The 72,089-nt window shown below is 39.4% G+C and overlaps 3 protein-coding genes across 4 annotated transcripts in view; all 3 read right to left on the bottom strand.

Annotated features, from left to right (window-relative positions):
- LOC114419296 (transcription factor bHLH121-like) overlaps window positions 1-1,127 on the bottom strand; it is a 3,784-nt gene extending 2,657 nt beyond the window's left edge. The window contains exons 1-2 of one of the 2 annotated variants that reach the window (XM_028384945.1): window positions 879-1,127; window positions 527-660 (exon numbers count right to left, since the gene is read on the bottom strand). In XM_028384945.1, the coding sequence (XP_028240746.1) occupies window positions 527-660; window positions 879-991 (247 nt within the window). In that variant the 5' untranslated portion in view covers window positions 992-1,127. The remainder of the gene's footprint in view (window positions 1-526; window positions 661-878) is intronic. The other variant, XM_028384944.1, reaches the window with a different exon arrangement.
- Window positions 1,128-29,276: 28,149 nt separating this feature from the next.
- Window positions 29,277-48,394, bottom strand: LOC114420585. Its single transcript, XM_028386443.1, has 4 exons — window positions 48,347-48,394; window positions 39,675-40,265; window positions 33,409-34,074; window positions 29,277-32,669 (listed from the first exon to the last, which is right to left on the bottom strand). Exons 1-4 carry the CDS (start codon window positions 48,392-48,394, stop codon window positions 29,277-29,279), a joined length of 4,698 nt encoding a protein of 1,565 aa, XP_028242244.1.
- Window positions 48,395-51,597: 3,203 nt separating this feature from the next.
- LOC114419295 (probable RNA-dependent RNA polymerase 1) lies at window positions 51,598-59,357 on the bottom strand. Its single transcript, XM_028384943.1, has 6 exons — window positions 59,251-59,357; window positions 59,051-59,133; window positions 56,916-57,450; window positions 54,289-56,159; window positions 53,636-53,786; window positions 51,598-52,525 (listed from the first exon to the last, which is right to left on the bottom strand). Exons 3-6 carry the CDS (start codon window positions 57,426-57,428, stop codon window positions 51,653-51,655), a joined length of 3,408 nt encoding a protein of 1,135 aa, XP_028240744.1. The 5' UTR covers window positions 57,429-57,450; window positions 59,051-59,133; window positions 59,251-59,357; the 3' UTR covers window positions 51,598-51,652.
- Between the last annotated feature and the right edge of the window lie 12,732 nt (window positions 59,358-72,089).

Raw genomic sequence — 72,089 nt, 5'->3', positions numbered from 1 at the left:
GGACATTGCATTGCCATAAAGAAAGAAAATCAGTTCTACACCTACATGATAATTTTCATATTTTAAGGGTCAAAAACCTGCAAAATAGCCTATTAAAAGAGTTTATGGTTTAATTTTTATATACAATTCAATATAAAAAAAATTCAGTCAGTCAATTAGAAATCTCTACGAGTATGACTTATAAATAGTTTAGTATTATATAAATCAACAATCTTATCATAGACAATAAATAATAAATGATCGAATGAAAGTGTAAAAAATATTTACATTGTTAAATCCAAAGATATATATATATATATATATATATATATATATATATATATATATATATATATATATATATATATATATATATATATAGGTAATTTACTAAATTATACGCTTATTCCTAAAATTGGCCTTCGAGAAGTCAACACTTGTAGGACAAGAATAAAAATTCTAAAAAAAAATTGGTAAATTAAGTTTGATATATTTATAGAGACGAAAAGGAAAGTGACAGGTAGTTGTGTGGATGGAGGCAACGAACCTAACGCGTTTCCCAACTCTTGGAAGTGTTCGTTGAGTCGATCCCTTCTGAGCTTCTCGCGGTCTGCCTTTAGAACCTTTCGTGCCGCACTTGGATCCTCGTTTTCCCCTTCACCCTTCTCTTTCTCTCTCTCCCTACACACAATTAGTTATTTAGTTAGTTAGTAACCGTTGTTTCGCATCTGTAACGGAAGTTGTGGATCAACTGACGTGAGATTGTTTCAACATCTCGGGTTTGAGTCAGCTGCGTTAAATAAGAGTTTCGGCGTCTATAATGGTCTTATCCAACTCGAATAAGATTGTCTCTAGGTTGAACCTAAAAGAAAAATAATGAATTACAGTAACATACAAACCTCACAGCAGCTTGAGAGTTGCGGAAGCGGTTAGAGGTGAGAGTGACGTGTTGGGGTGCTGCATCTGAAGCGGGTTTCGAATTGGACGAGTCTCGTAGCTTTCGCTGATCCATTTTTCGAGTTTAGAGATATTGCTGCTGGCTGCCACGGCCACAATCTGAATCTAATCCAAATCCAAAGACTCGTTTTGGGAGAGAGAAAGAGAGAGGGATGAAGCGTGTGCCTTCCACGAGCCAGCGCGGAACCCCATATATATCCATTTTCATGATGTTTTATTTTTAATCATTTCGTTTTCGGGACACTTGGTCCTGGATTAGCACGCTGCGATTCGGTGGCTCACACGTGTGAGCAGTCACACTAACATTTGACATTTAAACGCACATTTTTATGCATGCCTGTTTATCAAGGGTTTAATGACTATATAATATTAGTGTAAAAAAGTGATGTTAATTGGTGTTTTTGGCATATTCGATATTGGATAATGGTTAATGAATTAAAAAATATTTTTTTATTGAGATGTGTAAAATTATGTTGGTTATAATTTTTTATGCTATTCTAATTTTTATAATAAATATTTTTAAATTTTTTTTTAACTAATGTCTTGAAAACACTGATGATAAGATCCTAAAAAAATTATTTTATTAATTAATAAAAAATACAATTATTATCAAATAGTTGACAATATAATAAATAGAAGTCAATTTATCTTAATTGGTTAGGTTGAACAATATGAGTGATTATAAATCTCCTAGTACATATATTTGGTTTTTACAAATAAGCATAATAATAATATGATTAAAAAAAATAGGAAAATATACTTTACTCGATATTTAGACATCAAATAGTTGATGTATAATTATTTATATGCGATCTTAAGTTACTAAAGAAAATATTTGATTTGGGAGTGAATCTTACCAAAAATGTAAACAAACTAAAAAAAAACTAAATTTGAAAGAAAGCAATAAAATTGACCAAGATAACTGAAAAATAACTATAAAATAATTGCATTGATTTGTTTTTTTGGTTGAAGATCCTTACAAACGTTTCTGTAATAACTCTTTATACTATAAATCTAAACTAACTTAATCTAAATCGTGTTTATCCATGTTTGTACACGACTCCTTCGTGTTTTGGCTAAGCAACAACACAACTATATCCCATGTTCATAATTGATTTCATCTAGAATCCCATGATTTTAGCCACGATTCATACTCTAATGCACCCATCTTCTGAGCTTCCTCTAAAATTTAAAAAATTGGTCAAATTGTTTTCTAAAACGATCATATCTTATCATTTATCTAAATTTAACAAACAACCCCCTTTCGACTAAGTTTCCATCTCGATTCATTTGGCTAACTAAAAATATTTTGACTTGTAACAAATGCCCCCCTATACCTTGACGTTGATTGGTCAAATCAAGATTTAAGATATATTTGTTTAATCTTTTCCTATTCTTTTAATCTTTGCAACTGACATTGCATTGATTATCTTTAACCATTACGTCTGCGTAATTCTTATCACTTTAAATAGTCTCTTTTTACTATTGTTGAACCATTTGATTTACCCTAATCCTTGCTTTCTTCTTTCATCTTTGGTAATCTTTCCTTTGATTTCACAATGTCTACCACCAACAATTCTCAATCGAGACCCAACAAATATGGTGATGGCTCTAATGATGAGTCATCGTCCTCCTCTTCCAGCTTCTCGAACAATCAAGATGATCAAGAACATCCCGTAGCTCTTGGTGGTTTCATTAATTTTCTCAAAGCCCACACAGGACATTTCTACCTTCCTCCTTATGCTGATGATGTAATAAATGTCGTCACTTTTCTTGAGCATTACCTTCACCATGATAGCTATTTGATTCCCATTACTTCTTGGTTTCAAATAAGTTACATCCCTTCCAATTTGGGCACTTGGCCTAGGGGTTCTAACCCTTATTACAGGTGGCTCAAAAGAATAAATATTGCAAAAGAGGCCAACTGGAAATGATGGAGTGTCTTTGACACCATCAATCTGACCCATCTTGGTGTTGAGCCAAATTATCCTTTAATCTTTAGCTTCTTGAGCTTTTAGTCCATTGCTATGAACACTTTTGTGTTCCCTTTCGGCTTCATGATAATCACACTGCTAGATGTAGCTACCATCTTGGGTCTCCCTATTGTTAGTGATGAGATTCCTTCCCTGTTTGACCAAAACTTTGAAGACCTAAGGTGTTCTTTCAATCGATCCACCAACGGCTAGCCCCATTTCATCACAACTCGTCATGTCAAGGACCCCACTCTAGGAAATTCTCTTCAGATCAAGTTCACCACTTCGGGTTTGGCTCACTTCTTCATAGAGGCCATTTTTGGCATACTAGATTATGTGGGTGCTTTATGGAATCTCCCAACTGTTGACCATGTCTTTCTTGACTGGCTGAAGATGGATCCTCTTGGCAATTTGGAGGCTAAAGTAGTACAATTGGCAAATTGGGGTAGCATCCTGTCGGCTAGGGATTTGTTATGTCTACATCCAAGTATAATAGTATTTATGTTGACCATTACAACCCATAGTTCGTGGCTCGTTAATTTGGCCTTACTTTGTATCTCTCTATGGCCTTTTTTACCATGAATTCACCTATTTCTTGCCATTCATTGTTTGCTAAAGAGGTAAGGAACATCACCAACTTGACTCACTGGATGCTTATCCTTTTTAGGTTCCATTTGTTCTTGGCCAATCCCAAGAAAACCACTAGCTTCCTTAATTGGTGCCTGTTGTAAAAGATGCCCTATTTTCAAAGGTCTTCCTTTTTACCTTTCACAAGCAAATGACTATGTTAAACTAGATCCTATTGCTTAAACTCCAAGCCAACCTAGCCTTCTTCTCATCCGGCTTATGTTTCGACTAAGAAGAAAAAGAGCTCATTGGCTAGAATCACCATTAATCCTTCACCTAATTCGCAAATAGGTATTGCTTTGTATTCATCTTTTGATTTCTCCTTTCCTATTTATTCGACTAACATTTTTATTTATAGTTGTCGCAACCTACCCATCGACGGGAGGGCGATGCGAGGCTCACGGGTGCGTCTTCCAAGGAAGGAAAATACGCGGAGTCGCCACCAACGTTTATTTGAGAAAAACGTTAGAAAAACCAAAAGTGGGTCTACGAACTTTATGTATGAAAGGTTTGGGAGTTGTTTTTATGCATGGGGAAGGTATTAACACCCCACACGTTCGTCACAAGGGACGACAGTCTCTAATCGAGTGTGCAAATCATGACTTCAAAGTTATGTATTTCCCTTTTTATGCTTTTTTTATGTATTTTCTTGCCTTTTTATGTTTTTTACTTTTTTGTGGTCGACAAGGGTATTTCCCTCGCTCCTACGTATTCCTCAATTGCGATGAAGAAATCATACCTACGTAGTTCTTTAGGAACTGAACGTTGGTTAAGTTGTTTTATCTTTTGTGAAAGATTGATTTTAGTTGCGAAAAAAAGTCGTTTAAGGCGTTGGACCTTTAAACGATCTTTTGATTTTTGAAAAGAGAGAATCGTTAAGGCGCCGGACCCTTTTGAACAATCTCTTGATTTTTGAATGGAATGGAGAATCGTTAAGGCGTTGGACCTTGAACGGTTTGAAATGACCTTTTTGTGGGCAAAAGTTTGATTTGTGAGTTGATTTTATCCATAGTTTCACTTGGTTATTTCTCAACTCATTTAAAGAGAACTTCCAAAGTAAATGTCTGGTTGAACCTTTCCTTTTTGGTGATTAACCGAGGTTACAACATGAACGATCGGTTGATTTTTATTTTAAAGGCGATTAAACGAGATTATAACATAAATGATTGGTTAAAATTCATTTAAACATTAATTAAGTGAGGTTACGGCTTAAACGATCGATCAAAACTCGTTTAAAATGAAGAAAAAGAATACCAAAAGTAGACGAGATGAAGATGAAAACATACAAAGCAAGAATGGACCCCTAAGGGTGCATAGAATGAATTCAAAGCTTCGAAATCGAAAACTAACTGGTTGAAGATCGACGAACGACGAAGAAAGAACGAAGAACAATAAAGAACGTTCACGAAATTGATCACGGAAATGTCACGGAAGCGTCTCAGCTTGGATTTTCTTCTTCTTTGTCCTTCTTTTCACTAATTTTAAGTGAAATATGCTTGCCCAGGGTGTTGAACCTTTCCCTTCAGCCTCCCATGCCCTTTTATAGCCAAAATAGGGGAGGAGTTTGCTGCCCAGCTCGCCCAGGCGAGCTATTACTTCCTCCAGAAGGTTCCTGATGGGCCCAGGGTTGCATAACACCCCCTAAATTGATCAGTTCACCTTCCATTTTGAGTTTTTTTGCTTATTTCTTTCCGAAACGTTGCGAAACTTTACGGATTACGCAACGATGAGTGTTAAGCATCTTAATTTGGCCAGCAAAAGTTTGAATGTTGATAAACAATTCTCCCTGGACAAAATTAGGGTATGACAGTTGCCCCTTTTTACTTATCTTTTATTGGAGATAAAAGAGAAGTAAAGATAAGACACTAATTTCGTTCGATTTGAATTTCCACCCGATCGATCCTTAGCCCAATTAGCGAAACCTGCCAAAAGAAAGAGAGTGAAAGACATTAGGTGCGTCAACAAAAGCCTCGGTGTCTTGAAAATGATAAAAAATGGATAACCGTGACGGTCTCCGCATGTTATCGAACTCGCTTGTCTCGAGATAGTAGGGGAGACTTCAGTAGCTTTGGTCGATAGACATCAATCTCTCGACAAGGGAAGCAAACAACTATGTTTGTCTATGCATGCCATCGGACTTTATAGTCTCCGGATAGCAAAGGGAGCTGCAACAATCTCCACAAGCAATTAGAAATGGATGACCATCATCGTCCCCGCATACCATCGGACTTGCTTGTCTCTGAATGATAAGGGGACTTTGATAGTCTTGGAGCAACGAAAGCGAGTGACCATCATGGTCTTCGCATGCCATCAGACTCGATTGTCTCTGGATATCAAAAATGGAGACTAAAGTAGTCTCGGCCGATAGACATTGAGTCTTCGACGAAAAGGGGCAGATGACCACGTTGGTCTTTGCGTGTCAACGAGCTCACTTGCCTTTGGTTGACGAAGGGGAGACTAAAGTAGTCTCGATTGATAGACGTTGAGTCTTTGACTAAGGTACAAATGACTATAATGGTCTCTGTGTGTCAACGGACTCGCTTGTCTCTGGTTGACGAAAATGAGAGACTAAAGTAGTCTTGGTCGATAGAAGTTGAGTCTTCGACAAAGGTGCAGATGACTATAATGGTCTCTGCGTGTCAACGAGCCCGCTTGCCTCTAGTTGATGAAGGGGGAGACTTTAGTAGTCTCGATCGATAGACATTGGGTCTTCGACGAAAGAGAGCAGACGACTTTACTTGGTCTCTGCATGTCAACGGGCTCGCTTGCCTCTAGTTGACGAAAGGGGAGACTTTAGTAGTCTCGGTCGCTAGATACTGAGTCTTCGACAAAGGGTGTAGACGACCATATGGGTCTCTGCGTGTCAATGGGCTCGCTTGCCTCTGGATGACGAAAAGGGGAGACTAAAGTAGTCTCAGTCGATAGACATTGAGTCTTCGACAAAGGTGCGGATGACTATAATGGTCTCTGTGTGCCATCGGACTTAATTGTCTTTGGATAGCAGAAAGGGTGCGGATGACCATGATTTGTCTCTGCGTGCCATCGGACTTGATTGTCTTTGGATGGAAAAAAAGGTGCGGATGACCATGATTTGTCTTCGCGTGCCATTGGACTTGATTGTCTCTAGATGACGAAAAGGGTGCAGATAACCATGTTTTGTCTCCGCGTGCCATCGGACTTGATTGTTTCTAGATGACGAAAAGGAGAGGCTAAAGTAGTCTTGGTCGATAGACATTGAGTCTTCGACAAAGGGTGCAGACGACCAGGTTGGTCGCTGCGTGTCATCGGACTTGATTGTCTCTGGATGATGAAAAGGAGAGAGTAAAGTAGTCTCGATCGATAGATGTCGCATCTTCGACAAAGGGTGCAGACGACCATGTTGGTTGCTGCGTGTAATCGGACTTGATTGTCTCTGGATGATGAATAGGAAGGACTAAAGTAGAGTCGGTCGATAGGCGTCGCGTCTTCGACAAAGGGTACAGAAAACCATGTTGGTCACTGCATGTCATCGGACTTGATTGTCTTTGGATGACGAAAAGGAGTGACTAAAGTAGTCTCAATGTTCTTTCACTAAAATGCGAATATGCTTTAGCAAAGAAACAAACCTTCAGCTGATCAAAGAAACATACATTTTTAAAGAAAAACAATGCGTCTGTTGGGGAAGGAAAGCATGCTGATAAAATTTTCTCATAACCACAAATGAGATTTAGGATATTAGCATTTCATTTCTAAATGATCATTTAGAAGAAACACTGGGTCCAACTGAAAATAGAGGAAAACCACTCAAAGTGTATAAATCTCACACAGGAAAGTGTTTTATCCTAATTCCGAACCATAGATATGTCATGACTTGACATTGAAATCATTTCCTATCGAATCAAAGATAACATGCGTAATCATGGATCAATAGGACATTTAGGAAGCTGGATTTTGGCTGGAAATTTGGCTTTAGGAGTTTCGGCCTTTTCCTTTCCCTTTTTTTTGTTTTGTGCGGCGTGAAAGAGATGCGGGCACAAAGATTTGGTTGATAACCAAGAAGGGGAGCTTCATGTGTTTCAATTCATGCTTTCTTTTCTTTTGCTTCTTTTTTTTGGCTTGTGACAATTTCGTACGTCATTCAGACATTGTCTGGTCCAACGACCTTTCTGTATATTTTTCTTTTGCTTTCTTCCGATCTTTGATCGGGAATTTTCTCTTTTTCTTTTTCTTTTGCTTTCCTCTAATCTTTGATCATGGATTTTCTCTTTTTCTTTTCCTTTTTAGGCACATTCATAACTTAACAGTAAATGAAGCTTTTTCTTCCTCTCGTTTTTCTTGAGATCCTCCTGCTCTTCTTTTTTCGAGGATAAGGGTAAAAATTCCTACCTTGGGTTGAGGCTTAGGGCTGAAGGATTGAGGTTTTGGCCCAAAGAGGCTTTACAGAAGGCAAGACATGATGTATGTGAGGGTACTTGCTTTGGTCAACGGTTCAGGGATAAAAGGGAATGCCCCACATTATTTCCATGACACGCATATAACAACGATGATTTAGAAACTTATGCAAAATTGATCATGCATGCACCCATGTGGACACTTAAGCTTCAAGTTTGTGGTCATGTAACACTAAGGCTTAGGATTCATTTTTCCTATTTAAAATCAATCCAGTGTTTTCAAAAGATGCTCTTTTATCAATTTATGCATGTAACGACCCGCCTCGTCGCTACGATATCACACTTTAATAACTAGAAAATTAAATTATTTTTCTTTCTTTTATGAAAACTCCATTATTTTGCTTATGAAAATCATAGTAAATTTGAATTTCACACACACACACACACACACACACACACACACACACACACACACACACACACACACACACACACACCAATGTTTAACCGAATACATGAATATTAATATAATAGTTTAGTACACATCATACACATAATGATGATTAAATCAATTCGTAGATATAATTAAATTTGTGATTTACATCCTTAATCCAATAAAAGAAATCATGAACCACTATGGAGGAGTTGATTAACAAAACACAACTCTCTCCCCAAAATAATCCCAACATCATCACGTCGGCTTGGTGGCTCCTCAACAGAATCTCATCACAGGTATCAACCACATGATACAAAATTGCAAGGGTGAGTTCATTATAAAAAGAGCCAATGTTAAACCCAAATAATCACAATTAGCAAGAAAACATAAGCAAACATCATGAGCTTACACAACATTCATTATTCAACACCCACATTCAACAATTATTCATCATCCAACCATGGATCCAATCAAGACTGCTCAGAATGATGCATGCACCTGACCTCAACTCTCATATGCAATGCAGTACGCACTGTATCCAATAACAAGGAAATAGCCCTAAGCGTTTCTACACGACACCTCACTTAGGAAACCATGCAGTATTTGTCGAGGCCACCCAGTCATGCACTGTAACTCCCCCCCCCCCTAGGTGATCAACCTAGGGCCACAAGGAAATCCCTACCAGGTGACACACCCCCTAGTACAAAGTACATACTGCCACAGTTTATATTATTTCCCATGTCATATGAGGTATGAAACATGGGCACCATCAAGTACAATGACCATGGATGAATTAAAGCTCCTAAGTATCCCCTCATAAATGCTTAGATTCTTTAACCACTTTAGTTTCCCACACAAGGGACGTCCGACAAGGTCAATGCACCCCCCCATGAACATACACTACATACGACGTATGGAAGTGGCCAAAAGCAAGTGCCAAAGACCATGGACCAATTAAAGCGCCTAAGCATCCCCTTAGAAATGCTTAGATTCTTTAACCACGCTAGTCCCCCACGAATGGGCCATCCGACAAGGTCAGTGCACTCCGCCCCCCAAGAACATACACTACATGCACTTGTAAATGCATTTCCAACATAATCAAGATTCCATTTCAATGACATCACCAATAACCACAACAACCTCATTCCATATTGACATAACCATCAATAATGACATCAATTCATGTTGACATGATCACCATTAACAACGTCATCTCAAATCAATATCATCCTAAATATCAACATCACAACATATCAATTAAAGTCACCAATAGCAACATCAACAATAAGTCACATTCCGCATATAAATATATTTTTCATGCATGAGGTTCACACTCCCCAGGTCTTCAAACAACACAAGTTTAATAAACAATAATGTTATTCAAACAACACATAGTTTTCTTGAAAGAAAATCAGCATGCAACAAGGACAGGCAGATATTCTCATAGCTAGGTTCCCTGACCCTAACTATGGTGTCAAAAACGATAAATTTTATAATAACTCCCCTCACCTATCGCGAGCTCTCCGTTAGTTCCTCTTTGCATTACTTAGAGGTCTCTCTCTCGTTCACGCTTGTCGGTCCAATGCAAGTCTCTATTACGCCAAAATGAAAGGAATTTAGTATGGATTTCAAAAACAAGGTCAAAGGTAACATTCGGGGTCAAATACCCGTGTCAAAACATAAAGGGCTGAGGGGTGTTTCGGATTCTACAAATGGAAACATCATTTTGAAATTTCGATCACGCCAATGTGACCGGGGTTCAGTGAATGCCGCAAAAACAACCTCAAGGTTATAAAAAGATAACTTTTACAATGTCTCATTCTCTAGGGTTTTTCAAAGGAAGTGTAAAAACACCCTATTACAGTACCCAACACATAAGAGACACTAAGAGGAACTCAAACTAGCTAGGAGAAGGCTTAGAAGTCAAGATTACCTCAGAGAAACTTTGAAATGAAGGATTGAGGGATTTTCTCCATCGAATCTTCGAGGAGGATTCTGAGGATTCCGCTCATATTAAAGTGTTCCTCTTGGTGTGGGGGTCCAACGGCAAGCAACAGTGGCTTACGGCGGCCACCAGTGGTCTTGGGTGGTGAAAAATGAGGTTTTAGGGTTTGGGAGACATTTTTGGGAGAAGAAGAGAGTGAAAATCATGTTTTTCACGCTGGGGACGTATTTATAACCAGCAATTTTTGCTTAGCAGGCCTGTCGCGCTAAGCCCAAGTCCACTTCTTGCACTTAGCGCAAGAATTTAGGCTTAGTGCAGCCCCCTCTGCACTAGGGTTTGCTTAGCGCACCTTTAGGCCACTCAGCGCAATTCCCCTCGATTGGAATTGGGCTTAGTGCAGCTTTGGGCCGCTCAGCGCAATTCCCCTCGGTTGGAATTGCGCTCAGCGCGCCATTCTCGCTTAGTGGGAGACCAAAAGTTATTGTTTTCAAAATCCCAGCGGTCAGACTGTAGAAAAATATCTTAGAGAGATCCAGACAAAATGTGAAGATGATCCAACGGCTAACAAATTTGGTATCGCGATTTCACTGAACTAGGTTTTGTTAAAATCTAAAATCTCATAATTTCAACTTTGCTCAACAAAACTTCACATAACTCAACATCCACATCAAGAAATTCACGCATGACTAATTCAAGTCATATTTCAAATCATTCAAGTCAAACATATATTCAAATAACAAGCAAAACACAATCTAACATCGATTTATAATTAATAACATTTCAGGGTGTTACAATGCACACATCCGAGCCCATTTAGGCATTCGGGAAAAATCACGGCATTCACCCTTCAGGTGTACACACAACCTTTTTTCCAAAAACCTTTTGTGTTATGATCGGTGGGACCTTTTTTTTTTAAAAAAACTAGCAGACACTTCTTTCCAAAAGCATCTTGGCTTTTTAGTCAAAATTTAACTATTTTTTTCTTTTTGTTTTTTTTTTAAGAATCCTTTGCAAAATTTGACTACCTTCCTGGTCTGCGCTTGTTTATTTTAGTTCCTAGGATTATGAGGAAACTAGGCGTATTCAACTATGACTTAAGAAACATAGGTGAATAACTAACAAGTAGAAATTTAAAAAGTACTAGGCTGCCTCCTAGTAGCGCTTCTTTAACATCTTGAGTCGCACGTAGGACGACGACCTGTCAATCATGGGCCAAGTACCTGCTCGTACCTGCCCCTAAGTCTCCAAATACAGGAAAATAGTACGGCATAGTAAAATGTGACTACGCTACCACTTACCTTTGCTCACCTTTGGCTTTGGACTTGGTGTGGTATCGACCAACTCTTCTCCTGTCCTCCGACTAATAGGACAACAACGATGCACATGCATGCTTATGATTAGGCAGTTCAAGGGTAATAATTCAAACAAATATTTATTATGTTCAAAATTACTTAAACACTCGCGACACCCCTATAGATCGAGCGGTTTGAAGGATGGCAATGGATTGTCACACTTTGGTATATGACCAAGTGAAAATTTCTTGATTTAAGGTCATAGAGTGATGCTAGGGGTCTGTTGACCCCACTGAAACTTGATGGCAAGGGTTGATCTTGATAGAATTTACATAACAAAGCTACCCTTGGATTCAAAAGAAATCTCAGAGTTTGCATGAGAGTCTAACATCAGATGTTTGGGCATCTTCCACGAGCTCTTAGCCAAATGAGTTTTCTTCTCAAATGTGCAAGTGCGAACCTCAGGGGTTTCTCTTTATATTTTTAACAATAACAAGCATGTGCGGGTTTCATTCTAGAATCCTGACTTAAAAGCAAATTAGTCATTCCTTGATCCACGTGGGCTTTATTGGGCTTGCAATGTGGTCAGGGGTAAGAGGGCTATGAAAGAAAGGATTAGACAGGCTCAAAGAGTGTTTGGGGGTAATATTGAGTAAGAACCTCAAGAGCGTCTTGCTCGTACCTTTTGTTCATTTCCACTTTGAGTTGGGCTTTACTCCTTTTGTCTTGTACATTAATCTTTTATTGCACTTTTGTGCCTTTCTTTTGGATATCTTTTGTCTCTCTTTTTTCACTCGTCTTTGGCGGAATCTTTCTTTCATTGTTGCCCAACTTCATGCATGTGTAGTTTGCATTGCTCTTCCTGTTGGTTTAGCGGTGGTTCCCACTCAGGGCTTCTATTTTGTTTTTGCTATTTTTCTTTGTTGTTGTTTTTAGAAAACAATATGCTTTGGCTCGAAGGGGGTAACAAAGGATAGACTAGTGTTTGGGATATTGAAACATGGCCATTTGTCATTTCAAAGCTTGACTAGATCCTATTTGTAGTTTGGATTTTGGGACAAAACCTTAATAACACGCCTCCGATTGTTATTTATTAATTTTTTCTTCTTTTTTTATTTCAAACTTTACTCGTCGTTTTACGGCATCCCGACCAAACGTGCAGAACAAGTAACTTTTGATCGAAAAGACTTGGAAGTCAAAACTCAGGAGCCCAAGTCACTTGAGCAAACAAATGAATGGCTTACACTCACATTCCAGCAGAAGTCAAATAAGCAAAGATGTAATTGTGAGAGGATGAGAGACAAGGATGTCAAATTTATCCATATTATTAGCATTGCAACTGTTGTTTACAATAATGGCATAAACTTGAAAATCCTAATGAGTCATTAGAGACATCTAACAACAACCTTCAAATTGCCCTATGTATGGTGTCGCCTGCCAATGTCAGAATTCACAAGTGATTCTCCTCAAATTTCAGCCAACCCGCATCAATTAGACCTTGCACCTTATGTTTCAGGGTCCTACAATGCTCAATGGAATGCCCTGGGCCTCCTCCATGATAAGCACATGTTGTGTTCGAGTTGTATCCTCGAAAATATGGAGGTTGAGGAACCTTGGTTGGGGTTATGGCTACCATTGAATTATCGAGTAGATATGGGAGCAAGTTAGCATAGGTCACTGGAATTGGGGTGAATTCTACAAGCTTTTTTGCTGCAAAATTCCTTCCTTGGTTGGTGTTTTGGTTTGTGCTAAAGGTGGTGTTTGGAATTGGTTGTGCGGAAGGCAGGCTTTGTGGCTGATTTATTGATGGCCTTTGTGGACGATTGGGTGGTGGGTAACGAGGAGAGCTGATATCGGGTGAGTAATGACATTGTTAAGCAGGTGGGAAATTTGGCCATGTAGGAATGGCAGCCAGAACATGGGTTCCTTCCTCCTTCTCATTCTCTCCATTTGCCCCAGGCTTTTTACTTGTCAAAGTGAGACAATCAAATTTGCCTCTTCTCAAACCCACTTTGACCGTTTCGCCGACGAACACTAAATCGGCAAAGCTTGAAGGCATGTAATCCACCATCTTCTCATATGAGGACACCGATAACGTGTCTACTATCATCGTTATCAACTTCCTCTCCATTATTGGGGGCACTACTTGAGCTGCCATATCCTTCCACCTTTGGACGTACCCTTTGAAAGATTCGTGCCCCCTTTTGCACAAGTTCTATAGCTGCGTCCTATCCAGAGTCATATCAGAATTGTACTGATACTGCCTAATGAAGGTAACCATTAGGTCTTTCCAAGAATGGACTCGGGAAGGTTCCAGATTAGTGTACCAGGTGACAACTACCCCAGTAAGACTTTCCTGAAAGAAATGCATCAACAAATTTTCATCTTTTGTGTATGCCCTCATTTTCCTGCAATACACCTTCAGGTGGTTCTTGGGGCAAGTAGTCCCCTTGTACTTATTGAAGTTAGACACTAAGCACAATTCCTCTATGTCAGCAAAAGCATAACTTCCACCCCCTTCAACGGCTCCAAGCCTTTCCTCTATATGATCCAACTTTCCCTTCTCCGCCATAGCAAGAGGGATTCTTCCTGCTGCAAAATGCAAGGGTTGTGGTTGTGGGAGAAACTGAGGGCCCTCCAAAGTGTTTGGCAGGGGCACACCACCGACTGCTTTCCCTTTAGTGGCATATCCGAGGCGAGGCTCAAAGTCGGTTAGATTGTGGTGGGGTATTTCATGTGTCTCCCCATGGGTTGAGAGACATATGCATGATCAGCTTGGGGTTGTTGGCTCTCAATGGGTATGGGTGCAGAGTTGTCGACATCCTCATTGGGAGTGTGTGCAACATTGGGCGGTGTATGGTTGGGAGCCAAGCCATATGGTGGGAAGGAATGCTTGTTTTGAACTTGCAAAAAATGGGGGCTGCCTGTACTTCCCAATTCTTTGCCTCTCTGCCCTACCATATCCGAGATGACATGATTTATTTGGTTGAGGCCAGATGTGGGAGTCAGGTCCACCTCAGCAACAGCACTGGTAGCGGCAACTGCAGTTGCATTGACCTCCATTATCTTCTTCATGCTCATCATGGCCTCCATCATTGTGGCCATTTGCTCCTTCATGGCTTCTAAGTCAGCCTTTATCCTCTCTTGCACCTCGTCTGTTTCACCCATTACTCTAGCTCTAGCACGCATTCGGTAAGGGTGTCGTAGAGCTTTTTCTTTCCTTTTGATAACAATGATTACAATTCGGTTTCAAGGAAAGAAATGCAATGAGCAATGCAACCAATGAAAAACATGAATGTACGTGAATGATGCATTGCAGATTTCACATAGGGTTGAATCAAATTTAGATTTAAAACAACATGGTTCATGGCATTTTGTGAAAGTCAAATTGGAAATAATGCACGAACGTTAACAGTCCTCAATTGGCATAATTATGTGTTGGCAGTAGACAAAGAAACAACGTAACTCAATTCATCTTTTGCCCCAATTTTTGCAAGCCGGTTACTTCCATACTTGACTTTGCCTTGATGAACCTTTTCTTAAAACATGTGTTTGGTTCAACCCCACACCACAATCCAAGGAATGGAAATTTTGATCGGTAATACTTCGACAACATTTCATAGAGATGAATGTCTCGGGCATACTTATGCTATGTATGGCAAAATGTAATTATGAGATGGAGATGCCCGGAGAGCCATCATTTTCCTAGTTAACCATGCATTAGGTACCATATTCACATGATTTTGAATCAACATCCCTTTTTTAGAGAAATGGGTGTATAATCCCAACATGGTTGGTTTGTAGCCATCATCATGGAACCCAACACATGTAACCATGAGTGTGGTGTGACTTTCTTTTTGCTCTCCCCCCCCCCCCCTTTTCGCAGAGGAAAATGCAAGGGTCATGCATGAGTGAACATGACGTGCAAATAATGAAAATAGATTGTATGCAATTTTCAGAATAAAAGAGCATGCTAAATGCAGATGTGTGGTAATGCAGTGATTTATGCAAATGCAATGCCCAAATATGATGAACGAAAAATGCGGGAATGATATGTCCATTACAATGCCATGAAGAGATGCATGATGCAATCAAGAAATATACCAGAGTAAGTTTTCTATGTGCCCCCTAATTTGAGGAACCTAATGGAAATGATCCAAAGGTCCACTTCTAGTGATAATTCCAGAGGGTGGTTTTAAGTAACTTTACTGGCTTCTAGAGGTATCATCCTCTTAAGTAATACATTGTGGCAATAGGGACTATCAGTGACAATGCATCACTAAAAGAGGAAAAATCTAGATGAGGCTTCACTGTCATCAAGCGAATCAGAGATTTAGCATGACCATAGATTGACCTCCACTTCTTATAGCTCACATAGATCCGGGTGTAGAGCCTAATATCTCAATGTGTGTGCAAGGTGTAGGTGCCATGTGTGTGTAGAAAAAATACTTCTAACTATGAATGTAATCAATAGACAAACACACACCAAACACAACAACATAGCAAAGGTTATGTACAAACATGGACATAACAGATAAAAGAGGAAATGGAACACAAATAAAGGAGAAGTCATGATAACAACATTGCATATTGACTGGACGACCTAACTCTCTAACTGTCACCAGTGGAGTCTCCAACTGTCGCAACCTACCCTTCGGCGAGAGGGCGACGTGACGCTCACAGGTGCGTTTTCCAAGGAAGGAAAATGCATGGAGTCGCCACCAACGTTTATTTGAGGAAAACATTAGAAAAACCAAAAGTGGGTCTACAAACTTTAAGTATGAAAGGTTAGGGAGTTGTTTTTACGCACGGGGAAGGTATTAGCACCCCATGTATCCGTCACAAGGGACGGCAGCCTCTAATCGAGTGTGCAAATCATGACTTCAAAATTATGTATTTCCTTTTTTATGCATTTTTTATGTATTTTCTTGCCTTTTATGTTTTTTACTTTTTTGTGGTCGACAAGGGTGTTTCCCTCGCTCCTGCGTATTCCTCAATTGCGATGAAGAAATCAGACCTATATAGTTCTTTAGGAACTGGACGTTGGTTAAGTTGTTTTATCTTTTTTGAAAGATTGATTTTAGTTGCGAAAAAAAAGTCATTTAAGGAGTTGGACCTTTAAATGATCTTTTGATTTTAGAAAAGATAGAATCGTTAAGGCGCCGGACCCTTTTGAACAATCTCTTGATTTTTGAATGGAATGGAGAATCGTTAAGGCGTTGGACCTTGAACGGTTTGAAATGACCTTTTTGCGGGCAAAAGTTTGATTTGTGAGTTGATTTTAGCCATAGTTTCACTTGGTTATTTCTCAACTCATTTAAAGAGAACTTCCAAAGTAAATGTCTGGTTGAAACTTGCCTTTTTGGTGATTAACTGAGGTTACAGCATGAATGATCGGTTGATTTTTATTTTAAAGGCGATTAAACGAGATTACAACACAAACGATCGGTTAAAATTCATTTAAACATTAATTAAGTGAGGTTACGACTTAAACGATCGGTCGAAACTCATTTAAAACAAAGAAAAAGAATATCGAAAGGAGACGAGATGAAGATGAAAACATACAAAGCAAGAATGGACCCCTAAGGGTGCATAGAATGAATTCAAAGCTTCGAAATCGAAAACTAACCGGTTGAAGATCGACGAACAATGAAGAACGATGAAGAATGTTCACGGAATTGATCACGGAAACATCACGGAAGCGTTACAGAAGTGTCTCGACTTGGATTTTCTTCTTCTTTCTCCTTCTTTTCACTAATTTTAAGTGAAATATGCTTGCTTAGGGTGTTGAACCCTTCCCTTCAGCCTCCCATGCCCTTCTATAGCCAAAATAGGGGAGAAGGTTGCCGCCCAGCTCGCCCAGGCTAGCTGTTGCTTCCTCCAGAAGGTTCCTGATGGGCCTAGATGGGCCCAGGGTTGAATAACACCCCCTAAATTGATCAGTTCACCCCCCATTTTGAGTTTTTTTTTCTTATTTCTTTTCAAAACGTCACGAAACTTTATGTGTTGCGTGGCAATGAGTGTTAAGCATCTTAATTTGGCCAGCAAAAGTACGCATGCTGACAAACAATTGTCCCCGGACGAAATTAGGGTATGACAATAGCCAAACATTGAATTGAGACGATTGATTTGGAAAATTTAGAAGATGACACTTCTCCAGAGCCAACTCCTCTAACTTTCAAGAGAACTACCAGATCTGCTGTTGCTAAAAAGTCCTCTGTACCTGATCCTCCTTCAACTTAGGTATCAATATCTACTTCTTTTATCATATTGTCCTACTTCTTTATCACCAATCTTTATTTCTAATTCATAATTCTTTGCAGAAATTGACTGTTGCTCCTAGTCAGACCCATAAAAGATTAAAGGTTGGATCCATTTCTACACCCATTCATGTAAGTCTTTTAGTTGTCATAACACTTTTCATTTTGTTTTACTATGGCCTCCATTGACCTACTTTTGCTTTTAATTTCAGAAATAAACTCCATTGGAAGAACCTTCCAACGTGCCTTTTGTGCCAATAGTTTCTCTAGGTCAATCGTCAACTTTACACACCTCATCTTGTTGAATATCACTGAGGAAGATTTATCTGAATACTTCCAGTCCCTTGCTTCCTCTGCCCCAGTGGTATCAGATGGATATCTTATTGATGACCATTTTTCTCATGTGGAACAATTCATGTCAGTAGATGTTCCTTTCTATTTGGCTATGTTGAAGTCGATTCGGCTATCCTTTGCCAAGTTGGCCAAAGCACCCACAATATCTAATGCTACTCGCCAACTCCTCAACCATATTAGGATGACCATTGCTGACTTGATCTTCAATCATAATATGCATCAACGTCGTTACCATTTTGTTGTAGCTAATTTAGAACAACTAAGGCAATTGCAAACTCAAAAGTCTACTTATACTGCCAACTTTCAAGCTACCAGAGCAGAGCGACAAGCTGACTTGGTCAAATAAGAGTGTCTCAACAAGAGGATTTTCGATTTGACAACTGAGCTTAGCGGATCAAGAAAGAACTAGCCAAATTAAATCCCAAGATCACTCTCCTTAATGTCAAACTTAAGGGTAATTCAGACCTGCACATTCAATTGTATGCCTTGGAAAATTCCCTTGACCCTAACATCACTCATTTACTACATCAACATGAAGGACTAGAGAAAGATATGAGCGCAGGTTAAATAGGAATTGTCGAAAATAGAAATATTTGGGATGCCTTGGGGCAAAAATTTGACCAAGCTGAATAGGCCTTGTTTGCACCACCTTCAATTCCTTCCACTTCTGCTGCTCCATCTGCTACCATACCTTCAGTTGGAATTATGGATCATATTGTAAAGATTGTTGCTGAAGTGTCTAATGCTGATGCTACTACTATTGCTTAGATCACCTCTGTTGTTGCCTAAAGAATTGATGTTGGGCCTACTGACCAAATTGAAGGGGATGGAAGCAATGTCAACACTTCTTCCGTGAAGCCAGATGATATGGTAATTGATTCAGCTGCCAACCCTTAATCGCCTTTTTGGACTTATGCATTTTTGTTTTTTTTTAATAAGTCTACTTTTGGATTAGCTTAGTTATCAGCTTGTGGTTACTATTGACAATTTTTTTTTACCTATCCCCTTGCCAAATGGAAGGATGAAATCATTTTAAGTATTTAACATATATACTTCTTTCAGTAATAGTATTTGCACCCGCATATTAATGCTATGTATTATGCTTGATTATTAGAATATTCAGGATCAATTGGCCTAGAGTATCTCCCTTCCTATTGGGCTAATAATGATGGTTACTTTGATTCCTACACCTTGTAACTGTAAGCCATCAAATCTCAAAATCCAAGGTTAAAGGCTAACATAATTGTTGGCCAATTCAACTACATCAGCTATTGGGATGCGTGGATTTTGGGTGATAAAATCGGCTAACACTTGCCCTTTCATAGCCCATAATGGTACATATGTCAAAGCATAAACATTTAACTTTATTGCCCATTTCATCAAATGTCCTCGCAGAATTAGCTGATTTAACAAATTTTTAACAATATCAAATTTGCACAAAACTAACATTTCATTTGGCAATATATAATATTCTAGTTTTGTACAAACATAAAATAGTGATAAACACAATTTTTTCCACAGGAGTGTATTTACATTCAACATTGTTTAATAATCGACTAAGATAATGAATTACTCTTTCGGTTCCATCTTCTACATCTACTGCTAAAAGGCATTCAATAAACTCATCTACAACCAATATGGATAACTTCAAAGACTTCCTGTCGCAACCTACCCTTCGGCGGGAGGGCGACGCGTGGCTCGCGGGATGCGTGTTCCGCGAAAGGAATACGCGCGGAGTCGCCACCAACGTTTATTTGAGGAAAACGTCGGAAAAACCGGAAAAGACGTGATCTACAAACTTTTTAGTGAAAGGTTCGGGAGTTGTATTTACGCGCGGGGAAGGTATTAGCACCCCACACGCCCGTCCCAAGGGACAGCAGCCTTTAATCGAATGTGCAAACATGACTTTGATTTTTATGTTCCCTTTTATGTTCTTATATCCTTTACACCCTTTTTATATTTTTTTCTTTTTTGTGGTCGACAAGGGTGTTTCCCTTTGCTCCTACGTATTCCTCAATTGGGATGAGAAAATCAGACCTACGTAGTTCTTTCTTATCAAGTGATTCTTTTTTTACTTTAAGAGGTGATCATTTTAAGGCGTTGGACCTTAAAAATGATCCATTTTACTTAGTGAGAAAATGAAATGACAAACTTCAAAAGCCTATTTTTATGGACGAGCTTGACTAGGCGAATTGATTTTAGCCTTTAGTTTCACTTTAGTTATTAATCAATTCGATTAAGAATGAGAAATCCCAAAGAGAAAACGTCCGATTGATTTTCCGCTTTATTTTACTAAAAGATGTCTTTTTGATTATTATATTATTTTTTACCTCTTTTTGATTTCCAACGTGGTTACGGCACAACCAAACGGTCGGAATTTATTTTAACCGAAGTTAATGGATAATACAATTCAAACGTTCGGTGGAAATTTATTTTATTTTTAAGTTAAGCGAGAAATGACTTAAGTAAAATGGCTTAAGCACGTCAACAGGGGGTATAAAAAGTAAACAAAGCGAGAATAAAAATGCACGAAACACAATGTGGACCACTACGGGCACATAGAATGAATCGAAAAGCTTGGTTCGAGGTACTTACCCGTTGAAGATCGAAGAACGATGAAGAACGAATGAAGAACGTCGAAGAACGGTTGAAACCTTTGCGAGATTCCTCACGGAAAACGTTACGGAAACGTTTCGGAAGCGCCTCGGCTTAGATTTTCTTCACGGAAAGAATTTTTCCAAGCAAATTCGAAAGAGAGAGAAGTGCCAAAGGGGCTGAACCCCTTCCTTCTTGCCTTCCTCCCCTATTTATAGCAAAATAGGGGAGGAGGTTGCCGCCCAGCTCGCCCAGGCGAGCTCAGCTCGCCCAGGCGAGCAGGGTTGCTTCCTCCAGAAGCAACCGCCTTCTGGAGGAATATTCCAGAGGGCCCAAGTGGGCCTGGGTGCTATTTGCACCCCCATTTTTACTAAGTACACCCCCCTCTGCTGTTTTTTTGGTAATTCTTTTTTCGTAAAGTTACGGAAACTTACGAATTTCGTAACGATACTTGTTTTCTTTCCGTAATGTTACGGAACCTTGCGGATTACATAATCATCCCCTTTTCGACGTACGGAATGTTACGGAACCTCACTTAATTATGCAACGATGCTTCCATTTGATTTCCGGTGTGTCACGGAAACTTACGGATTGTGCATCAATATTTTTTTGGTTTTTCGGCATGTCCTGGAATTTCACAAATTGCCTAATGATGGGTGCCAAGCACCTCACGAGGACCAAAGAATGGTCGCACGTCATCGAGCAAAGGTCCCCGGATGAAATTAGGGTATGACAGTTGCCCCTCTTTACTTGTCTTTTATTGGAGATAAAAGGAAAGTAAAGATAAGACACTAATTTCGTTCCTCTCGATTTGACGAGAGTCGCAGGTGACCATAAAATCTCCACATGCAAATGACTTGTTGTTCCCAAAATTTCACAAATTGCCTAATGATGGGTGCCAAGCACCTCACAAGGACCAAAGAATGGTCGCATGTCATCAAGCAAAGGTCCCCGAAAATCAGTGTATGACACTAATTTCGCTCCTCTCGGTTGACGAGAGTCGCGGGAGACCATGACTTGTCGCTCCTAGAATTTCACAAATTGCCTAATGATGGGTGCCCAGCACCTCACAAGGACCAAAGAATGGTCGCATGTCATCAAGCAAAGGTCCCCGAAAATCAGTGTATGACACTAATTTCGCTCCTCTTGATTGACGAGAGTCGCGGGTGACCATGAAATTTCCGCATGTAAATGACTTGTTGTTCCCGGAGGAACAAAAGGTGCAGAAGACTATGTCAGTCTCTGCATGCTATCAAGCGTTCTGTCTTACAGATAGCAAAAGAATGTTTATACGGATAACCACTCGGGTATTTCCGCGTATCATCGGGCCCGCCGCCTCTGGATGATACAAGGGTGCAGAATGACCAAACTTGGTCTCTGCTTGTCATCGGGCCCGCCGCCTCTGGATGACAAAAGGGTGCGAATAACCGTAAGGTATCTCCGCGTATCATCGGGCCCGCCGCCTCTGGATGATACAAGGGTGCAGAATGACCAAACTTGGTCTCTGCTTGTCATCGGGCCCGCCGCCTCTGGATGACAAAAGGGTGCGGATAACCGTAAGGTATCTCCGCGTATCATCGGGCCCGCCGCCTCTGGACGATACAAGGGTGCAGAATGACCAAACTTGGTCTCTGCTTGTCATCGGGCCCGCCGCCTCTGGATGACAAAAGGGTGCGAATAACCGTAAGGTATCTCCGCGTATCATCGGGCCCGCCGCCTCTGGATGATACAAGGGTGCAGAATGACCAAACTTGGTCTCTGCTTGTCATCGGGCCCGCCGCCTCTGGATGACAAAAGGGTGCGAATAACCGTAAGGTATCTCCGCGTATCATCGGGCCCGCCGCCTCTGGATGATACAAGGGTGCAGAATGACCAAACTTGGTCTCTGCTTGTCATCGGGCCCGCCGCCTCTGGATGACAAAAGGGTGCGAATAACCGTAAGGTATCTCCGCGTATCATCGGGCCCGCCGCCTCTGGATGATACAAGGGTGCAGAATGACCAAACTTGGTCTCTGCTTGTCATCGGGCCCGCCGCCTCTGGATGACAAAAGGGTGCGAATAACCGTAAGGTATCTCCGCGTATCATCGGGCCCGCCGCCTCTGGATGATACAAGGGTGCAGAATGACCAAACTTGGTCTCTGCTTGTCATCGGGCCCGCCGCCTCTGGATGACAAAAGGGTGCGGATAACCGTAAGGTATCTCCGCGTATCATCGGGCCCGCCGCCTCTGGACGATACAAGGGTGCAGAATGACCAAACTTGGTCTCTGCTTGTCATCGGGCCCGCCGCCTCTGGATGACAAAAGGGTGCGAATAACCGTAAGGTATCTCCGCGTATCATCGGGCCCGCCGCCTCTGGATGATACAAGGGTGCAGAATGACCAAACTTGGTCTCTGCTTGTCATCGGGCCCGCCGCCTCTGGATGACAAAAGGGTGCGAATAACCGTAAGGTATCTCCGCGTATCATCGGGCCCGCCGCCTCTGGATGATACAAGGGTGCAGAATGACCAAACTTGGTCTCTGCTTGTCATCGGGCCCGCCGCCTCTGGATGACAAAAGGGTGCGAATAACCGTAAGGTATCTCCGCGTATCATCGGGCCCGCCGCCTCTGGATGATACAAGGGTGCAGAATGACCAAACTTGGTCTCTGCTTGTCATCGGGCCCGCCGCCTCTGGATGACAAAAGGGTGCGAATAACCGTAAGGTATCTCCGCGTATCATCGGGCCTGCCGCCTCTGGATGATACAAGGGTGCAGAATGACCAAACTTGGTCTCTGCTTGTCATCGGGCCCGCCGCCTCTGGATGACAAAAGGGTGCGAATAACCGTAAGGTATCTCCGCGTATCATCGGGCCCGCCGCCTCTGGATGATACAAGGGTGCAGAATGACCAAACTTGGTCTCTGCTTGTCATCGGGCCCGCCGCCTCTGGATGACAAAAGGGTGCGAATAACCGTAAGGTATCTCCGCGTATCATCGGGCCCGCCGCCTCTGGATGATACAAGGGTGCAGAATGACCAAACTTGGTCTCTGCTTGTCATCGGGCCCGCCGCCTCTGGATGACAAAAGGGTGCGAATAATCGTAAGGTATCTCCGCGTATCATCGGGCCCGCCGCCTCTGGATGATACAAGGGTGCAGAATGACCAAACTTGGTCTCTGCTTGTCATCGGGCCCGCCGCCTCTGGATGACAAAAGTGTGCGGATAACCGTAAGGTATCTCCGCGTATCATCGGGCCCGCCGCCTCTGGATGATACAAGGGTGCATGTCACATGACCTCAGGGTCAGTATGACAAAGATTATGGGGCGGCCGACAAAAGCAAGGCTCTTGCTCCTACGTATCCTCCAATGAGGAATTCAGACCTACGTAGTTCTTGATAACTTGTGAGACTTGAAAAGGTCTCGGTGTTTTCTCCACTAAAATGCAAACATGCTTTAGCAAGGAGACAAATATTCCAACTGATTTAGAGCAGCATATGCTTTTTTGAGTGAAAAAACAATGCGTCTACCGGGGAATGAGAGTCTGCTGATGAAATCTCCCATAACCATGAATGAGATTTTGGATGTTAGCATTTCGTTTCTAAATGACCATTTAGAGGAAACACTGGGTTCGACAAAAATAGAAGAAATCCACTCAAAGTGTATCAATCTCGCACAGGTAAGTGTTTCATCCTAATTCCGAACCATAGATATGTCATGACTTGACTTTGCAAATTATTTCCTATCAAATCAAAAATTACATGCGTGATCATGGATCAATAGGGCTTCCCTTGGGAATGGGTTCTTTTGGTGGTTTCTTCTTTCGGCTTTTGTGTGTTTTTGGCTTTTGATTTTCCTGGCTTTTTTCTTTTTCTGTTTTTTTGTTTAGTGCGGGGCGAGAAAAAAAGGTCGCTAGCGCACGGGATTTTGGTTGGTAATTAAAGGGAGAAGACCATTTTAGGTCGTGGTTTCCTTTCCTTCCTTTTTTGTTCATTTGGTGACAATTCTGTATTGTTCAGATATCGTCTGGTCCAAGGACCTCTCGGCACATTTCTTCTGGTTTCTTTGGCCGGGAGCTTTCTTCTTTTTTACTTTCTCCCATTCTTTGGTTGGGAATTTTCTTTCTTTTCTTTTTTCTTTCTCCCACTCTTTGATTGGGAATTTTCTTTCTTTTCTTTTTGCTTTCTCTTTGATTGGAAATTTTCCTTCTCTTCTTTTTTGCTTTCTCTTTGATTGGAAATTTTCCTTCTCTTCCTTTTTGCTTCCGAGGGTAAGGATTATGGTGAGTCAGGATTTTGGCTCAAGGTTTGTAGAATGGCTAGACATGATACATGTCGGGGTTTGGTTTGGTTCAAAGATAAAAGGGATGCCCCACATTATTTCCATGACACAAATGCAAAAATGATGATTTGGAAACTTTATGCAAAATTGGTCATGCATGCACCTATGCGGACACTCAAGTGTCAAATTTTTATGGTCATGTGATGCTAGGGCTCATGATTCATTTCCTCTATTTTTAGTCAACCCAATGTTTCCAAAATATGTTCTTTTATCAATTTGTGCATTCATTCGAGTCCATTTCGGGCGTCCGGGAAAATTTTCACAGCATTCACCCTTCAGGTGTATACACATTTTTCAAAAACTAGTTATGATCAGTGAATTTTTTCAAAGAAAAGTTGGAAATCGTCTCTTTTCAAAAGCATGTCGTTTTTTAGCTAGACAACTTATTTTCTCTTTTTCCACCTTTTTCCTTACTTGCCTTCTTCTTTTTTCTTATTTGCTCTCTTTTTCTTTTTACTTTCTTTTCTTTTCTATTTCATTTTCTTTCCTTTTCTATTTTTATCTTTATCATGATTTTTTGTTTATTTCACCTATATACTTTTGGACGATGTTCCTAAACGAAGAACTCTACACGGTTCCAGAATTTCAAACATCATTGATAGTAGTGATATATAAATACTAACGCAACAATCTAAACAAAAATGTATGCGCTGTACAAATGACAATCGAAACAACAAAAACAAACGTTAGTCTCTCAAGTCAAAACAATAACATAGAATAAAAATGACAAAAGAAATATGAAAGAAAACATGAATCTGGGGATCTCCCAGTCACGTATCTCCACTCCCTCCCAAGAAGTCAAGCAAATCGGCCATCTCCTCATCCTCGTGGGCTTCTTCTCCATCGCCGGGAGCTTCTGGGGGTGCCTCTCCTGCTTGGGCCTCGGGCCAATCTCTGGGCCATGCAACCTCTGCCCTGAACTGGTCTGGAGTAGGGCATGAAAAAGAAGTGGAGCCCTGGCTCTGCATGCTAAGGCTCATCTGGTATAGACAGTCATGGGTCCGTACATGTGCTCGGTGGTTGGCCGCCTGCTGGCGAACCAAATGCCGTAAATACTGCTCTATGTCAAATGCCCCAGCCTGGTCAGCCTGATGAGGTGGTGGTGGCGCGCCTGCGGCCTGTGGAGCATCACCCTGAGCCTGTCTCTGGGTACAGTACTTCTCAATAAAAGCCCGGGTGATGGGCGGCCGAATCACCTTGGTAGGTGCAACGGGGACTCCAAACGACCGGCAGAGTCCTGTGATCAGTGCGGGGAATCCCAGGGCCCTGTTGGACTTATCTGGGTCCAAAGGGTGCCTAGTGGGCGCCATACCTGCAAAAATATATATGGCATCAGCGATCAACTGAGCCACATGGATGCTCATCCGTGTCAGGATGGCGTACACCAGCTGGCACTTAGGCATGGGGAGGTCGGAATTATGATCGGTGGGCAGGATGTTGCTGAGGAGCAACGTCATCTATATCTGGGTCAGGGTGGTCATATTGGTGCGCATGATTCGCACTCGCCTCCCTGCAGCAGTCCGGGCAAAATCCTGCCCCGGTATACATAGCAGCTGGGCGATGGCCTCCTCATCGAACCCATCAGACCGGTTCCTCCTCTGGCCATACTCGCATTCCTGGCCCTCTTCCAATACCAACGGATATCCCTGGAGCTGGCCGATAGCGTCGGCATCAAACGGGATCCACTGACCCCTTACCCAGGATCTCATGTCACGCACGCCCTCCTCTGTTGGCCAAGCATTGGCATAAAACTCAAGGACTATTTCTGGATCGAACTTGGCCATGGGAGTAACCAGTGATGTCCACCGTCGGCGCTCTATTTCCTCCTGGAAATCAGTATACTCGTCGTCCCTGAGCTGGACGCGTCGCTCCCGGAGAAACGACCATCCCTTGATGGCCTCGAAGCGCTGCTGGTGTACAGCGCTCCTAAAGCGGTGACTGTCATACTCCGGAGCGGAACTAGTTCCTTCGGTCGCCTTGTCCTTCCTGGACCTCTTTGAGGCAAGCTTCCTCGGGGCCATTCCTGCGAAGGCAAACATTTGGAAAGTTAGTTTTACCAAGAAATGCTACCCTTAAAACAAAAATGGCATACAACCTCCTCCAATAAATACAAACATCAATGTAAATTTAGAGCAAGCTTATGCGCACACTTCTTTACGAACGTTCACTTGCACAAGACATTCTTATAACTAAGAAAAATGCACCCATATACAATCAAGGCACCTTCGTTACCTAGATTTTTTTACATGTACTTCCAAGGTGTATTTGTTACCTACATCACACGCATTTCCTTTGCTAAATTTACATACATGCATACTCAAAGCACTTTGGCTATCAAAAATTGCATACGTGCACATTCTGGTATTTCTAATACCTATACATACACAAACTTCATGATGAATCTTGACTATCTACACAATAAGGTGCTACATTTCATGCTCTTTTCAAGTTTTTTTTTTTTTTTACTACCTAAAGCCGCATGCAAATTCAAGTATATTTTCTTTTGCCGACTAAAATTGTATTCAAATTAAAAGGTATTTTTGTAAGGTATTTTCTTTACATAACATGCAACATATATATATTTTTTGTGAGACATTTTGACTATCAAAAATTACATACATCCTAGTATTTTGCTACCATACCCAAAGTGTAAATTGCCAAAGGTATTTTGCTACCTATTCTAAACCTACACATTTATGATGAGCAAAATTCCTAAACATCTAGGCGTAGGGAAATTATTGTAGCGTGGCTCATAGCTGATTGCTGGCCGAAAAGAGTAACTTTACCCAACATGCACCTCCTCTTGTGTTCTTTTGCATAAAAACTTTGGTTCCTAGGCCTAGGATATATGTGGGGCAATTACTCTAGCCTTTTTCGGGAATGAATGCATGTCCCAAAAAATAGAAAATATGTGCAAACCAAAAGGCCCCACGGGTTGTTTCCCTATGAAAACCACGCGCTAATGCCATTGAGGCATTTCACCGAACACTTGGTGGGCGCGCGTTTAGGTATTAATAGCAAGAGAACGGGGACAATGTGGCATGTCCCATTGCTTCAAAATGCCTTATAGGCCTAGGGCCATCCCATACAAACCCCCAATTCAACCCAATCAAGCAAGAAAACAAACCGAAATTGCCCCACATATTTGAGCACATTCCCACATTTTAGAGCACCAAAAGGAGATCAAAATACACCAATGAAAAGCTAGAAAGCTTAGGGATGGAATACTTACTTGTTGGTGATGAACAAAAGCGTGAAACGGAATCAAAAAATGCGAAAAATGATGACCCTAGGGCTGCAAACTCGTAAATCCCGTGGGTATGGCTTTTGAAAGGGGGGAAAAGAGGTTTTTGAATGCAAAAACGTCCCCCCTTTCGTCATTCTTATATTTTGGTGCAGGGGTGGCTCGCCCAGGCGAGCCCAGCTCGCCCAGGCGAGCTAACCTGCATTTTTTTTTTTTTTTTTTTGAGGGGAACATTAACCATGTCCCCTTCCTTCTCATGGATTAGCATTTTGCCTAACTTGAACTTACTTAGGTTAGAATTAGGCGTTGATTACTTATTTTATTATTACCCTTTTCCTTTTTAAAACAAACAAATAGTAAAAGAAAGCTGCAAAATACAAAGGATATGGGGCTGCCTTGCAGCGACATTCCCTGCTTGTTTCGCACAGAGAAGAGCAACGATCGGTCGGTCGTGACCCCATCCCGCTTGCGTTCATCCTTAAGTACCTGCAAGTAATAAACAACCAGGTATGGCCAATCTTGGCCGCATCATTACCCTACCTTGATTGGTTTCTGCCGTTCATGTTTTGTCTTCACTCCAGAAGGTAGCCCAAGGTGATCCTGCCCCTGTTTTACCACAACAATATACATGCGTATGCGTATGCGTATGCATGAATGTTTTCAAACGCAGAAAATTTAGGGAAAGTTGGTTCAGGTTCAATTCTAATTAAGCGCTTGGGGGATCCCATGAACTGAGCGGAAGGGCTCAGGCGATCACAAATTAACGCAAGGTGTGAAACTAACGTGAGGACTAAAAGCCTCAAATCCATGTTTATTTCTTTGAAAGATCGTAACAAGAGATACAACGGACCGGAAATCCCCGGGGGGAAATCTAGAAAACGCATAAAGATAGAGAACATGCAGCGACATCCTTAATTGCCCCAGCTTCTAAGCATAATATTGTTTGACGACATCAGAGTTCACGGGTGAAGGTAGCTCTTCGCCATCCATGTTGGTAAGCACCAGGGCTCCTCCGGAAAAAGCCCTCTTCACAACAAAAGGCCCTTCGTAGTTCGGGGCCCATTTCCCTCGGTGGTCCTTGACAGCATGGGACATTTTCTTTAGCATAAGGTCTCCCTCATGGAACTTGCGTAAGCGTACTTTCTTGTCGAACGCGCTCTTCATTCTTTGCTGGTACAAACGCCCATGACTCATGGCCGTTAAGCGCTTACCCTCAATGAGGTTGAGCTGATCGTAGCGTGTTTGAGCCCACTCTGATTCCTTTAATCCGGATTCTGCCAAGATCCTTAATGACGGGACTTCTACCTCGAACGGTAACACCGCCTCCATCCCATATACCAATGAGAACGGCGTTGCCCCCGTTGACGTTCGCACTGAAGTCCGGTAACCGTGTAACGCGAATGGGAGCATCTCGTGCCAATCCTTGTATGACACGGTCATCTTTTGGATAATCTTTTTGATATTCTTATTGGCTGCTTCCACGGCTCCATTCATCTTTGGCCGGTAGGGTGTGGAATTGTGATGCTGGATTTTAAACTCCTCGCACATTTCCCCCATCATCTTGTTATTCAGGTTGGTGCCGTTGTCCGTGATAATCTTCCTTGGCAAACCATATCGGCAGATAATCTCCTTCTTAATGAACCTGACCACCACATTCCTCGTGACATTGGTATATGAAGCCGCCTCGACCCACTTGGTGAAATAATCTATTGCTACGAGGATGAAGCGATGACCATTCGAGGCCTTGGGCTCAATGGCCCCGATGACATCTATTCCCCACATGGAGAAAGGCCAAGGGGCGGACATGACATTCAGAGGATGCGGTGGGGCATTGACATTATCCGCGAATGCTTGACATTTGTGGCACTTCCTCACATGGACACAACAATCACTTTCCATGGTAAGCCAGTAATAACCTGCTCTTAAGATCTTCCTGGCCATAGCATGCCCGTTGGCGTGCGTTCCAAACGAGCCCTCATGGACTTCCTCGATCATGTGATTTGCCTCCTTGGCATCCACACATCGCAGGAGTGTCATGTCGTGATTTCTCTTATACAGTGTGCCTCCGCTCATGAAGAAACTAGCTGCCAACCTCCTCAATGTCCTTTTATCGTTGTCGGCAATCTCTGGCGGGTATTCTTTGCTTACGACATATTGCTTGATGTCGTAATACCAAGGCTTTCCGTCCCGTTCCTCTTCCACTTGGCAACAATGTGCGGGTTTGCCACGACATTGAAATTCAATGTAGGGTAGGTCCCCGTGCGGTGTTAGCTGGAACATAGATGCCAACGTAGCAAGTGCATCCGCCATTTGATTTTCCTCGCGGGGAACATGATGGAAGGAGATCTCATCGAAAGTCTTAGCCAATTCCTTGATGTAGGCTTTGTAGGGTATCAGCTTGGGATCTCTAGTTTCCCATTCTCCTCTCAGCTGATGGATTACCAACGCTGAGTCGCCGTACACCTTGAGTAGTTTGACATCGGAGTCAATTGCTGCCTGGACGGCTAGGGCACATGCTTCATATTCGGCCATGTTGTTGGTGCAGTCGAATCCTAGCCTGGCTGTGAAAGGTACACATTGATTGTCCGGAGAGATCAACACTGCCCCAACGCCATGACCTAGAATGTTTGACGCTCCGTCAAACCATACAGTCCATTTGTCCCGATCTTCGTCCAACTTTTCCTCGAACAAGGCCATGATGTCCTCATCCGGGAATTCCGGATGCATGGGCTGGTAGTCGTTAAGAGGCTGTTGGGCCAAATAATCTGCCAAAGCGCTTCCTTTTATCGCCTTTTGGGTGACGTAGACTATATCAAACTCAGATAGCAAGACTTGCCACCGGGCGATTCGTCCTGTGAGAGCTGGCTTTTCAAAGATGTACTTGACCGGGTCCATTTTGGATATCAACCAGGTAGTATGGCTCAGCATGTACTGCCTTAAGCGATGGGACGCCCATACTAAAGCACAACACGTTCTTTCGAGCAAGGAGTAATTCATCTCACAGGTCGTGAACTTCTTACTTAGGTAGTAAACAGCGCGCTCTTTTTTCCCGGATTCGTCATGTTGCCCCAACATACACCCCATTGACTCGTCCAAGATTGTCATGTACAAAATGAGAGGCCTTCCAGGTACTGGTGGCATAAGCACGGGAGGATTCATTAGGCACTTTTTGATCCTTCCAAAAGCCTCTTGGCAATCCTCATTCCACCGATCAGTTTGGTTTTTGCGCAAGAGTTTAAACAACGGCTCACAAATGGCGGTGAGCTGCGATATGAATCTGGCAATATAATTCAAGCGCCCCAGGAAACCTCGGACTTGCCTCTCTGTACGGGGTTCTGGCATCTCAAGGATAGCCTTCACTTTTTCGGGGTCTACCTCTATCCCTTTCTGGCTTACAATGAAACCAAGCAATTTCCCTGATTTGACCCCAAAGGTACACTTAGCGGGGTTCAACCTTAATTGATATTTCTTAAGCCTTTCGAACAACTTCCGCAGGTTGACAAGGTGTTCTTCCTCAGATTTAGATTTAGCAATTATGTCGTCCACATAGACCTCGATCTCTTGATGCATCATATCATGGAACAAAGCTACCATGGCCCGTTGATAAGTTGCCCCGGCATTCTTGAGTCCAAAGGACATCACTTTGTAACAGAACGTTCCCCACAGGGTGACGAAAGTAGTCTTTTCCATATCCTCGGGCGCCATCTTTATCTGATTGTAACCAGAGAAACCGTCCATGAAGGAACATAAAGCGAAATTGGCCGTGTTATCTACGAGGATATCGATGTGTGGTAAAGGAAAATTGTCCTTGGGACTGGCCCGATTCAGGTCCCGATAATCTACACACATTCGTACTTTCCCATCTTTTTTAGGAACTGGTACGATGTTGGCAACCCATTCTGGATACCGAGCGACGGCCAGAAATCCAGCGTCAAATTGCTTCTTCACTTCTTCTTTTATCTTCAAGGATGTTTCGGGCTTCATCCTCCTCAATTTCTGTTTTACCGGGGAACACCCGGGATTTAGAGGTAATCGGTGCTGCACAATGTCAGAACTCAAACCGGGCATATCTTGGTATGACCAAGCAAAGATGTCTTGGTAGTCTTTTAGCAGGATTATTAATTCTTCACGGATAGGTGCGGTAATGCCTGTACCTATCTTTACTTCCCTCTTTCCACTGCCAAATCCTAAGTCTACTAGCTCTGTTTCTTCTTGATGAGGCCCCATTTCTTGGTCCTCATAGGTGACCATTCTTTCTAGTTCCGAAGGAAGTCCCACATCCTCATCTCCTTCATCTTCCGTTTGATTCATTTCTTGCTCGAAGTCGATAGACGGGTCCCAGGTATTAGTACCTTCGGGGGACTCGTCATCGGATCTGCCGTTTCAGAAAAAGAAGTAAACATGCAAATGAATGAGAATGGGTAGAGACCAGGAACAGATGAAGAAAGATCCTTGTATTATAAATTCAAAAACAAAAGACACAAAGCCTTAACAAAATGAAAACTCTAAAGCCTAGGCCCAACTATAGAGCTTTTAAAACCGTAAAGGTTTACATTATGCTTGTTGCGTAAATGCCGGGGCGTTCCTCCACTCGCCAATTTCCCAGCTGGAAATCAGGAGGGCATGGTCGTACCAAATCCAAAGTACTCGGAATATCATCTTCGCATATCGCGAACGCTTGACCTTTGTCTCCCGAACCCGCACTTATAAAGCTTCTACTTATGTGGCAGGGCGGGCTTCCTTCACCTTCTTGTCTCCAATGCGAACTTTGACCATTGTTCTTCCTTCCCGCAATGCTTCTTTTCATGTCTGCCTGAGTGGGCTTATAGCCTAAACCATACTTCCCACGATTTCCTTGAGTATTTATCAGGCTAGTTATGCCGCCGTTGTTTTTTCCTAAACCCATCCCGGGTTCAAAACCGTTCCCCAACATAACTCGGGCCATCATTACCGCTGCATCGGACAGACAAGGCTGCCCAAAGAAGGAGTCCACGGAGGAAATGCTGACCACCTCAAAAGACTGGAAAGCAGTTTCTAACGATTCTTCTACGGCTTCCACATAAGGCATGGAGGATGGGCAGCTTACCAAGATATCTTCCTCGCCTGACACGATGACCAAGTGCCCCTCCACTACGAATTTCAGCTTTTGGTGGAGTGTAGAAGGCACAACTCCCACTGAGTGGATCCACGGGCGCCCCAACAGGCAGCTGTAGGGGGGGTTAATATCCATTATTTGGAAGGTGACTTGACAGGTGTGAGGGCCTATTTGTACTGGGAGATCGATCTCTCCCCTAACCTCTCGGCGAGTGCCGTCGAAGGCCCGAACCACCATTGAACTTGGTTTTAAGTGGGAAACATTGAATGGTAACTTCTCCAAAGTGCTCTTAGGCATCACGTTTAAACTGGAACCATTATCGATGAGTACCTTGGCTACGATATGGTCCATACACTTGACTGACACGTGTAAAGCCTTATTATGCCCTCTCCCCTCGGCGGGGATTTCTTCTTCGGCGAAGGCAAGATAGTTGTTGGCAGTGATATTGTTGACCAGCCCTCCGAAACCTTCTACCGAGATATCTTGGGCCACGTGAGCCTCGTTCAGCACTTTTACTAGCAGAGCCCGATGAGGCTCGGAGCTCATAAGTAACTCCAACAGCGAGACCCTAGCCGGGGTTTTGTTGAGCTGTTCGATAACCTTGAATTCGCTCTGCTGAATTATGCGAAGGAACTCGCTGGCTTCCTCTAGCGACACCTCCTTTCTACCATCCTTTTTCTCTGGGGGCCCCTTTGCTGGAATATCTTTATTCGAAGCGTGGGGTGCTTCGCCATCTTGTTCCTCCACCACTTTTCCTTTTCCTTTGACGTCGGCGGGTTGGACTGGTAGGTCCGGAGGTGCGAACACACGACCACTACGGGTCACACCACTCAGCCCCGTGATATTTGTTACTTTAGCTGACAGCGAGCTGACGTCAGTGACTTCTTCTTCCTTCTTCCCCGGAGGTGTATATCTCCATGGGACCGCGTGACTATTTTGATAGGGAAAGGAACAGGTTTGGCCATTAAGGGGTGCCCGGGCTTTTGCGAGGCTACACTTTTAGTGAAGTATATCACCAAGGGTTTGGGCTTCGCAACACCGCTCCCCTCCGTAGATTGCATGCATATATGCTGCTCTTCTTTTCCTTCAATGCCGACTTCTAGTCGACCTTGGTCCATCATTCGCTGTAACAATTCCTCTACTTCCAAACACGTCTCCATGTCATGCATCTCGCCGGAATGTAGCAGACAGGAATCCTCCTTACACCCACTATGGGGAATTACACCTCCCTTTTGTAGGGCCTCAAAGATAAACCTCCTAGGGGTTGCCACATCTCTTAAAGGTTTAGACCTATGGGGCCTATCGGATTCAACTGCATTAACTGCTCCCCCTCCATGATTGGCGAGGGGGTTGTCCTCACATTGGGCCGATCCTCTTGGAAAGTCAGCCATCCGGCATCCATTAAATGTTGGACCTTGTATTTAAGGGCCAAGCATTTTTCGACGGAATGCCCCGGGACACCCCATGGTACTTGCAAGTTGCATTAGGGTCATACCACTTCGGGAAAGGGGGTTCGAGGACCCTTCCGGGAGTTACCACGGCCAAATGATTGGCGATGAGGGATGGTAGAAGCTCTTCGTACGTCATTGGGAGCGGGGTGAATTCCGGCAATGGCCTCGGAGGGAAGTTCCTTGTCGTTTGGAATTACGGCCGTCGAGTCGTGTTCGGTTGGAACTTGGGGAGCTTCCCTCTTCATTTCTGCTGCCTGGACGGCTAGGGCACATGCTTCATATTCGGGCCATGTGTTGGTGGCAGTCGAATCCTAGCCTGGCTGTGAAAGGTACACATTGATTGTCCGGAGAGATCAACACTGCCCAACGCCATGACCTAGAATGTTTGACGCTCCGTCAAACCATACAGTCCATTTGTCCCGATCTTCGTCCAACTTTTCCTCGAACAAGGCCATGATGTCCTCATCCCGGGAATTCCGGATGCATGGGCTGGTAGTCGTTAAGAGGCTGTTGGCCAAATAATCTGCCAAAGCGCTTCCTTTTATCGCCTTTTGGGTGACGTAGACTATATCAAACTCAGATAGCAAGACTTGCCACCGGGCGATTCGTCCTGTGAGAGCTGGCTTTTCAAAGATGTACTTGACCGGGTCCATTTTGGATATCAACCAGGTAGTATGGCTCAGCATGTACTTGCTTAAGCGATGGGACGCCCATACTAAAGCACACACGTTCTTTCGAGCAAGGAGTAATTCATCTCACAGGTCGTGAACTTCTTACTTAGGTAGTAAACAGCGCGCTCTTTCTTCCCGGATTCGTCATGTTGCCCCAGCATACACCCCATTGACTCGTCCAAGATTGTCATGTACAAAATGAGAGGCCTTCCCAGGTACTGGTGGCATAAGCACGGGAGGATCATTAGGCACTTTTTGATCCTTCCAAAAGCCTCTTGGCAATCCTCATTCCACCGATCGGTTTGGTTTTTGCGCAAGAGTTTAAACAACGGCTCACAAATGGCGGTGAGCTGCGATATGAATCTGGCAATATAATTAGGCGCCCCAGGAACCCTCGGACTTGCCTCTCTGTACGGGGTTCCGGCATCTCAAGGATAGCCTTCACTTTTTCGGGGTCTACCTCTATCCCTTTCTGGCTTACAATGAAACCAAGCAATTTCCCTGATTTGACCCCAAAGGTACACTTAGCGGGGTTCAACCTTAATTGATATTTCTTAAGCCTTTCGAACAACTTCCGCAGGTTGACAAGGTGTTCTTCCTCAGATTTAGATTTAGCAATTATGTCGTCCACATAGACCTCGATCTCTTGATGCATCATATCATGGAACAAAGCTACCATGGCTCGTTGATAAGTTGCCCCGGCATTCTTGAGTCCAAAGGACATCACTTTGTAACAGAACGTTCCCCACAGGGTGACGAAAGTAGTCTTTTCCATATCCTCGGGCGCCATCTTTATCTGATTGTAACCAGAGAAACCGTCCATGAAGGAAAATAAAGCGAAATTGGCCGTGTTATCTACGAGGATATCGATGTGTGGTAAAGGAAAATTGTCCTTGGGACTGGCCCGATTCAGGTCCCGATAATCTACACACATTCGTACTTTCCCATCTTTTTTAGGAACTGGTACGATGTTGGCAACCCATTCTGGATACCGAGCGACGGCCAGAAATCCAGCGTCAAATTGCTTCTTCACTTCTTCTTTTATCTTCAAGGATGTTTCGGGCTTCATCCTCCTCAATTTCTGTTTTACCGGGGAACACCCGGGATTTAGAGGTAATCGGTGCTGCACAATGTCAGAACTCAAACCGGGCATATCTTGGTATGACCAAGCAAAGATGTCTTGGTAGTCTTTTAGCAGGATTATTAATTCTTCACGGATAGGTGCGGTAATGCCTGTACCTATCTTTACTTCCCTCTTTCCACTGCCAAATCCTAAGTCTACTAGCTCTGTTTCTTCTTGATGAGGCCCCATTTCTTGGTCCTCATAGGTGACCATTCTTTCTAGTTCCGAAGGAAGTCCCACATCCTCATCTCCTTCATCTTCCGTTTGATTCATTTCTTGCTCGAAGTCGATAGACGGGTCCCAGGTATTAGTACCTTCGGGGGACTCGTCATCGGATCTGCCGTTTCAGAAAAAGAAGTAAACATGCAAATGAATGAGAATGGGTAGAGACCAGGAACAGATGAAGAAAGATCCTTGTATTATAAATTCAAAAACAAAAGACACAAAGCCTTAACAAAATGAAAACTCTAAAGCCTAGGCCCAACTATAGAGCTTTTAAAACCGTAAAGGTTTACATTATGCTTGTTGCGTAAATGCCGGGGCGTTCCTCCACTCGCCAATTTCCCAGCTGGAAATCAGGAGGGCATGGTCGTACCAAATCCAAAGTACTCGGAATATCATCTTCGCATATCGCGAACGCTTGACCTTTGTCTCCCGAACCCGCACTTATAAAGCTTCTACTTATGTGGCAGGGCGGGCTTCCTTCACCTTCTTGTCTCCAATGCGAACTTTGACCATTGTTCTTCCTTCCCGCAATGCTTCTTTTCATGTCTGCCTGAGTGGGCTTATAGCCTAAACCATACTTCCCACGATTTCCTTGAGTATTTATCAGGCTAGTTATGCCGCCGTTGTTTTTTCCTAAACCCATCCCGGGTTCAAAACCGTTCCCCAACATAACTCGGGCCATCATTACCGCTGCATCGGACAGACAAGGCTGCCCAAAGAAGGAGTCCACGGAGGAAATGCTGACCACCTCAAAAGACTGGAAAGCAGTTTCTAACGATTCTTCTGCGGCTTCCACATAAGGCATGGAGGATGGGCAGCTTACCAAGATATCTTCCTCGCCTGACACGATGACCAAGTGCCCCTCCACTACGAATTTCAGCTTTTGGTGGAGTGTAGAAGGCACAACTCCCACTGAGTGGATCCACGGGCGCCCCAACAGGCAGCTGTAGGGGGGGTTAATATCCATTATTTGGAAGGTTACTTGACAGGTGTGAGGGCCTATTTGTACTGGGAGATCGATCTCTCCCCTAACCTCTCGGCGAGTGCCGTCGAAGGCCCGAACCACCATTGAACTTGGTTTTAAGTGGGAAACATTGAATGGTAACTTCTCCAAAGTGCTCTTAGGCATCACGTTTAAACTGGAACCATTATCGATGAGTACCTTGGCTACGATATGGTCCATACACTTGACTGACACGTGTAAAGCCTTATTATGCCCTCTCCCCTCGGCGGGGATTTCTTCTTCGGCGAAGGCAAGATAGTTGTTGGCAGTGATATTGTTGACCAGCCCTCCGAAACCTTCTACCGAGATATCTTGGGCCACGTGAGCCTCGTTCAGCACTTTTACTAGCAGAGCCCGATGAGGCTCGGAGCTCATAAGTAACTCCAACAGCGAGACCCTAGCCGGGGTTTTGTTGAGCTGTTCGATAACCTTGAATTCGCTCTGCTGAATTATGCGAAGGAACTCGCTGGCTTCCTCTAGCGACACCTCCTTTCTACCATCCTTTTTCTCTGGGGGCCCCTTTGCTGGAATATCTTTATTCGAAGCGTGGGGTGCTTCGCCATCTTGTTCCTCCACCACTTTTCCTTTTCCTTTGACGTCGGCGGGTTGGACTGGTAGGTCCGGAGGTGCGAACACACGACCACTACGGGTCACACCACTCAGCCCCGTGATATTTGTTACTTTAGCTGACAGCGAGCTGACGTCAGTGACTTCTTCTTCCTTCTTCCCCGGAGGTGTATATCTCCATGGGACCGCGTGACTATTTTGATAGGGAAAGGAACAGGTTTGGCCATTAAGGGGTGCCCGGGCTTTTGCGAGGCTACACTTTTAGTGAAGTATATCACCAAGGGTTTGGGCTTCGCAACACCGCTCCCCTTCGTAGATTGCATGCATATATGCTGCTCTTCTTTTCCTTCAATGCCGACTTCTAGTCGACCTTGGTCCATCATTCGCTGTAACAATTCCTCTACTTCCAAACACGTCTCCATGTCATGCATCTCGCCGGAATGTAGCAGACAGGAATCCTCCTTACACCCACTATGGGGAATTACACCTCCCTTTTGTAGGGCCTCAAAGATAAACCTCCTAGGGGTTGCCACATCTCTTAAAGGTTTAGACCTATGGGGCCTATCGGATTCAACTGCATTAACTGCTCCCCCTCCATGATTGGCGAGGGGGTTGGTCCTCACATTGGGCCGATCCTCTTGGAAAGTCAGCCATCCGGCATCCATTAAATGTTGGACCTTGTATTTAAGGGCCAAGCATTTTTCGACGGAATGCCCCGGGACACCCCCATGGTACTTGCAAGTTGCATTAGGGTCATACCACTTCGGGAAAGGGGGTTCGAGGACCCTTCCGGGAGTTACCACGGCCAAATGATTGGCGATGAGGGATGGTAGAAGCTCTTCGTACGTCATTGGGAGCGGGGTGAATTCCGGCAATGGCCTCGGAGGGAAGTTCCTTGTCGTGTTGGAATTACCGGCCGGTCGAGTCGTGTTCGGAGTTGGAACTTGGGGAGCTTCCCTCTGGGTGGGTGCCTTAGGCTGCAAGGGTGTTGAACTAGAGGCGTTCCCCGCATGAGCCGAGAAGCTTGGGTGATGTTGCGCGTACTGATGGGTACCATGAGGTGTTTGCTGGGGTTTGACCCACGCGGGTGTTGAAGAGACGGCATGGGCATCTCCTTCCTTCCTTTTTGCCCCTGTTGCCCCGATTCTTTTGGCGTTCACGTTTGTGGAGGAAACGTAATCGAACTTTCCTCTCTTCAATCCAACCTCGATTCTTTCCCCGGCAAACACCAGATCCGCAAAGCTGGACGGCATGTAACCCACTAGCTTCTCATAGTAGAACACAGGCAGAGTGTCTACCATCATGGTGATCATCTCTCTCTCAACCATGGGAGGAGCTACTTGTGCCGCCAAATCCCTCCATCGCTGCGCATATTCTTTAAAGGTTTCACCCTCTTTCTTAAACATATTCTGCAGTTGAGTACGGTCGGGAGCCATATCAGAATTGTACTGATACTGCCTTAGGAAGGCGGTAATCAGATCCTTCCAAGTACGGATACGGGAAGCTTCCAAATTAGTGTACCACACTACCGCAGCTCCGGCCAAGCTATCCTGAAAGAAGTGTATCAACAGCTTTTCATCTTTAGAATGAGCGCCCATCTTACGGCAGTACATTTTGAGATGGTTTTTGGGACAAGTCGTCCCTTTATACTTGTCGAAGTCCGGCACTTTGAACTTCGGGGGAATAACAACATCGGGTACTAAGCAAAGATCCGTCATGTCTGCAAACGGATAGTCCCCAAATCCTTCCACAGCCCTCAATCTTTCCTCAAGGAGATCGAGCTTCCTCCTTTCTTCAGTTGCCGGGGGCGGCCCTTCCATAGACAAAACTATTGGCGATGCTGCGATGTTGGGTTGAGGCAACGTGCCTGGTGCCGGCCCTTCGGGGATCGGGGGATAAAACTCGACATCCCTCCGAGCATAATCTTGAGGGTCTTTATGGACTTCGTCGGGCTGCTGAGGAGGCTCTTTTTCATGGACGGGAGAAGCAATGTGGCCCGCATCTTCTTGCAAGATGGGTGGTGAATAGTTGGGCGGCAATCCATAAGGGTAAGCCGCTCGGTTGTATCCCAGGTGAGGGCTGCCATCGTGCCCCAGTGTGTCCCTTCCCCGTCCTACTATGTTTGAGGGAGGATGGTGCGTAGTTGCCAAGAGAGTCGGGTCTGCTTCGGCAGCCGAACTGACAGCGGCGGCAGTGGCCGCGCTCTTCTCCATGAGCTGCTTCATACCTAACATGGCCTCCATCATGGAGGCCATTTGTTCTTTCAGAGCCGACATGTCGGCTTTCATCTGTTCCTGCGTCTCCTCTTGATCACCCATCGTTCTAGATTTGGATCTGGTGCGATAGGGATCCCTTGCGGCGCGTTTAGTTATGGTGTTTTTCCCTAAAAAACCAAACGTGAGGAGTGGGTAAAGAAAGAAAATGCATGCTAGAGATGAGATGTAGGAGTGATTTGATTTGCACAAGCTTTTTGGAGTAGAAACATGGGACCAACTCATTTTATTTCAAAAAGGAAGTCATATCTAGTCAAGGTCTGAGAGACCATACAAGTTTCCTAACGATTTCTAATTATGTGGGCCATTAAGTCTATCATATGCTGACAATAGCCGAGAAGCCCATGAATCTCTTCGGGGGCGGAGTAGGTGTCTGCCATCGCCTTGGCCTTGGCTAACAATCGGGGAAGTTCTTGACTCCCGTTCAAGGTAAGAGCAAACCGATCCATCCACATGGTTGCCTCTTGGTGTAAAGAGTCGATCACCCTTCCTCTAGCCTCTTTTTCCGCATACACTTGAGCATACTCATCCGCGATTCTATGCTCGTGGGCCGTGGCTAGACCTAACTCTTCTTGGTACTTGGCGATGATAGCTAACATGTTGGTCTCTGTCTCGCATAAACGCTGAGACAAGCTTCTTTTGGACCTTGAACAAGCAATCAACTCCTCTTTCAGAACCATGCTATGTGCTCGCGACTGGTCCCTTTCTTCCCTTCGCAACTTGAGTTCATTATTGCTACCCCATAGAGCTCCGCGAAATTTGTTCCGGCCATACTCTTCCTTGCGAGCCCTCTTGGTCTCTTGTTCAAGGGCTCTTGCGGTAATTGCATTCTCTTCCCGTAACCCGGCACACTCCTTCCGAACGTGTGTAGCAGCCAACTTGAACTTCTCCTTGGCGAGTTTTGCCTTTCCTAACTCGCTTTTGAGAGCTTGGACTTCTTCGTCCTCTTCCGGTGCTTCAAAATTCTCTTCGCTGACGACTTTTAACTTGGCGAGCCAATCTAAACCTCGTATGCGAACTTTCAGCCATTCGTGGTACCCACCAATGATGCCATTACGAATGCCTCTAAGCTCTTGATCTTTCCTTAACGGGGTTTCCCATGCCTTATGGATTCTTTGTATAGTCTTGGAATTTTGTGCGCCGAGATCCCTTACAAGGAAAGGAGACATGCTTTCTTCCGTCGGTGCTCCCCTCATGGGGTACCCTAGTTGTCTTATAGCGAGCGTGGGATTGTAATTAATACAACCCCTCGTTCCTACCAGCGGAATGTTTGGGTATCTTCCACATGAGAAAAGGACTCCTTCTTTTCCTTCCTTCCATCGGGGGAACCAACTGATTGTTCTACCTCCTATCCCGGCCAAGAGCTGGTCCCAATCCATTCTCCTCTTTTCAGTACACGAGCGATGGCTCAGGAGCGGACATGGATGTCTTGTGTCTTGTTGGAACAAGTGTGAAACCAACCAAACACAGAGGGCGGGTAAGCAACAGATGATCCGTGCGCTACTCTTCTCGCACCTTCGGTCAAATGTGTCAAATAGATCTGCCAAGACAGCTACCACCGGACTTTCCTTGCTATGGTGGTAGGCAAGGAAAGCATCGATTGCTGCTAGGTCTACCAAACCATCCACGTTTGGAAAGAGGACGACCCCAAAAATTAGCAAAGCTAACACATCCATAAACGGGACCCAGTCTCCTTGATTGGCCATACCCCTCGCCTTGTCTTCTAGGTACTTCTGTGGTAGGCCCGCTATGCCGTTCCGAGTCTGTTTTATGCGGTCCAAACCTCTTGCTGAATCCTTGACCACAGTTGCAATTCTGCTCAAAGAGGGGAGACATCCGGAGGAAAGATATGGTTTTCTTCCCCCGAGAGGACATCCTAGAATTTCTTCAAATTCTTCAATGGTTGGTACTAATTGGAAGTCTCCGAATGTGAAGCATCTCAAAGGCTGGTCGTAGTATTGGGTGAGTGATGCAATGGCTTCTATGGACACCTCTGCTATGGTCAACTCTAAGATCTTTCCGTAAGTCTTGCGGAAGGCTTGCATTTGGAGGGGTTCCATCAACCGCCCTAATTCCTTAATGCTGGTGGTATCTGGGCTTTTGACCTTGACTTGGTAGAACCTCTTGCCGGTTTGATTTGTTCCCATGCTTACTAAAGTGAGACAAAAGCTGGTGCAAATCAAAACTCCGATATCTCATGGGTGGGATGGATGAATGCATGAAGAAATGCATATGACACAGATGCAATTTACGAATACGGGGGTCCGGGGAATTTGTCCCCTTCTTAGATACGACGTCTAGGGGTAGCGAAATGCCCCAACGCACGTTTTTAAGAAGGCGACACGGACCCTCCGTTGGTTTGTTTACAGTAGGGATCAAGACAGAACCCATATGCAATGCCTATGCAAACGACACAATGCGGGAATGTGCACAGTATGACAATATTTACCGAACATAAGCAAAAGGGTATATGATACTCATGCATGGCAGTGTGAAAAATGGCACGCAGCGTGTTTGCTTCATGCCCCTATTGAAGGGACCTATAAGGGAGAGAACTAACTAGGCTTTTAGCAATAATCCCCAAGGTAGTTATATCTCTCTTGATGGTTTCTAGAGGTATCATCCCCTTTGAAGAACATATTGTAGCAGTAGGGACTACTAGCAACAATAGGTTTTCAAAGAGAAAAGCTCTAGATGAGGGTTCACTGTAATCAAGCAAGTCGGAGACCTAGCATGATCACAGATTCACCTCCACTCCTTATGTTCCCACGAACCCGGGTATAGGGCCCTTTTTCACTCACAGTGTGTGCAAATAGTGTTAGTGTTTGTGTGCATCAAATGAATAAATATTTACCTCATGCATACATTCTAAAACACACTAAAAGCAACAAATAGTTTATATACACAAGAACATAAGACAAATAAAGGGAAACCAACAAAGGAGAAAGTCATGGTAAAACATTGCACAAAATTAAATGGCCTAACTCTCTAAAAACTGTCCCCAGTGGAGTCGCCAACTGTCGCAACCTACCCTTCGGCGGGAGGGCGACGCGTGGCTCGCGGGATGCGTGTTCCGCGAAAGGAATACGCGCGGAGTCGCCACCAACGTTTATTTGAGGAAAACGTCGGAAAAACCGGAAAAGACGCGATCTACGAACTTTTTAGTGAAAGGTTCGGGAGTTGTATTTACGCGCGGGGAAGGTATTAGCACCCCACACGCCCGTCCCAAGGGACGGCAGCCTTTAATCGAATGTGCAAACATGACTTTGATTTTTATGTTCCCTTTTATGTTCTTATATCCTTTACACCCTTTTTATATTTTTTTCTTTTTTGTGGTCGACAAGGGTGTTTCCCTTTGCTCCTACGTATTCCTCAATTGGGATGAGAAAATCAGACCTACGTAGTTCTTTCTTATCAAGTGATTCTTTTTTTACTTTAAGAGGTGATCATTTTAAGGCGTTGGACCTTAAAAATGATCCATTTTACTTAGTGAGAAAATGAAATGACAAACTTCAAAAGCCTATTTTTATGGACGAGCTTGACTAGGCGAATTGATTTTAGCCTTTAGTTTCACTTTAGTTATTAATCAATTCGATTAAGAATGAGAAATCCCAAAGAGAAAACGTCCGATTGATTTTCCGCTTTATTTTACTAAAAGATGTCTTTTTGATTATTATATTATTTTTTACCTCTTTTTGATTTCCAACGTGGTTACGGCACAACCGAACGGTCGGAATTTATTTTAACCGAAGTTAATGGATAATACAATTCAAACGTTCGGTGGAAATTTATTTTATTTTTAAGTTAAGCGAGAAATGACTTAAGTAAAATGGCTTAAGCACGTCAACAGGGGGTATAAAAAGTAAACAAAGCGAGAATAAAAATGCACGAAACACAATGTGGACCACTACGGGCACATAGAATGAATCGAAAAGCTTGGTTCGAGGTACTTACCCGTTGAAGATCGAAGAACGATGAAGAACGAATGAAGAACGTCGAAGAACGGTTGAAACCTTTGCGAGATTCCTCACGGAAAACGTTACGGAAACGTTTCGGAAGCGCCTCGGCTTAGATTTTCTTCACGGAAACAATTTTTCCAAGCAAATTCGAAAGAGAGAGAAGTGCCAAAGGGGCTGAACCCCTTCCTTCTTGCCTTCCTCCCCTATTTATAGCAAAATAGGGGAGGAGGTTGCCGCCCAGCTCGCCCAGGCGAGCAGGGTTGCTTCCTCCAGAAGCAACCGCCTTCTGGAGGAATATTCCAGAGGGCCCAAGTGGGCCTGGGTGCTATTTGCACCCCCATTTTTACTAAGTACACCCCCCTCTGCTGTTTTTTTGGTAATTCTTTTTTCGTAAAGTTACGGAAACTTACGAATTTCGTAACGATACTTGTTTTCTTTCCGTAATGTTACGGAACCTTGCGGATTACATAATCATCCCCTTTTCGACTTACGGAATGTTACGGAACCTCACTTAATTATGCAACGATGCTTCCATTTGATTTCCGGTGTGTCACGGAAACTTACGGATTGTGCATCAATATTTTTTTGGTTTTTCGGCATGTCCTGGAATTTCACAAATTGCCTAATGATGGGTGCCAAGCACCTCACGAGGACCAAAGAATGGTCGCACGTCATCGAGCAAAGGTCCCCGGACGAAATTAGGGTATGACACTTCCCTAGTATGGGTGACACTAGAACTGATGGTTTGGCTAACACTTGCTTGATTTGCTCAAATTCTTGTTGCTGCTCTTCTCCCCAAACGAATTTATCTTGATCCTTCACCTTTAGCAAAGGAGAGAAAACCTTCATTTTTCCAATTGAATTAGCTATGAATCTTCACAAGAAATTAATCTTACCAATAAGACTCTATAGCTTTTCCTTGTTCTGAGGAAGGCTAGCCTCCAACACTGCCTTTGCCTTGTTTTTATCAACTTCAATCCCTTTCTGTTGCACTATGAATCTTAGGAAATTTTTAGTTGACACCCCGATTGCACATTTAGCTGGATTCATCTTCAGCCCATGAAACCTCATTTTTAGCAAAACATGTTCTAAATCGGCCAGATGTTGGTCCATATTGGCTGACTTAACTACTTCATCAATGTATACTTCCATACCCTTGCCAATGGAATCATGGAAGTTAAGGTTCATTGCTCTTTAGTAGGTAGCACCAATATTCTTTAACCCAAATGACACTACTAACCCTTCATATATCCAAAAGCTCTTAGACATCTAAACATTGTTTCGTGCACATCTTCAACAACCATGAAAATTTGGTTATAACTAGAATGGTCATCGATAAAGGTGAGGACACCATGCTTAATTCCAACATCAACCAACATATCGTCTATGGGCATAACATACTTGTCTTGAGGAGTTTTCAGATTGAGATCCCTAAAGTCAGTGCACACTTGTATTTGCCCATTTTTCTTTATCACAAAACAATATTTGATAACCATTTTTTATATTTGGATGTTCTGATAAAGCTAACTGCCAACATTTGTTTCAATCTCTCCCTTGATTTGCGGCAAAAGTTATGAATTACATCTCCTTGGAGTTTGCCGATGTGACTTAACCTCTTCTCTGATTGGTAATCTATGCTCTACCAACTCCCTTAATAGTCTTGGCATCTCATGATAGTCCCAAGGAAAACAATCTTTGTATTTTATGATAAGTTCAATAAGCCAATTTTTATCCCTTTTGGCTAACAACCCACTTACTTTGGTCATTCTTGGTTTATTATTTGTCCCTAAGTTAACCTCCTATTAGGGATCTTGTGCTTCAAAACTAAGAGACTTCCTTTCAATGAGCAACACTCCCTCTTTGTGTTATGCTTCCTCTTGAGCATCTATCATTGTTGATTTGGCTACCCTATCCTTAGTGACAAATGATGTTAGCCGATTCAACAAATCCTTTAAGACTTTATTCTGTTTGTCCATCTATAAACTCAATTGATGGTCGTGCTTCGGCTTGTCAATTTATGATGAACCACTTCTTGGTCAAATTGCAAGATTCCCAAGTCCCCTCTTCCTAATTTACCAGGAACTTGAATGGGAGCCAAATAGGGAGAATAAAACAAAGCTTCTGCCATTTTCACATCATTCGAAAATGGACACTCATTAGACTAAATGATCCTTACTTGGTCTCCTTCAAAGAAAATCAGTTGTTGATGTAATATAAAAGGTACAAATTGGCTAAAATGAATCCAATCTCTCTCCAACAACACATAATAAGTCGGGTTGGCATCCACAATGAAGAATGTTGAGTACATGGTTTTAGGTCCAACCATGATGTCGACTACCAAAACCCCTAATGCTGGAGTAGCTCCTCTCGTAAAATTGGTCATCTTCATATTTGTAGTAATTAACTCCCTCTGCCTTTTACCTAACTTCTTTAGTGTGGTCAATGACATGATATCCAAAATGGCTCCCCCATCTACAAATACTTTGGACAATGTTTTACTATTTATTTGAGCTTTAATGTACAAAGGCTTTAAGTGCTTTATCATTTCAAGTGTAGGATGATCAAAAGTAATGGAAATTTGCTTATTAGCCTCTGCTTCTCCAATGGTGGCCTAGAACTCATTGGTATCAAGCTTATAACGTTGATTTTAACAATGAGTCTTCTAATGATGATGACTTGTTAGGTGTTAAAATAAGATTCCCAAGTCATCATCATTGGAGAAGCAGAGGCTAATAATGAGCTAAAGCAAAAGTAATGGAAATTTGCTTATTCAGCCAGACCCCTAACAATGAGTCTTCTATCTGCTTTAGCTCTTATTTTATTGATTCTTCTAGAGAAACACTTTCTTCCTCCTTATCTTCTGGAGCTTGGTCAATTTTTTCGCATGCATCCATCATTTCGACTGGAGTATGGTTGGCTGAATCAGTCAAAATAATTGATTTTTCTATAGTGACCGACATATGCTTGTTGAAAGCTTGATTCAGTGCAAGAGCTATTTGGCTCACTAAAGTCTCTTCTTGCCCCCTAGCTTTCATATATGCAATAATGGCTAAGGTCTGCTTCATTTTATTCATAATCTTGGTCCTTTACAGCCTCCTCTTTTGAGTATCAGTTAGTCCTCTAGGTTGTAGATTTGCTTTTTTTTTTTTTACCCATTTTTTGATTTAAGCACCATTGTTCTATCTCTGCTTTTGCAGATGGTTTAATCATCCTGGATGGACTCCTTCCTTCATTGTCAATAGTGATCTACAACATTTTCATCTCGTTCTTGACATTGAATTCATCCACCCTTCTTTTGCTTCATGGGATTGGGCTATTATCAATTTCTGGCACGTGAGCCACCTTCATGTTGCCATGGATTTGCTGCCTTAATTTCTCAAACTTCATGGGTTCTTCCTTCCTCCTCATGGCTTGCCGCATATCGACTAACTTAGGACCAATAATTTGATAGGTTGACCCATTAAATGTGCCTTTTATTTGAGGTTCTAACCTATCAAACACACTTTGGCGAATCTAGTGAGGTACCCAAATACCTCTTGTGAATGGTGGAAACTGCAATCTCTCAAATACTAAATTTTTTCTTATGAACCCTTTAGTTTCCTATTTCCTTTTAGTCTTTGGCTACCATACCTGCTTCATCTTCTTTCTTTTGGTGGTAGGATGCTCATAAGACACCATATTAATATCTAGTTTTGGGAAGGGACATGTATCTACTTCCCTTTCGGTTGCACCTTTATCGGCTAGTTTAAAACAACCTTCTTTCAAAGCCCTCTGTACAACTTGCCAAAATATGATGCAATTAGTTGAAAATAATTGTACAAATTATGCCACTTGCAGTATTTCTTTCCATTTAAGTCTTCTGGGGATGGTATCTTATGCCTCTCTTTTAACTAAATTTGCTGGTCCTTTATCAAATTATAAAAAATCTGATTCGCTTTTGATATGTCAAAGTCATATTCAAATTTTTCGTCCCCAGAATCACCTTTATTCTTCCTTGGCTTTAAAGCTGGACACGAATAAGGTTTCCCCCGTAATATCTCAGTAGCCATGATTTCAACTTCCTCTTCAAAGACCTCCCCATTTTCCTCATCAACATTAACTAATGAGATCAAATGGGATCCTCGTCCTTTGTTAGCTCTTTTCAATTCTTTCTCATGTATGAATTGCTCTATCCAATTGGCCTTGGGAGCTAGCTGACTAAGGTCACCATATTCTTGAGCCACCAATTTTTCTTTCGGCTGAGGATGCATATTCCCAGCTGCCATGGCTGCACATTCCACTTCCGGTAACTACATTGAGTAGCGACTTCTAGCCTTTCTAAACCTTTCTATGAAGTCTATTTTTGATTTTTCAACCATTTTCCTCATGTTCATCAAATCAGCTATAGTTACTTTAGGCTGAGGCCTGTAAAATCTATCATGGAAACTCCTTTCCATGTTTGCCCAGTTTTGTATTGAATTCGGTGGTAAATTTGAGTACTAGGTAAAAGCTACCTTAGTCAGAGAAAGGGGAAAAAGCTGCAATTTATGAAACTCATTTTGACTAGCTTCACCACTCTGAGCAGTAAATCAGCCAGCTTATATGCTCCATAGTTGATTTGTCGTCTTCACCAGAAAATGTTGAGAAATATGGTGTCTTATACCTTTTTGGCAAAGGAATCATACAATCCACCCATTCTGGATATGGTTTCTTGTACATTGGCCTCTCCATTGATTTAAGCTAAATGTCGAAATACTTCCCCATGTTTTCGCAGTTGTTTTGGATTAATTAGAGGCATCGTGGTAGTCCTCAATGGTTGACAACCAATCTGACCTATGGTATTTGGCCCCAGGCAACATCATTATTGACATATGAGGGCTCTCCATTGTTAACTCATCCATTTATTACCTTATTGACTCCTCTAGTAGGAGATACAAACGAAGTAACATTCGGCAAACCAATTGGGCCAACAACATTTGGAGGCCTTTTGGCTAAACCCGCATGTGTAGGAAGAACATGGTTAGCATAATCATTTACACTTGCCTTCCCCCCAAGGGTAGTGACACAAAACACTAACATTGACAAACATATAACTCGTATTAGCTACAAAGGGTCTGGGGATAAACTCCATTTGGTTGCTAATCGGTTGGACTATGTTAAACATTATTGCCAATGCCGTATTTGGCGGAGTAGTTTGCCATGTAGACATAAAAGCCATATTCGGCTAGACCAGTGGGATTGATCCTACCTAAATTGGCCCAGATAAGTGTAGGGAATCAATATTAATTACCCGATTTGTCACTTCTGGATTTCTAGGCATAGACGAAGCAAAATTCTCGTCAACATGCGCATTTCTTGCCTCCAATTCCTTTTATTGTTGCATCTCATTTTGCACCATGGGTTTGACTATTTTGGTTAATTGTCTAGATAACTGATACAAGATATCATGTATCCCCAAGTCTATATGCTGCCAAACGAATGAGGTAGTCATCACTGTGTTCCTCAAGCGTGCTTACAATAGTAGGCATCATAGTTGACGTAGTGCCAATCGAAGGAGTAGGTAACATAGTTGCTACAAGGCTTATCATTAAGGAAAGAAACATTCCTAATGAACTCTCTACTTGTTTCAAACCGTTCTTCTTGGTTTGTTGATCCATATCACGCATAGTAGTCTTACCAAAGTGCAAATGCATAGATTGGTAAAACTTTGTTTGTGATTCAAATTGTTTGATCAATTCACCCACATAGGTTCCATCGGGCATGCCAATTTTGTTGTTGCGAGAAATTTCAATGATTAGCTAAAATGGATTTGGCTATAACTGCTTCAACACAATTCCAAAATTTGAGTGATTGAATCAAGCGATTTCGTCATCAAGAAAGGAAATATGCCTCTTGACCTTTTGTGGGTTCTCAAGTTACTAAAGAAAACACTTGATTTGGGGTTAATCTTAACAAAAATGTAAACAAACTAAAAGAAAAAACTGAATTCAAAAGAAAGCAACAAAATCGGCTAAGATAACTTGAAAGTAACTATAAAATAATTGCATTGATTGGTTGTTTTTGGTTGAACATCCTTACAAATGTTTCTAAAAAAACTATTTATTCTTGGAAAATCTAAACTAACTTAATCTAAATAGTGTTTATCTATGTTCGTACACAACTCCTTCATTTTCAACCGATTCATCTAGTTTATTCGTGTTTTGGCTAAGCAACCACGTGACGCATATCCCACGTTCCGCTTTTTCAAGAACCACTTCCTAGATCATGGGATCTTTACATTCGCCACTGATTTCATCCAAAATCTCATAATTTTAACCTCAATTCAAACTCTAATGCACGTACCTTTTGAGCTTCCTTTAATTTTTCAAAAAATTGGTCGAATTGTCTTTTATAATGGTCATATCTTATCATTTATCCGAAATAACAAACAACCCCCTTTTGGCTAAGTTTCCATCTCGATTCATTCGGCTAACTGAAAATATTTCTACTTGTAACATGATCTTTCTTGAGTTGGATTTCTTGAATTAAACATACATTAATTGAAAGAAGAATAAAAGATGAAATAGAATAGAAGAGGAGAATAACGCCACACTCTCAATCTTACTGAAGAAAGAAGAGATTAGCTTTGTATAGAATCTCCACAAAAGGTGTGAGGAACATTTGATCAAATCCAAGCTACCTCAAGAATCCTAAAGAGGAGCATAGCTCTAAATATTATAGGTTCTTCAGAGTTTGATTCAACTGTGATTTTTAAGTACATAAGCTTGTCCTATTTATATATAGGCAGAGGTGAAATTCTCTGGAACTTGAGTAAAGGAAATATAGCATATTCCTAATATCCCTGAATAGAGCTAGCAAAATGAATAAGAAAAAACTAGGAACATTATAATAATAAATATGTATTAGTCCATATGAAATCATATATATAAAGTAAATTAGTAATTTTTAGCTGCATATTCAATCGGTTAGATATTGCACTATCATCCACAATAAGAAGCAAAACAGTAATATGGGAAACAGTTTCAGTATTGTGCAAAGCTCCACTGTAAAAGTTCTCTGTCTGACTTTGTCCTTCTTTATCTGGATGAGAGTGTCATGCACACACCATGGGAAACTGAGGAAATGACCCCTGTTCAGCCCCTGATTGTAGGATCCCCAATACCTAGGATGATATGTAACAAGGTACCAAGCTGATGCTATTGCGTAGGCATCACGACCTTGAGAATTTGACTTGTTTACCATCACATTGAACCAGCTTCTAGTTTCCTTTCTTAGTGACATCACAGCATGATTAATTCCTTCCAAATCCTTTCTTTCATTGAAGGATTTTGACATTTTCAAGATGTTGCCACTGATTATTTCTGCTTCTGTCTCTATGCCATAGTAATCCATCAGGTTCCCCAACTTGAAATCATACATGTTCTTGTATTCACAAGCAGTAGCCGTGTACTTCTCAAAGCCATCAATCTCCATGTCGGGGTCATATGATTGCCTCGCCACTCTTCTAGTGAAGGTCTTATTGAGATTCTTGTGTTGTGCAACATTCCTCACCTCGCGATAAAGCTTCCCTATTATGCTATTTGATTGGTAACTTGGTTTGTCTGGCTTTTCCATGAAGTCCGGATACTCTTCCACGCGAAGATGTTGTGGAATTTCTGCTGGCACTCCAGATTTTGCAAAATCAACTGCAATTGAGTGTAGCTTTGCAAGCTCAGTACATGCAGGGCTCATTGCCTTTTCTGGATCTTTATCAGCAAAGACAGTGTGTGCACTTGCAACAATTCCTAGCCTGTCTTCAACTATGTAGTGAGCAAAATACTCCTGAACTTCCTGTAGCCAGGTAGTGATATGTCATTGCCAACAAATTGGAACATAAGAGAAAACTCTCAGAATGTGTTTAATTTCTATACAAACAGGACAAGAGTCAAATATTCACATGGTATATTGTGGTATTGTAGAGGCTTGTTTCACAAATCGAGAATTAGTCTAAAATAGTCATGCCATTTGTTCTTATAGACACATCATATGCCTCTCATTTATATTTGCCAATAACTAGTGACTATAGGATGATTTAGTTTAACTGATTAAGCATAAACAAAAGGTCTAAATATGTCTTTGATTCCTAATAAATATCTAATTTTTGTGTTTGATTCCTAATAAATTTTTACTTTGCATTGAGTTCCTAATAAAATAACACTTTTATTTTTTATCCTTGATATTTTGTTTTAGTTCCTGATAAATTAAAAAAAATTGTGTTTGCTTCCTAATAAATTAACAAATTTTGTTTTAGTCTCTGTATTAATAACAAATAAGAAATATTTATCATGGAGCAAACACAAAATTTGTTAATTTATTAGGGGCTAAAAATAAGTGTTAAGGACCAAAAATAAAATTATTTTATTAGAGACTCATCACAAAACAAAAATTTATTAGGGAGCAAATGCAAAATTGGATATTTATTAGGGATAAAAAAACATATTTAAGCCTAAACAAAATAAGAACAATTTCTCATGCATTCCATCATGTTTGTGGAAAAGAAGGAAGTAGTGCCCATACATATTTCTGCTTTGGATATCTTTACTTTTATTTTCATTCCACTACTTGACAACATTGCTTTGTGCTGAGCATCACTCATTAAAGCAAAAACAGATCTCTTCATCTAAAGTCAGTCACCTTTGCATATATGTAAATTTTTTATAAGAACAAGACATATTTTATATTGATTTTTTCTCTATTTATACATATCTTCCCTTATCTCTTATTTATAGCATTGTTAAGATAATCTCCAACTGTGAAAATACAGCATGGATTATCCTAACTAGGGGATGGAGTTATCTAGATAAACAATCTTTGTTTTTCTCATTTGAGGTAAATTTTATATGCCATCTCTTGATACCCTCCTATGAATTTGCTAGTACACTTGCATTTTTAAATCAATACCTGTAATGTAACATCATGATCCACATTCATAACTTGAGATGGTGCATGATCCATGGGATTTTCCTGATGAGGAGGAATAAGATCAGGGTCCCAACTGACAAAGTAGATATCTCCATCTAAGTCACTTCCTGAACATTCATTAGGATGTGGTCTACATGAAGAATCAAATGTAATCAGAAAACATCACACATATTAAAAATGTAACTCTTCCATCGCTTTGCCATGGTATATTGACCGAAAGAAAGACTTAGTAGATAATGAATTGGCCTACTATAAGGAATCCTCAAACAAGAGTCAAAATAAAATCCAAAGAATGTTATTGATTCCTTTCATTATAGAAATTCCTTTTTAATCACCAAAATACATTTAAAACCATTCCATCACCTGTAAGAGAAATTGAGGTTGCGATAAGTTAATTTTGGGCACATATTGTGCTTTATATGCTAATGTTATACCATGCTATCTACTTGATACCTTGTAATTTTCTCACCTGAAATTTAGGTACATTAAGTTATGTTGTTTACAAAATAAATGATTGAATGGATAGGTTATGTGTGGAATGCTATTCTGAAAGGAGTATGCACTCGAATCGATGTCTTCATGTGTGTGTAGTATTGAGAAATAGAAAATAGTAAAATGGAAATCTTACTTACCTTCTCCCCTTCTGTGGAAAAACAACACAGTCCACCATATGATGCAAGGAAGGTACATCCACTGCTCTTAAAATGCGCACATCTCCTGGGTGCAGACAGGGATTTTTTGCTACAACTACCTTTCCTTTAACAATATGCTTGCTCTTGTTTCCTCCATATCTGTTAGAAGAAAGAGAGGGCATAGCATGAATTTGTTTATTTCTTTGGTGAGCTATCTGCACAAATACCTCTCCATATTTTAATGTCCTAGTTTCATCTAAGCATCCTAAGAGTGCTCTTCCTTTCTTAACAAGTATCCTAGTTTTGAGCTGCAATTCCTGTAATTTTGATGCACACAATGTTTGCAACATCATGGAAAGAAATGGTTCCTTAGTTTGATGAAAGCCACAAATGAGCATTTCCCTTAAAATATTTGTAATCTCTCCTGTGAACATCAAATCTAATACCATCAGTGGCTTTGTTGATATCATTTTTAGTTGATTAAGAATCTCTCTTTGTTTCTTTCTGAAGACTCGATCCTTGACCCCGAGTGTGGACAAGAGGGTGATTATTTGTCGATTAAGGTAACAAGGTTTGTATTTGCTCCATGCCAAAACATCCAATTTTGTGTTTTCTGACTTGTACTTGAACATGCTCTTTCTTAAGGACAGTTTAGTTGATGAAGTAGGATCAATAGCAACAACACCTTTGTACCCCCCATATCTGATTTGAAATGCTGATGGAATATTATTATCCCTACAACCACATTTCTTAGCCACTTCTTGAGCCAATTCAGAAGATATCTTCCCAATGCCATCTGTGAAACAGTATTTGGTTTCACCTCTTCTTAATTCTATATCAGGAATAATTTCAATTTCATGTTCGCCAACACTTACTGTTTCCCTGGAAGAGCTGAATGATTGACCCAGCCTTGCTGCATATTTGGCCACATTTCTAATTTCATGAAACTCTCCCATCCACTTTCTTATATCAGATGCAGTAAGTCCAGTTCTTGATGCAAACATCCAGACAGAGTTATCCCGCAATTGACTCGGTGAGAAGGCAAGAAACTCAAACTTCTTATCACCAATTGCAATGCCATTTTTTAGTGTAGACAGTACCCTCTCGTGAAGCTTTGTTTCTCTGTCCACATCTGTAGACGATGAACGTGGCACTAGATCAGCTGAATGAAGTTTATCCATGTCCTCATCAACAAAAGAAACACGAAGGAAGTTATCAGTGTCTTCAGGATAGTTGCGCAAGACACGATTGGAAAGGTTCACTTCAGGACCACAGAAATATATCTTGGATGGAGTTACTTGTACTCTATGCACATAGACCAACCCATCATCTAAAGAAATAGCACTAGATAGTGGAACTAGACTATTTGTTGAGTATTTGTTATACTGTTTCTCCAACCATTGTGCAGGTTCATAGCAGCATTCTTTCATTTGATCTAATTTATGCAGGGCACTTTCTATGTATTCAAGCCTTACTCTTCTAGGATCAACTAGATGGAAAAGATTGATGTCAATTGCTAGCACAGGAAGACATCCATGCTGAATTAATGAGTTGATTTTGAACAATATTTTGTATGGCAAGTTGAAGCCTTCTGGAGGGATCACTATGGGGACAAATTTGAAGTTAGAAGAGAAACCAAGGTGTTTCTCAAGAGTAAAGATGCTGTCATCAACTTCACTATAATTACGATAATGCTGATTGAATTTTGGAACCTCAATACTTTGTGGAAGCTCAAAACATAGAGTGGAAGATTGTCCAATGCTACTTGATGGGGTGAAATCTACCCCTCGAAACCAATGGTTGTCACAAGCCTCCTTAAAATATTTGCTTTTGGAAACATCTTTCTCATAGATCATAGGAGCACCGCGTAACTAACAATTAGGAGAGAAAGTGGAAGAATAAGATTTCTTCTTTGTTGCTATCAAAATATTCAGTGTTCTTATAAACTAAGATATTCAAGTTTCCGTTACCAGAACAAGACTCATTCTAAGGTAATATAGGTTAGTGCTTATTAGTTTTGACTATAGCAGACAGCATTTTCTACATTTTTATGGATACTTTGTAGCACTATTTTATGCAAAAGCAGCACTTCTTCAAATAGAATCAATGTAAAGTGAGGAATATATACACGAGAGAGAAAAATATTTTGAAGTTGTCTATTTTAAACATTTTTCCCTTGTTAATCTTTTTCTCCTAAACTAGGTTTATTGGAATATTGTTTAAATAAAACCCAAGAGAAGGAGGAAAGCACAACTATGAGAAAAAAGTAGAGTATTATGAGCAATTTAATCATATTCTGTTTCACCACATAGATGCTAAGAAGTTATATTGTGAATTTATATGCTAGATATTAGAGATGTACAGGCTTTATAAATGAGAAATACAAGCGTACACAAGAACACATCTGTGAGCATATTCATACCTATTTAAGTTAAATCTGAAACTAGGTGATATGGTTACTTTTGCCGACCCTATTTGATATGATTATATAAAAGAATATATAAAATTATGATTTATGGATATGTACATGTTCTTGTTTCTTAAATCTGTTCATAAGGATTTGAACACCTAATTATTTTAAAATAAGAAACTAAGGGATCTGACAGTACATAGGTAAGAAAACTAACCTGAAAAAGGAGAAACTTCTTGGTTAAATCATCTGAATGGCGCAGCTCAATACGCGATATACTCTCAGAAGAAATCTGCAGCTTATAATCCATTGTCAAATAATTGAAAAATATATACATCTTTCTCAATCTTGACCCGAATTTAACTGAAACATTTGGATGTTCCCAGAGTACACTAAGTTTGTCCTTGGATGTTTGACATCCAAAGTGCACTACTATATCATCCATTCTGTGAGGAAAGTTCCTTGGCTTTGGAAAAATGTCATGATTTATTTCAGTAGCATTTAGAACATAGTCACTGTAAGATAGGTGCTGAGTAACTAAGAGCAAGATTGTTTCAACACTTTTTCTGTCTGTGAATTGAACATCAACATGTGTTGTAGGATCTCCTTTATGCTGCCAAACCTCTACAGCATGAACAGTTTGGTGGCCTGTATGTTTCTCCAAAAATTTCTTCACCTCTTCAGCTGACACATTAGATTGGAATCCATGCATTTGAATTGTCTTGGACATTGTGTTCAATTGATTATGTTTCCTGAAATTTATACGTGAATTTCAAATAAGTGCACAATTCCTTACTTTATAAGAAAAAACATGATTTACATTTGATCTTCAATGTGTAGATTACCTTGTAGAACAATTATAGAGAGTTTGATTACATTTACTTTGTGATATAAGCTACTTGTTTGGAATAAAAGAAGGAAAGAAAATGGAAAGGAATAATTGTTAGGATACATTAAGTTAATTCATAGAAATGGATATAAGCAGTGTGCTTTTTGACTAGTCTCAAGAACTGTATATGAAGCATCCTGTGCAGAATCCATATATCAAGGTAAAAGTGCTAACATTCAGTTGTATTTAGAGGTAAAGGTTTGTTAGAATGGTTTCAAAAGTATGGTTAATAATACAATTGATGGTCAGAGAGACCAAGTTCTTCAAAGAAATTATGCTAATTTTGTTAGTCACAACAATGAAAGAGCATGGTGGAAATCTATCTGTTTAACTTATGTTACATTTGTATTTTTATGTATATATCTATATTTGCTTCCCTTTAGGTTATGGTTGTCTCAAGTATGCATTGTATTTCATGGAGCTGGCAATTATCATTAATACCTTGTTTGAAAATTCAATAGTGTACTGTTAATTAATGACATTTTATTTGAAAATTTTCCTTGTAGAGAAGCATATCATTTTCAGCGTATCCCCTTTTGGAGAAGGTTAAAAATTATGGCATATTCATACAGAAGTAATTAGATTGATCATAGAAGAATCCTTACAATGAACAGTAAACATGCCAGAAAGACTGTTAAATTTTGAAATTCAGGAAACCATTTAGCATGCAACTAGATCACTATACAAAGTATTTTCATGTAATAATTACTAATTGACCATTTTATTATAGTTAACATGTTAGTTTCAAGAATATAATAAGTCTAGTCTAAAAAGAATTCTTTGCTTTGCTTGCTTGGTGGGGAAGAGACAGAATAGTGTTAGAACTCTCTAGTCTAACATGTTGGATTGGAAAAACCAGAAATACTAAAATAGGGACAAATTATATATCATTAATCATCAAGAAGACAAGAACTGACTTCTTCTAGCTGGAGCTGAGGGAGTTGTCATATTTCTTATCTTCAAAATAAAAAATAACCATTACTAAAATATAAAATCCATTCTCGGGTCTTAATTTCAATCCTATTGTCAATTTCAAAATAACATATTATTGGATTGAAAGATTAAAAAAATACCAAATATAGACAAATTATATCTACTGTTGCGTCTTGATTTCAATCCCGTTGTCAATTTCAACATGTATAGATGGACCATAATTATGCTATACGCAGATAACATATAAAAGTCCAAAGACCTTTATGGGAGAGGGTGTATACAAAATGTTAAATAAGTTTTCACCTAATAACTAAAGCTTTTAGTGAGTCTTATGCAATTGCAATGCATTGTGGTGAAAGATTTTATACTGACAATGTTTGCTACTTGAAATTAAATCTTAACATGTAGAGAAAGCAAGATATTTCATCATCAAATAGTTATACATAATTTTAAACAAGATATAGATGTTCAAACTTCAAATTCTAAGCACTTGTATTCTTACCTACAATAAGAGGTTTTAGAGCACTTACTTTTTAGGAAGTTTGTAGAATGTTTTACACAAAAGAGAACCAAACCACCAAAGAATAGCAAGAGGCAGCAGCAGCACTTACAACTGAAAACATGCAAGCATTTTCATAGCTTCAAAGTAATTAAAACAACAAAAATTGAAGCATAAAAAGGATGATCAATTAACCAACATGCAAGGAGAAAGAATACTCTTAAAGGAAACCTCTTTAGTTACACTCTAGCCAAATGCAGTTCGAGAAACCCAGGACATGCACAAAGGACCAAGAGGAAAGAGTGTCTGAATTGCACTAGACAATTGATGGACCTTTTTTTGTAGACATGGAATTTGAAATGGCTGCTTAACTTTATATGATTGTTGGAGTACATAAGTTTTACTGTTCAGAATATCAAGAAATGGTGGCAACTATTTTCTATTATATATGGAAACTTTTTATAATATATATATATATATATATATATATATATATATATATATATATATATATATATATATAAATTTAAAAATTTATAAAATAATCGTTTAATGATCACTGTTATTATTTTTCTAATTAATATTAGATTTATCACAACAACAATAATGTACTATTTTTTCTTAAATCGATAAATTTACATATTTTAAAATTCATGATATTTTCTCTTAATAACTATTTACATTTTCTTCTACTTCTTTATTTTGTTACTTTTTTTTTTAAATTCTCTTCTTAGTTTTCTTATATTTTTTTGTTTTTAATTCTTCGGTTTATCAGGAAAAAAATTCTGATTAACCCAGAGTTTCGAAGATAAGTAAAATCTAATAAAGAATTATTTCTGTTAAGGATCAAACTCGACTAATATCCAAATGCTTCAATCTTAATTTCAATACATTAATGGATTGTGTCTGATCACTTGATTTATTTATCTATTTTTTATTTTATAACTTTTATTTTCTTTTTCTTTTTCTTTTTTAAAAAATTCAACCCTTATATAGTTTTGTGTAAGTACGGAGGAATGTGTGCTTTGCCTTTTCCTCAATGGGAGGGCAAGTATAGAAACGAGGAAGCTCATTCTTTTCTTTACATTCTGCTATACCTAGGAAAAGTATTATTCAATGTATAAGAGATTGATACACATGATTATTCAATTATAAAGGAGAAATGATTCTTACACGTACTAGTAGTGTCCCTAACTAAAACAATAAATTATGTTGCATTTGTAGTTTCCTAAATTTTAAGTTGTATGTGCTTTATAGCGATTTTAATTTATAATTTATAACTAGAAGCGTTACAAATGATGTGCAAACATTTCTCCCAATTTATGTGGTTTGAGGACAAATCAGAGTCTTTAAGAGTCTTTCTGGTCAGACGGGTCCAATAGACCCCAAAAATATTAAACAACCACTACCGGACTCATTAATGCCCGCTGGCTAACTCTTTAACCACTACATGGATGAGTCGATGACCCTTAGTATTCGCTCAAGCTGAATAAATGAATGTACAATGAATAAAAGGAAAAAAAGAAAAGAAAAATCATGAGAGAAATTAATGTTTGTAGTTTTTATGTAACTCTTTGCCGATAAAAGAAAAAACATCATGTGGTCCATGTATTGTTATTTATTCGAGTGTTTCTTCAAAGATCCATTGAAAAACTTGAGTAGTGTAGTGTCTATACAATTGAAATTGTCTTTATTTATACGTTAGTATAACGTCTATATAATTGAACGTACATTGAAATTGTCTCTATTTATACAATAATGTACTTTTCTTAAGCATACATTAATGTAATTTGACATTCAACATGTCAAGCATAAAAGTGGAGATTTTTTTTATTTTAAATTTCACTTGAATCATGAGAAGATAAAATTAAAAACATATTCCGTAATCCTTGATTTGTAAATGTCTTTAGACAATATGCTTCTAATGATTGGCTTTAAATTGGAATGTGTCTTTTAAACCTTTCTTAAGACACTTCATCCAAATGAAGCCTGAGATATATATATTTATTGAATAAAACTATATATGTTTTAGTTTATTGTTTGCAGTGCTATCTACTACGGTAAACTTCATTAGTTTTTCTTATCAAATAAAATATTGTTTGTTTTCATCAAAACATAGAGGGCTAGAGGATATTGACTCTAAGAAACATAAATACTCCGGGGTTGAAAGGATGTATGATTACTTTCATCATAAATTTTTATTTTTTAAAAAAACTAAAATATGTAAATGGGTTAATGAATTATTTACCTTTGTTAACTTTCTTATTAGTACCTATGTAAATGGGTTAACTTTCTTAAGTATGTTTGGTTTCTCGTTGGAATCCCGCAAACATACTTTTTGATGGATAAATTGAGTTTTGCTTCATGAATAGATTCCCCTATAAGTACTTTTGTCACTTACGTTCAGAGATAAATTGGGTTTGCTTCAAAAGAAAGAAATGAGTTGCATCTTCAAACCTCACTTTAGCCACCAACTTTTATGAGAAAAAATAAATGCCCTCTTCTTATTTGCCCACTCATTATTTCCCCAACTCCTCATAAAGACGATACCTCACAGTTTTTTCTTTGAACTAGACACAGACCCATGCATTTCCCGGGTTTATAAATAATTAAAGAAATATTTAAATAAATTATTTGTTTAATAAATCAAATTAAAAAATATAATTGTTAATAATATTTTATATCATTTTTTTGTTAAAAAAATTACTTCTAAATTAAGATATCTTTTATTTATCAATATATTTATAAGGGAATATTTCAAAATTAGAGACTGACCACTCAACTAAAGTTGATTAAGGTAGCGTTATGTATAAATTTTATAAAAGCAATGTAAGAATAAAGTAAAATTGACATATTAAAGCAGTCAAAGAAATGTATTTAATTAAAGAAAAATAGTCAATCATATTGGTAAAACACATAAAAATGATGCGAATAAAACACCAAAAATTGTTCATTTAAATGGACCTTTTGTATTTATTTCCTTTTGCTAGTGATCTGTTGCTGAACTTTGTTTTCTTTGGTGTTCTCCTTTTTAAACTTTGACGTAAGATTGTCTCTTAATTAGAGGATGTGAGAACAATTTGTTTATTTGCTTTTCTCTTTAACGGACTTTCTGAAATTGAATAAACTTCATTTGATAATGAAGATCTTTTGACTTCTTGGATGCTTATAGCTTTGAGCTTTTGCTTATGACAGATCATTTTTTTACATTTTTCTTTAATGGATTTTCTTCTTCTTTTAATGATGAAGATGCATCTTTTGACTTCTTGGATAGTTGTAGCTTTGGACTTTGACTTGTGATAGTCTTTTTAATCACCTTTTTTTCTTAATGGACTTTGTGAGATTTGATAAACTTCTTCATTAGACGATGAAGATACACCTTTTGATTGATTGGATGCTTGTAACTTTGGGGTTTAACTTATAATTAGTTCTTCATCTGACTCATTTGATTATATTTTTTGGGGTGAAGTGAGCTTCTTTTTTTAATAAAAATATTAATTAGTGGACGAAACTATTAATATTTTGTACAAAAAGTAAAAATGTAAATAAATTATAAATATGGTTATTGTTTGTTTAATTTCTTTGAGGAGAGGATCATGCTGAATGATATTTTTTGGGATAAAAGTCCTTATGACGGTAAGTTGTGAGTTGTGAGCTCGATTTCAAAAATAAAAGTGCATTTGCAAAGGGTATACAAATATTGGGAGTGTAACACCCCATTTTTCGTAAAAAATTAAAATTTTTTATTTAAAAATTAATCGAGTTTTAGAAAAAATATGGGGTTTTTATAATTAAATAAATAAGGAGAAATAACCTTATTAATTAAAATAATGGTTTGAAGGAAAATAAAAAAGATATTTTATTTATTCATTAATAGGAAATAAAATAGAGTTCTTGTTTATAAAATAATAATAAAAAATAGAGTAAATAACAGACTAAGAGTACACGCTATAAATAGATACATATTAGGTTAGTTTTCAGATAAATCTCTACACTTTCTCTTCCTCTCAAATACATTTTCCATTCCCCCTTCCAAAACACTCTCTTTTTCGCATACACTCAAATCTGTCTCATTAAAACAATGATACTAGACTCAATAATCGTTGGATCGGTGTGAAATTTCAACACAAGGTTTGGAACCTATTCCAACATAGACACACCGTTGGGATTTTGAAGATAATGTCTATGGTGGAAGAAATGTCCCTTTCACTGAGTTTTCTCTTTTCCCATATATACCCAAACCTATCCCAGTAAAACTATGATCCCGGACTCCTTGACCGTTGGATTATCATGAAATTTGTACAACACCTAACTGACCCGTTTGCACACAATCACACCGTGGGATTTACTAAATAACATTTATACAGAGAGAAATTAGTCTCACACTTTGATAGTAAAATGGAGGCTACAATCTCTTCCATTTCTCTCTAACGCTTGAAAACCGTAACAGAGCAAACAGGGAAAAAACTTGAGAAATCTTAGGGAATTGCTAGAGATACTTTTATCACTACCGGACTACACACCTGAGCCCGCTTAGAGTTAAGGGATGATTTTATCGTAATTGGGGTTAAAATGGACATGTATAGGGATCCTTAGGGGATCAAATTGGGATTTATGTTAGGATGTTTATTGAATTATAACTTTTCCTTTATGACTATAAATATGATATTGTTGTTTTTGATGGACCAATTGATGTTCTGATGTGAGTTGGTTGATAAAATTGAGTGCTCTTAGTGTTTTTGTATTTTTAACCTAGGATTTTGATTCATTGATTTTGATATAATTGTGTGAAATTGTTTAAGGGGTTTTACTCCTCATGTTGTGAGAAACATTTTTGTATAAATTTTTTGTACTTTGGACAAGATTTGCTAGATTGACATGATAAATTGTTATATTGAGATTATGAATTTGTGATTAAAATTGTGCCTAGTGATAAATTAAATATGTGATGAATTGTGAGATAACTTGCTCCTTTGAGATTATAACATTGTTATTGGGATTGAGTATAAGTGCAAAGTTGAGCATGCGTTGATTTGTGAGATACACATAAACATGTGATGGTGGATTGTGACATTGTGATATGTTAAAATTGTGGACATGAAATTTGGTTGTGAATGAGTGTGTGGTTAACACTTGATGTGATAATACTTGTGTTGTGAATTATGAATTATACAATAATTTGATTGGTGTTTACCTTGAGAAAAATGTTTATGCACAGTGTTAAAGAAAAAGTTTAGGATTCCTAGTTAGAAACCTAAAGTGTTATATTGTAGCGCAATGTGTTAAATATGTTTGAAACACGAGTGTGAGGTCATGGGTATTGTATAATTCATGAGCAGTGTCTGCATGCAAAAATTATTTTAGGGGTTGAACCTGAATCAGGAAGGTGAGACCTTAACAGATTCTTCGGAGTTTAGGTCTTGGGGGTAAAGACACTCAATTTGAGTGCTCCTTTAAGCCTATGTTGATCTCATATGGTTGGAGCATTCTCGTAAAATAGAGTGACCCTAACTGGTCACCTTATGATTTTACTTAGTGAGAGTGACCTGACATACTCATTATGTGGTGTGTCTTGTTATGTACTCCTAAGCGCCCCATAATGGTTTTTAACTGACAGGGTACCACATTGCATATAGGCTTGAGTCTTAGTATAGTTGATGCATAATGCCTTCTAATTGTCTATTATGAAATTTAAGAGTGTTATTACAACTTGACCTAAGTGTGTGATTCATGTGTAATGTGATTGGTGATTGAAAAATGAATTCTAAATGATAAGGTGGTGACGTAACGTGAATTGTATTAAGTTGAGTTATGTTATAAATACTTCTACAATTTTTATTTATCATGTCTTTTTTTATTTGTTTTTTATTTTTCTTAGAAATGTGATAACTCACTCCCTGTGTGTTATTTGTGTTTGGATCCTGTGATAATTTCGAACATTGTGTTTTAAAGAACCTAGTGCTAGAGGACGCTATGACACAATGCTCTGATAGGACGTGACATTTGGGATGAGTTTTTATTTTAATTGCATGATGTTATTTTATTTTATTTTACCTCATTGGTTTAACAAAAAAAAAATTTATTTACTTTGACGGCCTTATTACTTTGATACAATGCTCATAATGATGTTATTAATTTTTAATAAGTTTTATTTGGAAATATTAAAATGAATGTGAACATTTTGCCCACGTGAATTTGTTTATCTATATTTTTATATGTTTTATTAATTTATATATATGTCGAGGTAGAGGGTATCTTGAACCGATGTCATCAGAGACTTTCAATTGTATCTTGAACCTAAAAAAGATTTAATTTTTTTTAATATTTATTTAATTATGTTATAAAAAATAATTCATTATATACAAATATTAAACCTTGTTGTTGGGTACTTGGATGGCTGTTTGTGTTCTCTACAAGTGTATTAATTTTCCTCTTTTGTAACTTTCTTTTGGCATTTGTCACATGCAACATAATTCCAACCAAACATATCGTCAATCTCATTGATTGTTGCATGAATTGTTAACACATTATCCTATTATTTTATATATGTTAAAACTATGAAAAATAGAGTATTATCGAATATTATGGTCATGGTAAGTTAGCATACATGTGATTCTGATGCCCATCTTATGCACATTATATCTTGCAAAGATCTTTCATTTGTTGACATTCTCTTGTCAAGATCAATGTTAGCAGAACTTGGAGAAGATAGTTCTTTTATTTGATGTTGCTCCATTTTTTTCTATAAAGTAGTTATTTAGAATAAAATTTATAGTTTTTTAACTACATCAATCAAAGAATTAGAATAAACTAAAGATTTTGTTTGTCTAATTTTACAAAATATGTATAATAAAAAAATAAAATAAAAGAAGAAAGTTTATTTTACCTTATCTTGAACTTTGTAAAATCAGGATTGTCTAGATTGATATAGATCCTTGTACTTGAAGTTGAGTTGATTGAATACTCATATGAAAAAGAATTATTAAAATAAAATTGTTAGCAAATTAAAATTATTATAGTAAATAAAATATAATTTTTTTATTGTAAGCAAAAAGTATGATATAGACTTAACTGAATTAAAATTATTTATTTATTGAATAAGTTGAATTGAAAATAATACTTAAGATAGTAAAGAAACATTTCAAATAAATAAATAAATATCAAATTAAATAAACATGCTAATATAAAATTAAGAGATAGGAAATTATGGATCAATTTTTATTTAAATGTTATTTAAAGATTATATATATAACTTAATATAAAAATTAAATTTAGAAAAATAATTTCAATTTTCATAGTGAAATGACATATGATAATTGTTCAATGTAAACATTAAGTACAATTTAATCATCCATTTATTTAATTATCCATATTTTTTTGCCTGAATTATATATATGTATAAAGAAAAGAAAATAAATAGAGAAGTAAGATATATAAAGTGTAGAATATAAATTTTTTTAAGGATTTTAAATGAGTTAAAGTAATCAAACCTCTAAATTTCTTAACTATGATACAAGTGATTGCAACTATCTTTGAGCCTTCTTCTTGGATGTTGATTGCCTTTTCAAGTTCTGAGGCTATGTTTGTCCACAAAGTAACTTTAATAACTTTGTCAGACCCTAATTTCATTCGGGTATAATGTTTTTATCATTGCCAACGGTAAAAAAGAAAAAAATACTATATGTATATATATATATATATATATATATATATATATATTTGTATATATATATATATATATATATTTGTATATATATATATATATATATATATATATTTGTATATATATATACAAAAAACATAGAGATAGAGATAGAAAAAAAAGGAACGCAGTAAATTTAGAAAGGAGTAAGTTACGGAGAAGGAAAAGGGGAACCAATTGAATTGCGACATTTGGCACTGGTTACAGTGCAAGGCCAAGGGGTCACTCAGGGTTTTGATGGTTGTTTGTTAGATCCATAAGCCACAAGGAAGGACAAAATGATCTTTTTATGAAGATTTATGACCCTAAATTTGTCAACGCTAGCATACAGCTTGCCTAGGCAAAGATGTAACTTTAGCCCTAAGTAAGCAACTCGCCTGGGCGAGCTACAGCTCACCTCGGCGAGTAGATACCTTCACCATTAAGCAAGCAACTTGCTTGGGCGAATTTCCCTGCACTTAATGGTTGTTTTCTATAAATAGCCATGCATGGTTGAGGAGAGCAGGGGTCCAGTAGCCTGAAAATCAGAAAAAGAAAAAATGCATAAGAAGAAGGAGAAGAAGAAAAGTGGAGCTGAGGCGCTCTAGAGTTGTGACCGTGAATCACTTCCTTCGTCATTTCTCTTGTTAGTCTTGTGTTCTGCGCAATGGTCGGTTATTTTTTCTTAAGGATTGGATGTAATCTTGGTACCCTTATGTGTCCCTTTTGATATTATATATGTATTAATCTTTTATACTCATTATTGTTAATTTCATTCTACTTGTAATGCTTGATTCTATTTGATCACTAGTATCATGAAATTGGATTTTAAGTGAGACTGGAAAGTAATCTAAGAATTTGAACCAAATGATTTTACTCTTTACATTACATCGCTAGGAATAAAACATAATGTTTTGATTGCAAAAAGCACGAGAGTACAATTGTAATGCTAGGGTATTTACTGCATATGTGAGGCATCAATATTTAGTAAATATTCTTAGGTTCCAAGTGTGAGGAATCGACTTGGGATAACTATGTGAACATTAGTAACGTTAGAAAATGATTTATATATGTTAACCTTATTAGGATACTAAGGGTATGAACGATGAAATCCAATTCTATGTTTTCTTATATTAACTTAAGTCGTTTCCGTAATTTATGTATTTCTGACGCACTAAATTCCGTTATTTTCGTATTTTGCATTATTTTCGTTGTTCCTGGGATTCCGTTATTTTTACTATTCTTTTACTTTAAGTTGTCACACTAAGTCTCAAACTTGCCTGGTAATTCTCCTAGAGCATTTTGTTTTCATAGCGCACAATGATGGGTCTTGGACTTGCCTCGCGTGATTGAAGATATTCATCATATTCATAATAGGTAGATACGAAGGATATCCAACCAATAAATAAAATAAAATCAAAAAATCAATTCAACACACAAACATTTTTACCCAAAGAACTACATTGGTCTGATTTCCTCATTGCACCTGGAGATACGTGTGAGCAATATAATGTTCTATATTACATTCTATTGTGTAAAGAAGTATATATTAATGAATTATACAAAATTATTATTTAAAAAAATTATAATAATGATAAAGTAAGGATAATTTATTTACTCTTTTAGTAGCAATTCCAATCTTCTTATGTTTGTTGGTTTGTCGCTGACAAGTACCTCTTCTTCATTTCCAAGTGCATGAAGTGCACCAAAAATATCTATAATAAAATATGAAATATGTTAGAGTGAAATAAATTAGTTATGAATTTGCAAAAAATTAATGTTGTACATGTTAAGACAACTCTATCATCCACCCTTTGAGCTAAAGTTTCCATTGAACCAAACTCAAAATAGTGTAGAGGAATGCTAATGGATATGTTATTGATTTTCTTGACAACAATAGTAAGTAAAAATAATCCTTTGAATGGTCCTTTGACAAGTTTGTATGCATCATTTGCTGAGACAATTTTTAAATTATGTATAGTGTATATGTTCTCTCCTTGTAAAATATTATTGAATTTTGAAATCATATTATGTTGCTCACTTGTTTTGTATAAACATTCCACAATCAAACAATACACACTTTTAGAAACCAATCATCACGATCTGTGTTGAGGTCTTCGATAAATTCATATTTCATTTTACTTTGCTAGATTCTTATGTAAAGAAAGAGAATATAGTGGATAAAGCTTGTATGTAATGAGAAAAAATTTCCAATTATATAGTAGTATGATATGTAAGGTAATAAATGATTTTAATGTGCATTGAGTTAAGAAATTGAAATTTAAAATTTATAGTGTTGTACATTAATAATGAATTCAAATTTGAATCAAATAATTAATATAAATAATCAAAAATCAAATTGTGTCATAATGAGAGATGGCAATGACATAAATTTAAATTTAAAATTCAAAAGTGTACCATACATGAATAATCATAGAACCAAATTTGAATTAAGTATTTTAATATGAAAAATCAATAAAAAAAATGTGTTCTAATGAAAATATAAAACGTAGTAATTTTTTTTTTACAGTTAGTGATGAATACTTTAAAATTTTAAATTCTATTAATTGTTAATTAATTTTGAAAGGCTTATATATTTATTAAAATATATAATGTAAAAAAACATAGAATGTATATAGTATTAAAATAAATATAAAAATCATCAAATTTCAATATTTTTAGTTACTTCTTGGTGCACTCCTATAAATTGATAGAAAACATTAACCAAGGGTCTCTTAGGTTGGAAGGGATGGAAGGGAAATTTTTTTTAATAAATTATGTAATTTTATTAAATTGTCTTATTTTCTTATCTTCAAATATTTTTATTATCTTTAAGTTTTTTATTTTTTTTTGTTCCTCATTAATTTTAATTGAAATATTTTTGAATTAATATATTTAACTTGATGATTAATATATTCTTATGGGCCAACTAGTGTCCATCTCGATTATAGTAATTACTTAATGCACCCCATTTTTTGTTTGGCACACGTCTAATAATTCTAATGTCTTGTCTACCCTTCTTTTTTCTCTTTCGCACCACCTCCTCTCTGAACCTTCACCAGCCACCATCACTCTTGCACCCACGTGGCCAAACACAATACTATCATTGCTAGATCCACGCGTCAGATGCTTACAACTTCATTTTGTCACCTTTGTGAAACCCACCTTGGCCACCATGATCGACATACACCAACCAAATGCATTATGGATTACTCAATCCATAATGCATTTGTACTACAGATTGAACAATTCATGTATTTTTTTGTATTGCAAATTGAGCAGTCCGTAATACAAAAAAATACATTATGGATTGAGCAATTTGTAATGCATTTCTACGACAGATTGAACAATTTGTAATGTTTTTTTTATGTACTATAGATTGAGAAGTCCATAATACAAAAAAAATCATTATGAATTGGGCAATTCATTATGCATTTTTACTATGGATTGAACAATCCATAATGTATTTTTTTTTGTATTAAAGATTGAGTAGTTTGTCATGCAAAAAAATACATTATCGTTTGAGAAATTCACGGATTGAATAATCCATTATGGGATCAAGGGTACCATAACTCAACATCACACTTTCCCTTTCTTCCTTAACCCTCACCTTCTTGACCAAAACTCAATGTTGCACTTATGCACACTTCACTTACTTTGCTTTCTTGCCTCTCCTCACAATCACGTTCACACACTTCACTCAAAGACTCTCTTAGTGGCGGATGGAGGAAAAAGGGTGTGTAGATCTGGGTGTGAGTGAGATGTGTTTAGGTGATGATGGGGTGGCGGCGCGCACGGAGGAAAAAGGGGGATGTTGAAGCAAAGATATTTTGATATTTTGATGATGCCAAAGGAACACGCTTCTCAAGTTTTATTCAAGACAAGTATCCAAGAAACCCAAGAAATATGATCAAGATAATTCCTAGAGTCTTAGGAAGAAAGTTCCAAGTTGAAACAACAACAGGATTGGCCAAAGGATTTAACTTAAAATATTTTCTAAAAGAGTTTTATTTTTTAGTAATCGATTACCAGAAGATGTAATCGATTACTAGTGGCCAATGTGCCTTCTGAAAAGCTTTTAAATGTTTTAAATGTTTTAGAAAGCATGTAATTGATTACACATGGCTTTTAATTGATTACAAGTGGTTTGGAACATTTTAAAATAGCCATAAGAAATTTGAATTTAAATTTCAAAGTTATGTAATCGATTGCAGTAAGTTGGTAATCGATTACCAGTGTTTAAATATTCAAATTTCAAATGTAAAGAGTCATAACTCTTCAGAAGTAACTGTGTAATCGATTATACCATTATGGTAATAGATTACCAGTGAGGATTTTTGAAAAATATTTCCAACAGTCACAACTTTGCATTTGAATTTTGAAAGGCTATCAAAGGCCTATAAATTAGTGACTTGGGAATGAAATTGCTTGAAAGTTTTGCTTGTCCAAAATGTCTTATCCTCTCAAAAGATGATGAGAGTTTTGCTTGTCCAAAATGTCTTATCCTCTCAAAAGATGATGAAAGTTTTTCATTGCCCAAAATGTCTTATCCTCTCAAAAGATTAAGAGAGTTTTTGATAGCCTAAAAAGTCTTATCCTCTCAAATGATTAAGAGAGTTTTTCACTGAGTTCAAAGTTCTTATCCTCTCAAATACAAAGCATCTTATCTTCAAACATTCCTTGGCCAAACACTTGTGAGATTCAATAAGGAATTGAGTGCTTCATTGTAATCATCTATCTCTTTCAAGAGAGATTATCTTCTTCTTCCTCTCTTTCTAATCAAAGGGCTAAGAGACTGAGAGTCTCCTGTTGTAAAGCATCTGAATACAAAGGAAGGGTTGTCCTTGTGTGTTTCAAAAGTTGTAAAGGATTTACAAGATAGTGGAACTCCCAAGCGGGTTTCTTGGGGACTGGACGTAGGCAACGGACTTTGCCGAACTAGTATAAAACTAAGTTTGCATTCTCTCTTCCCTCAAACTCTTTTACTTATTGTTGTTTATCATTTCTATTCAGTAAGTTTAATTTGAATTGTTATTTGGTAATTCATTTTAAAAGGAATATTGGGACTTGGGTTAAAAATTGATTAGAAATTTTAATTGGAAAATATTTTGTAAAATCTTAATTCAACCCTCCATTCTTAAGATTTTCTGAGGCCACTTGTCCAACAGGGGAGAGTGGTGGTGGTGGCATAGTGGTGGTGGGAGAGAGGAAGAAGAAGGAGAAAAAAAAAAGGATCTTAGAAACTTTGGAGTTGCACCAATTAAAAAATAGGGTGCATTATATTGTTGTTGGTGGGAGAGAGGAAGAAGAAGGAGAAAAAAAGGATCTTAGAAACTCTGGAATTATTGTTGTTGTTGTTGTTTGGATGATCTCTCCAACCAAGATTATA

The sequence above is a fragment of the Glycine soja genome, chromosome 7 (assembly GCF_004193775.1).
Source record: "Glycine soja cultivar W05 chromosome 7, ASM419377v2, whole genome shotgun sequence".
Lineage (NCBI taxonomy): Eukaryota > Viridiplantae > Streptophyta > Magnoliopsida > Fabales > Fabaceae > Glycine > Glycine soja.
Note: the sequence above shows the minus strand (reverse complement) of the source record. Positions and strands in the feature narration are given on the sequence as shown.

Excerpts from the sequence above, each read along its gene's own strand:
- LOC114420585 (XM_028386443.1), bottom strand. The coding sequence starts at position 48,394 with ATGGTGTCTTATGAGCATCCTACCACCAAAAGAAAGAAGATGAAGCAG. Across the intron at positions 34,075-39,674 it reads TCGAGGTTGGATTGAAGAGA|CTTCGCATAATTCAGCAGAG; the intron begins GGAAAGTTCGAT and ends GCCAGCGAGTTC. Across the intron at positions 32,670-33,408 it reads GCCCATCCTCCATGCCTTAT|GAGCAAGAAATGAATCAAAC; the intron begins GTGGAAGCCGTA and ends TCTATCGACTTC.
- LOC114419295 (XM_028384943.1), bottom strand. The coding sequence starts at position 57,428 with ATGTCCAAGACAATTCAAATGCATGGATTCCAATCTAATGTGTCAGCT. Across the intron at positions 56,160-56,915 it reads AGAAGTTTCTCCTTTTTCAG|TTACGCGGTGCTCCTATGAT; the intron begins GTTAGTTTTCTT and ends CCTAATTGTTAG. Across the intron at positions 53,787-54,288 it reads TTTCCACAGAAGGGGAGAAG|ACCACATCCTAATGAATGTT; the intron begins GTAAGTAAGATT and ends TTCTTCATGTAG.